The 68,026-nt window shown below is 62.6% G+C and overlaps 2 protein-coding genes across 3 annotated transcripts; one reads left to right on the top strand and one right to left on the bottom strand.

Annotated features, from left to right (window-relative positions):
• The first annotated feature begins 19,526 nt into the window (after positions 1-19,526).
• TMEM179 (transmembrane protein 179) lies at positions 19,527-27,591 on the top strand. The gene is made up of 4 exons (XM_032839552.1): positions 19,527-19,919; positions 25,311-25,448; positions 25,963-26,041; positions 27,386-27,591. The coding sequence occupies exons 1-4, from the start codon at positions 19,615-19,617 to the stop codon at positions 27,563-27,565; spliced, it is 702 nt and encodes a 233-aa protein (XP_032695443.1). The 5' UTR covers positions 19,527-19,614; the 3' UTR covers positions 27,566-27,591.
• A 3,675-nt stretch (positions 27,592-31,266) lies between these two features.
• On the bottom strand, positions 31,267-40,821 carry CUNH14orf180 (chromosome unknown C14orf180 homolog). Of its 2 annotated transcripts, none has more exons than XM_032839570.1 (5): positions 40,774-40,821; positions 35,086-35,212; positions 33,650-33,779; positions 31,958-32,002; positions 31,267-31,546 (listed from the first exon to the last, which is right to left on the bottom strand). In XM_032839570.1, exons 2-5 carry the CDS (start codon positions 35,194-35,196, stop codon positions 31,341-31,343), a joined length of 492 nt encoding a protein of 163 aa, XP_032695461.1. In that variant the 5' UTR covers positions 35,197-35,212; positions 40,774-40,821; the 3' UTR covers positions 31,267-31,340. The 2 variants fall into 2 exon arrangements, with proteins under 2 accessions (XP_032695461.1, XP_032695462.1); XM_032839571.1 differs by lacking the exon at positions 40,774-40,821 and adding an exon at positions 38,947-39,163.
• Positions 40,822-68,026: the final 27,205 nt, after the last annotated feature.

The raw sequence follows: 68,026 nt of genomic DNA on the forward strand, positions 1-68,026 counted from the left end.
ATAACTCATGAGCCCCGTGCACGGCCAAGCTCTTCCCCAGGCCCGTGCTTGCTCTCCTCCGTGCTTTCCACATTCAGAGGTTTTACTTTTAAGAGGGACAAACTTATCAACGTGCTCCTTTATTGTTTGTTATTTTGTGCGGTAAGAAATCTGTTGCTCCACCAGTGTTCTGAGCAGATCCTCTCTGTTTTCTCCTAAAAGTTCCGCAGCGTGGCCGGTCGCCTTCTGGTCCTCCGCGCACCTGGGAGTCGGCGCGCGCGGGTGTTAGGGAACCGAGTCCTTCCGGCCTCGCTTGTTAAACTGGCGTTTACCGCAGGTGGTACGGCACGTGGCTCCTGACCGTGTGCAGCTTTTTCAATTTAAACTAATTAACACGGAATGAAATGTAAAAGCAAAATGTAAGAAAAGCCCAGCTGGGCTGGTCCTATTTCAAAGGCTCAGCGGTCGCGTGTGAAAATGAGCCAGGGCGGGAGAGGAGGGAAGACGCAGGGAAGCGGTTCACTGGCCCGGGTGCCAAGGAGGGCGCTCAAGGAGGGGCCAGGCCTCCCCGAGGGCCCCCGACCACTGCAGAGACCCCACACCGTTCCGAGTGCCGAGCCCTGGTCCTGCGTGCTGCGTGCCCCAAACCAGCGGCAATCAGCGTGGCAATCAACAGAGTCACAAAACCCAGTTTCAACATGGAAAACCGCTTCTCAGGAGTTCATCCTCACGGGGGAAAGTGTGAGCAGCAGAGAAAACATTTCCACGTGCAGGGGAACGGCTGCCTTGGAGCTGCGGGAGACGCTGCGGGAGACGCTGCGGGAGGGAGTGTCACGCGGTGCGGCCGCTGGGCGGACCCGGCAGACATCGGGATTCCACGTGTGGCCTCTCCTGGAGCCTTTGCTGCCAAGACCTCGCGGGGGAAGGACTCTTGGAAGCCGGTGTCTGGTGTCCTCAGACCTGACCCCACGTCCCTTTGCGCTTGGCTGAGCACGTCCCACGTCCCCTCACTGAGGTCGATCACGGCCGTGAGCACCACCAGACCCCCAGCCCTGTGAGCCTCCCGGTGAGTCACGGACCCTGGGGGGTCCTGGGGGCTCCGATACAGTCTCTCCCTCCATTGGAGCCCCGGTCAGAGCACCACAGACCTGCCCTTCTCTCCTTCCTGACTCCTTGGGGTGCAAACACCCTCCCTCCCTCCCGGTTGTCTTCTGGGGGACTCGGTGGCTTTCTCGCCAGCTGTGTCCCAGCTTCTGGTGCATCTGTGCACTGATTTAAAAAATGTTAATTTTAATGGTTTTTGAAATAATATTTTAATAATTTATATGTGTATCCATCAAATTATTTGCATCAGTATTATAATTCGTATTTTGTAAATATCGCATATTTACATCAGAATAAAGTCCCGAGTTCTTATTTTATCCATTTTAGCTCGATCCTTTGCTATGGGGGTGGGGGGGGGCTCGCTGGGGTGTCTCTTGTTCTTTGGCCGCTTCTGGGTCTCAGGACAGACAGTCCTGTTCTTTCCCTCCCTGGCGGTTTCTCCAAGAAGCTCGGTTCCTTGTGTTGATTTTTAATTCACTCATTCGTGTTTGAGTATGTGAACCGTGGACGTCATTCTCAAAGTCAGATCCATGCCCAGGAAGGTTTGCCTGGAGGACTGTCTCCCCGCTCCTCCCACCCCGTTTTGCTCCCCGTTCCCTCGGCCTCTCTGACTTACTCTTCCTTGTCTGTTTGCACAAAGGAGCAGACCGCGGAGCTCCGTGGGGTCTCTCTCCCCCTCACACAGACGGTAGCGTGCCAGACGCTCTTCTGCTCTCTGCTTTATACCTGGAAGTCAGGCCACAGCCCGGGTTCATGGGGGTCTTTGCCCCTTCATGGGGGGCTGCCGAACCCCCATGGTGAGTCACACTTTATCCAGCGCTCTCCCGTGGCCAGCTGGGGTGGCCCGTGGTACCCAGCGGCCACCAACGCCACCGCAGCGAGTCGCCGTGTGTCTATGTGTTTGGGGCTGGAGCCCTGGGAGGGGTGGCTCGGTGCGGAGGCAAGTGCGTAGTTCAGTTCTGTGAGATGCTGCTGGGGTCCCCTCCAGGGGCCCGGCCTCGTGTCCCCCAGCCGCACGCGCAGCATGTGGTCAGGCCTTTCTGATTTCACCCCTGTGAAACGGTGTCTTGTGTTCTTGTTTTCACTGAGCTCAAATCCTCGTAACACAGACTTGACGATTTTAGCCGCTTCCAAGAGCCGAGCTCAGGGGCGTGAAGTGCATTCCCACCGTCCTGCAGCCGGCGCCACCGTCCGTCTCCAGAACCTTCTCCCCTTCCCCGAGCGGAAGCTCGGCCCCCTCCCCGGCGCTCCCGTCTACTTTCTGTGCCTGTGGATGCGACTCCCCCAGGCCCTCGTGTGAGTCTCACACAGACCTTGTCCCTTCGTGACAGGCTGAGGTCACGGAGCAGCGCGTCCTCCCGTGCCCCCACGTGGGATCCCGTGTCCGGAGGTCCTTCCTGTTTGAATCCGCGGACCTCGAGGCTGCTTTCGCCTGCACTCTCTGGTGAGGCGCGTCCCAGTTCTGGCATTTGAGTCCAATGTGGGGTTGCCTGTCGGGACCATCTTCGCTTCCTTTTTTGGGGGCTTGTCTGACTGCATCTTCTGTCCATTTCTCCAGCGGGTTCTCGTCCTCCCCCTCCAACGTTCAGGAACTGTTGGTAGGTTACAGTACTGACCTTGTCTGTGACACGACTTGCAAATGTGCAGGTGTTTTACCACTTTGTCAGTCATCTCTTGGCTTCGGGGTGGTTTCCCTGTAGAATTCATCCGTCGCTTACTGCATCTGGGTTTTGAATCCTGTGAGGAACACTTGCCCCGCACCAGCATTACGAGGATTCCCCGTCTGCTCTGGCTCCGGTCCGGGTTGCTCTCTGGGTCCCGGGGCCGTCGGGACCTGGGTCGTGTGTGTGGTGTGAGGTAGGGATCTCATCGTCTTTCCCACGTGGCTGCCCCGTTGCCTCATGGTCTTTCGGAACAGACTGCGGAGCTTCTGCAGCGGCCCCACTGCTCTCCATCCCCGCCAGACGCCCGTGGGAGGGTCGGGTTCTCCGTGGCCGCGGCTGTCGGCAGTTGTTCTCGGATTTTCATGTGGCCGTTTTGACGGGGGCGCCGTGGCCGCTCCTTGTGGTTTGGACTTGCATTTCCCGAGGCACAGGTTGTACCGAACGTCTTCTCATGATGGGTTACCGTCAGGCTCTCTTCCTCACTGAGGGTCTCTTGCGCGTTTTCTCGTGGACCATTTCTATTATCTTCGCGTAGTCCCGATCTCTCTTTCACAAATTCTAGACACCAGCCTTTAGTCAGACATGCGGTGGCCAGGATTTTCCTCCTCGGACTTGTCTTATCAGCCTCTTAACAAGGTCTTTTGCAGAGAAGAAGGCTTCCATTTTGATGAAGCCCCGTTTATCAGTTTTTTGGCTGTTTCTTTAAAAATGAAGAGTGCCCTTAGTCTGGCCCAACGATTGCACTCCTCGGCTTTTACGTTGGAAACCTGCCGGTGAGCGCTCACAGCCGTCCTGCTCGTAATATCCCCCAACCAGGAGCGACCCGATGTTCTTTGGTGGCTTAGCTGTCTAATGGCGTTGGCTAATCCGTCGGTTCTGAATCCGCCGAGATGCTGGACATGCCTCCCTTGTTCCTAATCTCGGAGGAAATTCCTCACTGTGTCCGCACTTGGTGGGATGCAGGCTTTAGGACAAGGTCTGAGTACAGGGCCTGTGCGTGGAGCCTTTGCTGCGTGTGTGCAGACATGCATACTGTGCCGTCCCTGTGTGTCAACACCGAACCAGCTTCGTGTTCCCGGGGCGAGCCCTCTCGGCCGTGGCGCCTTGTCTTCTTTGTGCGGTAGTGCGTGTCCTCCCACGATGCTTTCCGTCGTGCTTCTGCCTTAGTGTTTATAAGCGAGACTGCACTGTAGTTTCCGTGTTTTATCCCACACAAGATTGTGGTTCCAGTGTTACATTTGCAGGTTTTCCTTCTTTTTCGCGATCTCGATCCGTTTGTGAGATACTGGCCCTCTGATCTTTGAAAATTGGGTAGCACTTTCCTGTGAAATCACCTGGGCCCGGGGCCTTTTCTTCAGGCGCCATTCTCAATTTCTTCTTAGGAAATTATTCTGTTTATCGTTTTTATCTCTAGTCGGGTCAATTTTAGTAATAGGTATTTCTTTAGGAATTTATCCCTCTTATCACATGCACTGGCTTCCCGGGATTTTCATAACAAAGTGCTACAAACCAGAGGGACTTAAAACAATGGAAATTGTCTCCCATTCTGGAGGCGGGGAGTGGGAACAAGATGTCAGTGGGACCACAGTCCCTCTGAAACCCAAAACCCACAGGGAACCCTTCCCTGCCTCTTCCTAGCTGCCGGGGTTCTGGCCACGTTTGCTCCTTCTTGGCTTGCGCGGCGTCACTCCCATCTCCACAGCTCTTCCCCCGGCATCTTCCCTCTGTGCGTGGGCCTCAAATGCCCCTCTTCTTCCCCAAACACCAGGAACACCAGGGCTCACTCTTGCCAAGGAATTAAAGCGACGCGACGGGACCTCCGCGTGAGCACTTGCACTGACAGCCCCATCTCCAGAGAAGGTCACGTTTGAAGGCACTGGAGGTTAGGACCTCAACATATCTGTTTTTGGACAGGGGACAGACCATGTAACCCGTAACACCTGTGTTTTCAGATTTATTTGCTGAGATGTCTGCAAACTAACCCCACGACTTTAAGGTTTCCTCTTCTCCAATGGTTGTTTTCTCTTGTTACGTCTTATTTCATGCATCTGAGCTTTCTATGTTTCACGATTGGGCCACTTACCAGTCTGCCCATTTAGTTAATTTAAAAAAATTAGGCTTTTGATTTATTAATTAGGTCGAGTGTTTTTCTGTTCCTCTACCTCATTAATTTCTACTTTTATCTTTATTATTTCATTCCTTGAGCTTTCTTTCGGTTTATCCCACGGTTCGATTTCTAGCTGCATGAGCTGGGAATTTTATTGCTTCTCGCACTCTTTCATGTTAATTGATGGAAGCGTTCACGTTTTGAATTTTCCTTTGATCACTGCTGTAAGTGTATCCCATGGAGCCAATATTATGTATCTCCACCGTCACCATCCTTTAAAAAAGTAATTTCAGGGCTCATTTTCACCTTCACCCAAGAATTTTTTACAGATTAAAAATGTTTTCCAGAATTTTTCGTTTTGTCAGGAATGTCTCGTTTTACCGTACTCCGATCGAGACTGCCGGTTGTGGTGTTTCCACTTCCTGGGCTTACCGGTTTTTAGTGACGGCATACGGGATCTGTTTCTGGGAATGCCCGTGAGCGGCGCGTCTGGAGTCCTCCAGGCTTAGGCTGTGTGTGTGCAAACGTCAGCCGCCCCGCACCTCTGTGTGCGCAGCTTTTCTCTGCCCTCACGCGTCCCTGAGTCCCGAGTCTCCCCTCCAGGAAGAACCTGGAACCCAGCTGTGAGGACAGCAGGTGGCTGGTGTCCCCCGGCTCCAGCGCCCCCGGGGCCCGCTGCATGTTCGCACCAAGCGGCCTCGCTCCTGGGCCTCCCTGCCGTCGGCAGCGCCGGGGCTGGCAGGGTTGGGGGGAGGTGGCGGCACCTGGCCAGGTTTGCCCCACGTGGGACGCCTGCTGCGCAGGCTGCGAGCGTCCGCCAGGCCGAGACTGTGTCTGACGTGTGTCTCCCAGTCTGAGGCTCTTCCTGCCCGATCCCGTGTCCCCACCTTTATCCTGGAAAGGTGTCCCCCGATAAGCCTCCTGTGGTCCGACTCCATCCCCTGCTGCCTGGGGAGGGCCTGCGCCGACACCTTCCTCCCCACTCACCTGGTCTGTCCCACTCTGGGGTGCCGACCGGGAGCTCAGCTCCCATGGCCCCTTGCGAGTTCCGAGCTTTCGTCTCCCAAACGTGACTGCTGTGTTAGTCGTTGTGCAACGTTTTACTTTTGTTGGGAATTGTGTCTTCTGGTGTTAAAAGTCCTTCTTTGTCATATTTAGTGTTTTTTGTCTTCAATTCTACTCTGACTGCTTCTGGAGCCTTCTCTATGTCTAATGTGTCTTTAAGACAATCAGTGCCACTAGCGGTAGCTTTTTGACTCGCTTTATTTTGCGTGTCTCTCCTGCTCACAGCGTGTGGCTGGGTGCGCTTGTGAGCCAAGCGGAAATCTGTCCCTTTCACCGTGAGTCAAGCCCATGGTCACTTACTGACGTGATGTACGTGTTTGGTGCGATACTTTACAATTACATGCGCTGTGATACTTTCCTGGTTTGTTCTTTGCTCTTTTAGTTTTGCCGTTTTTCTTAAACGATTTGTATTTTTAGTCTTATGATTCCCTCTGTTCTTACACTTTTTAAATGCTCCTATTTCCGTTCCCCCCGTTTTCTTATTTAACATTTCAGCGTTGGTTTGCCGCTTTTCAGTGGAAACCAGCTCCTGCCAACTGCCTTTCCCTCTTCTCTGCTTCCGACGCGTCTCACCCGAATGTGAGTAGGTTAGTGTCCGTCCTCCTCCCCACATTCACTGTTTTGCTCAAGTCTTTCCCTCCCTGTCCCCTTTCCAGATGGATGAAGTTAGTCTTCTGGTACATTCCTCAGGAAGGGCTCACGGCGCGGAGTTTCCCGAGTTCCTGTATGTTTGGAGCTGTTGGCTGTGGCCCGGGCGCTTGGAGGACGCGGTGGTTGGACACCGGTGCTTTCCTGCCCCACTGAACTCCTTCATCCTGAAAACAAGCATGAGGTGTCCGGGTTAGAGGAGGCCCCGCCCGTGATTTCGTCACTGAAGGCCTCCGTGTCCGTCCTGTGTCGGTCCCTACGGCCCGTGTCCACGCGAGCAACGTGGTGCAAAATTCCTATGAAATGGGGGTTTTGTGTTGCTGGAGGGCCCTGGGCTCCTACAGGAGCTGCTGCCCCGCCCCCGCTCCACCCGGCCACGGTCTCTCTGGGAGGACAGAGGGCTCTGGCTTCCAGCCCTTCCGGATGTGAGGCAAGGGCTCTGGCATCTGAGTGTGGCGAAGGGAGACCTGGCTGGGGTCCCCGGTCCTGGGCGCTTCGCCGTCTTGGACTCCAAGGCTTGTCTGCTCTCAGGCGCCCTAACGCGGGCGGCAGGCACGGCTGCTCCGAAAGCCACGGGGCTGGAGACACGGACGTGTTCTCCGCAGATGCACACGCGCTCCGTGCGGACTCTGACCCGACACCTCGGGGTGGGGCCACACGGCCGCTTCACTCTGTGGTTATGTTCGAGAAGTCGCCAGCTCGTCCCTTTCCTCGTGGGACCTGTGTGTGGTTCATCTTGGAGACGCAGGAGAGTCCCTGTGGGGTGTCTCAGGCTGCATCATCTCAGGGCAACCGCCCCAGAGGTCCACGGGGATGGGCGTTCCAGGCGTGGGCTGGCGCCTCTCCTTTCTGGGTTACGTGTCGGCCGGCGTCCGGCTGTGCGTCTGCTCTCCTCGCCCGGGGCTGCCGCTGGGCGCCTTCCTCCTGGGCTCTCCACCTCTGTCTCTCTGGCTCTGTTCGCTTCCATCATTGTCTCATTTTCGCACTCGGGTGCTTTCCTACTTTGCGTTAAGGCCATTATTCAGTTGTTTTTATATATATAGAGAGAGAGTGCGGGAGAGTGGGAGGAGGGGCAGCGGAGAGAGGGGCTCTGGGACTGGCCGCTAAGCGCGGAGCTTGCCGCAGGGCTCGATCCCGTGACCCGGAGATCATGACCTGACGAGAGTCGCACGCTCAGTGATGGTCCCCCAGGCGCCCCTCCTTCAACCTTGATGTCTGCTCCTTCTTGGCCGCCTCAGGGAGCGCATGGAGCCCGGTTCGGGGCAGGACTCAAGGTCTTCGTGCCTCGTTGTTGCTGCCGCCGAGGAAGGGGCTTGTTGTCCCTGTGCTGGTTTTCACGGTCTGGGCTTTGTGCTGACTTAGAAGAGGCGTCATTTCCTCCTGTTCCTTCCGTGGCTCTGGGGGGCCTGGCGGGACCCGGGGTTCGGCGGCGCCTCTCCCATCGCTGTCACCCAGTCCGGTTTCTTCAGTGGATCTTTGCGCGGGCGGCGGGAGCAGGAGACGCTGCTCCTCCAAACCTGGGGTTCCTCGTGTTCTGACAGGACCCAAAGCTTCCCTCTCTGCCCCGTCCTGCCTCTGCTGCCCGGTCCCCAGAGGCACACCCGGTGTCCTTCCGGCTCCTCCCCGCTTCTCCGGAAGCGTCGCCTTTCCCAGACCCGGGAGCCCTCGCAGGAGCCTTGAAGCCCCGCGTGCTGGGTCCTGCTCCGAGGCCGGGTCGCTGCGGACGGGGGCACAGGGTGGGCCGCAGTCCTGTCCCCGCGCCCGTGCCTTCGTGATTCATGATTATCCCCGGGCTGCTCTTCCTCTCTGCAAAAGTGTGCAAAGCCCCTGCCGGGACCCCTTCTTTCTTTTCCCGCGTCACTCGTCTGCTGTTCTGCAGTTGGGCGTTTCTCGTGCTCCGATCAAGCCGCCCGGGGAGGGGCTGCCACACGGTTCTGCTTGTCCCCCCACGGATTCCGGTGGCCACACACCGTGACGCAGGCCCGGGCGGCTTCCGTTCTCTGGTGCCCAGACGTCCGTGGGACGGCGAGGGCCGGGCAGGTCTTTCTCACACGCTGGAGGACCAGTCGTTCCATTTTCTGTGATCGCTCGTCTTGCTTGTAAATTCTCCACCGTGGGCCCTTCCCTCACCGATCCCCAGGAAGTCTCTCCATGTCCGAAGAATTGGGACGCGCCGCCCTGTCCCCACGTTCGCAGGCCGTCTGCCGGGTGTGCTGATGGAGGACACGTCGCACGCTTTGAGTGCAGGGAGGGTGGTGAGGCCTTACTGTGCACTTGGGAACGGGGGAGTTTGAGAACGGGGCCTTCGGAGCGGAAGGCCGGACTCAGGGACACTGGGCTCTCTGCCCGGGGCGCGGGGCCTGTGGGGACACAGGGAGGCAGGAAGCCTGAGGGTGTGTGGTGGGGGCTCTTGGATAAAAGGAGGCTGATGACGAACGTAAATGTGAATGCATAATCTGCCGGTTTGCAGAATGCGGGGCCATTTGCATAAATATTGTTTGAGGAAAGCAATTAGTGGTTCATTTACATGCAGCCAAGTAGCAATTTGCACTTTTTTCCCCTGGAAGGAGTTCTTTGCCTGTGCACAGATTTGATGCCTTGCGACTGGCCTTCTAATAGTGGGGCGCGATCATGTTTTATTTTTGGTTCTTCTCTCGGTTTCCTGAAATAATACAACTTTTCATTTTCAAAAGGAAGTTGCTCCGTTAAAGGCCTGGCCTGCGAGCCTGCACCCCTGCCCCCCTCCCCACCCCGCCAGTTGGCCCCGTTGGAGAGGTTTCCACATTCCCATTCCAGTGGGGCAGAGACGGGAGTGAGCAGGGTCGTCTGGCCCCAGGGTCTGGGCGAGAGCGCTCCCTGGGGTGTGGGGCTCTTGGGACCCAGAGTCCCCACGGCGCAGGGCACGTGGGGCAGCCTCTGCACACCAGCCTGCCCCTGGCTCCTCCTGGCCCTGCTCATTTCCACACCTCCCCGGAGGCCTCCCCCACTCCTGGGCACACCGTGCTCTTGACTTCTCCAATCGGTGCGCGCAGCCCAGTGAGCTCTCGCCTGTGCAGCGGTGTGGACCCCCGTCTTGGGTCAGGCTGCGGGGCAGGACGGTCTGCCTGAACTGGCATCCCCAATGGTGGGGTCTTCGTTCAGAGAGACGGGGCATGTCCTGGCATCTGGAGGCTCCGGGGGCATGTGGAGTCCCCGTGCCCAGCCCGTAGCAGAGAACGCCAGCCAAGCCTGGCCTGCCCCCCTGGACCCGATGAAGATAAGTCTTAGCCAAAGCCTTAGCCTCCCCTTGTAAAAGAAGAAAACTTTGCCCTGGACTCTCTTAAAAACGGTGAGGAGGACTTTATCCAAGGCCATTGCAGTAGAGGGGAGGGGGGCTTGATTTGGCGTCGGACGGTGACCGATGCCCGCTTGTCGCCAGCGTGCCGGGGGAGCAGATGACAGGAGCGTCACCAGCAGGAGGAGACCCTGACTGTCCATGGAAGGTGAGGGACCTTGAGAAACGGACTTAGCCGGATTCTTTGCTCACACTGGACTCAGCTGGCCAAGGCTGAGGCTGACGGAGGTTTGGTCAAAGAGGGGTCCTTGTCGCCCCCAAGGGTCGTGGCAAACAGATACAGCACGTGCCCTCCCTGGGGAAGCGCCCCTGCAAGGCTGGGTCACAGCCAGGCATCCCCCGGTTTCCAGGGAGTCCCACCGTGAGCAACGTGAGGCTCCAAGCAGAGAAGGTCTATCGGAACCAAAGTTCCTGCGGGAAGGACCCGGTGGCGTGGCGCTGGCCCCCTGACTGGAGAGAGACGCCCGGCATCTCAGAGAAACAGGGAGACGTCTTCCTGGAAAGAAAACAAATGAACACGAAGAACAGATCCAATACGTCTTCCCAGACGGGCTTGTGGATGAGGGACGCGCCGTGGAGGAGGGCACAGTGGAGCTGTGAGGACAGACCCCCAGGCCCTGCACCCCTGTGCTGGGATGGCAGGGGGAGTCCCTGGGGGTAAGGCAGGGGGTGACGGGCCAGCAGGCTTTATGGGCCTTTCCAGGGCCGAACGCAGACGCAGCCCCCTCCAGGAGCCGATAGGATACACTTAAACAAGCAAACCCCGGCCTTGCCCCCTGACCCGCAGAGCACGCCGTGGGTCGTTCCCAGATACTGAGAAAACCCCGAGGGCTTCCGAGGTTGGGCGGGTGGCGAGGGGTCGCCCAGCCTATTGAAAAGGAACAGGGGCCAGATTGACTGAGGCCTGCCTTCTCTGCGTCGGGCGTGACCCATGAGGACCGCAGGGTCTTCTCAGTTCAGAGACGACCTCCGCGGACGACCGTGACGAGTGTGTGAGCGGGAAATGAAGACATTCAGCTACCGCAGTCCCCGGCGGGCAGCAGGGGCCCGGGGGTTGTTCTAGGGTTGGAAGAAAGTGACTTACGGGATGTCGTGTTGAAAGGACACTGGGACCCTGCCTAATGCTCGACGCTCTCGGCAAAACTCGAGCTTCAGTCCGTGTTTGGTGGGTCGGTAGGAAGCCAAGAGCCGACTGGAGACGGGCTGTGAGTGTTTCAGAGCTGGGTAAGCCGGGGATGGAACAAGATAAACCTTTTCCCTAAAATAAAGAGGAAAAGGGGAAAGGGAAACAGGTAGAAAATGAAGAGTAAGGTGTCATTTTACCAGGAATAGTAGTGTGTGCCGGGGGTAGACTTCCAGACTGAACAGAAATAACAAGTTCTAACTAAAATGTTGCTTATGAAACATATGCTTAATGTACGCTAGGACAGTAAAGCAGAGAACACTGAAGAAAATCTGTTAAAAATGCCAACACAGGGGCGCCGGGGTGGCTCAGGCGTTAAGTCTCTGCCTTCAGCTCAGGTCATGATCCCGGGGTCCTGGGATCGAGCCCTGCATCAGGCTCCCTGCTTGGCGGGAAGCCTGCTTCTCCCTCTCCCACTGCCCCTGCTTGTGCTCTCTTGCTGTCTCTGTCAAATAAACAAATAAAAATCTTAAAAAAAAATGCGAAAACAAAGTCAGCAGTCCTTGTAAAAATACTTACATCATACAGAATCAAGTTCAAGGCAAAGTATTTAAAAGGGACACAAAGGGGGGCATTTCCACGTGGCAAAGGAGCAGCTCCTGGAGAATCCTGGAGGGTCGTCTGTCTGCTGACGTCGAGTGTGAAGCACGGGAGCGCGGGCGTCTGTCGTCCTGGCAGGACGCAGCCCCCACAGTGGAAGAGAACGGACCACGGGAGTGATCCCGGCAGGCGAACGGACAGGCGTGAGTCTCTTGTTGACATTGGAAGTGGACAGATGAAGACTTTCAGCTCAAGGAGCAAGAACAGGAACAGGCTCGGAGAAGTGAAGTGTCGTCCTCACGGCCGCCGTGGAGCCACAGGGATGGACCCAGAGGTCTGCGTCGGCGGTGCCCTTCCCGGCACGGTCGAGGGGGAGGGAGGCCCCCACGCTCCCAGGTGGGGCTCACATGCTTCCTGTCAGTCGTCTGGGCAGGGGGTGCTCCGGGGAGGTGCAGGCATCAGCTCCCTTAGCCGGAGCCCGTTATCACGCCAGTGACCTCCCGCGTCCTGCACGACGCCGTGCGAGGACGCCTTCCCTCTGGGATTGCTGACGGAGCCGCCGCACTGTGCGGGCGGACGCTGCTCTTCTCATCCTGCCACCGGCCGCCGGTCCGGGTCTGTCTGCGCCCTGGCGCTACAGCGTGCTTACGGGGTCCATCCATGGTGGGCCCAGAAGTAATGTGTTTCTGAGCCGGCAGCACTCAAGTCCCAAAACAGCTCAAACGGCGTCCTTATCGTCCTGTGAGCACCCACCAGCACCAACGTGTGCCTACAACAAGCTTTTACTCATTCTTCATCTCCAGTCTCTTCGCTAGCCGTCCGTCCACGTGCTTCCGCACACGTCCATCCCCCGTCCGCTGCTACTGCCCCTTCATGACGCTTGTTCGTCCTTCGTCCTTCCTGCCATCCACCCACCCATTATCCATCATCGATTGATCGATTGATCCATCTGTCCACCGTCCATCTGTCCACCGTCCATCTGTCCACCGTCCATCTGTCCACCGTCCATCTGTCCACCGTCCATCTGTCCACCCGTCATCCATCTGTCCACCGTCCATCTGTCCACCGTCCATCCGTCATCCACTGACCAACTCACTCACCCTCTGGTCCATTTGTCAAATCCCCCGACGGATGCACCTGTCCATTTCCTCATCCATGTGTCTCCCCGTCCCCCAGCCTCTTCCCCCAGCCATGTCTCCACGGCTCCCCGTCCCCCAGCCGTCCTCCATCCATCCATCCACGCTCTCAGCAGCCCACCCTTTCTTTGGCAGGTGTTGGTTACTTTGTCCCTGGGCCCAGTCCTGCTGCTGCTCTTGGTCACTTCATGGGTATCGTTCCTAAGAGGACCCTCCCCGCCGCCTTCCAAATCCTCCTGCCCACAGAGCTCAAAGCCCAGTGTCTGTTTCCCAGGAACCTGACCTGGGGGCGGTCTCAGAAGCAGACGCTAACACAGGATTCTGGAGGGACCACCAGGGTGCTGGTTGGCCGTGTCCTCCACCTTGGTGGCTGGTGGAGAGGTGACAGCCCTGGCCACATCAGGGACACCTCGCCTGGGGTGGGACACCAGGGGAAGGAAACACACTGGTTGGTGGCCCATCTTGAGATCTTGACAGGTGGAGGGAAGGTGTGGAAGTGTGGGATCAGATGCCGGCATGGGGGCGGGCGCTACCAGAGAGTGCATGACTCACCTCCAGTTGAGGGCCAGGTGTGACAGGCAGAGGGCCGCCTTCGCAGCCTATGAGCGGGGGCGGAAACAGCAGGATGCAGACCCAGGCCTTGGTTTTGAGGGCAGCCGAGCTCTGGAGGAGACGGTGCTCTCGACCTTAGCAAGTTTACCCTCCAGCATTTCGTTCCATGGCAGCTCTGCCTCAGAGGGGGAGTACCTGCTCCCCCAGCAGCCACGGAGTGCTGTCCTCTTCCCAGGCTCCTTGCTGAGCTCAAGTCCCTGTCCCAAGGCAGCTGCTTCTGTGACTGGTCAGCCTGTGGCTGTGAAGGCCCGAGGCCCACAGGACCAGTGGAGGCCATCCCTGGGACTGCACGTTGACCCTCTACCCCATCTGGCTTTCCTATTTTCCTTTCCCAACTGTGGTTGCAATGCCCCTCCCAGGAGCCCTCCCCGTGGGGGCTGGGCTCAGACTGCTTTCCAGGGAGCCAGACCTAGGGGCAGCTCAGAAATCACGGCCCCCAGGTCTTCGTGATCCCCGGGCCCACGGAAGTGGCCCACTCTCTCCCACCCCACACTGCGGGCTAAGGCAGGTGCTCCCTTGGGGACCAGTGTCCTGGGGCTGCCCAAACAAACCCCCCGCACTGGGGAGGGGTCAAATGACAGACGCTCACTCACCCCCTCTTCCAGAGGCTGGATGCCAGGGTGTGGGCAGCGCTGGCTCCTTCTGAGTTTGCAAGGGAGATTCGCAGACTCTCATAGGTCCTGGGGTTCTGGTGGGCCTCAGTGACCCCCACCTGTCTTCCCAGGACGTGCTCTGGGCATGCAGTCTGCCTGCCATCCCTCCCTTGGATGAGGACGCCTGTGTGTTTGGTTAGGGCCCGCCCTCAGGTCCTCTGCGAAGACCATCCCTGTCTCCACATGAGGCCACAGCCAGAGGTGCCAGGGGCTAGGACCACAACATACATATATATATATATTTGTTGTTGTTGTTGTTGTTGTTGTTGTTCAATCCTTAACATCTTGCTTGAAGGTGATGCAGGGGTCCCTGCCTTGCAAGACAACACATCCTCTGGGAAGGGTCCCCTGCTGGCAGTGGGACCAACGACAGGTTACGTCACAGTCGGGCTACTGCTGACAGGGGAGTGAGCGTGCCCTGGGGGCCTGCAGGGCCTGCAGGACACACCCCCGCATGACACAGGTGATGGGCTTGTGTTCCCAGGGGACAGACAGCTGCATTATCCACTCCACACCCCATAGCACCAAAGGAAGCGAGCAGTGGATGAGCCCGAGGTCACGTGATGTCACGATCCCTTGCTGGAAAGGTCCCTTTTCCAGACCCGAGCCAGGTTAGAGACTCAGAACCCACTGGCCAAAGGGCAGGCCCAGCAGAAGGAGGAAAGCTGGCCACACGGAGGTGCGTGTTGGGCTCTGACCCCTGCCCTTCCCTGACAGGATCTCTGTCCTTTGTCCAGGCACCTTCATGGGGAAGGGAGATACCCACACATGCTGAGTTCGAGGATGGTTTGGCACAGGGTTTGAGTCGAAAGGAATACCCCGGGGGCACGGGGTCATCTTGGCCTCCTCGCTCAGGTAATAAACAGAGTTCCGGGCTCACCGTGGTCACCTGTTGTCATTTACTGCGTTCTTGAGTGTATAAATAGTTGGAAACATATACACGCGGCTGGAAGAATCTGTACCTTGTTTCCGTGGAGGGAACAGCCAGTCAAAGCCTCTGGAAGGGACCTCCGCATCCGCCGAGAGAGTAAACCAAAGCCAATCTCCCGTCCTGGAGGAGGTGGCAGGGACGAGAGCCACTTTGAAGACTTAGAGGGTGTAGAGGGTGGTCCCCACCGTCGCCACCTGAGTCACCAGCCTGGTGCCTTTGTGACCTGGACGTGTCCTACGGGGTGACCGGGAGTGTCCACAAACACAACCAAGTAGAAGTCCGAACCGCAGCGTCCTTCCTAGATCCGCTGTCTTTGCCGAGCAGAGTAATGTGTCCCTCCAGCACGCGACACGCAGCTGTCGGTCTGGCAAATGCCCTTTCCACCCCCCCGAAACGGTCTGCATTCCTGCGGGAGGAACAGCCGTGTTAACTCTCTTGTCCTCTGTCGTAATGCCGCTCAGAGGACTGAGCCATCTGGACACACTTCGTGCTGTCACACGGGCCCACTGTATCAGTGACATCATGCTAATCTGATTCAAAGGAACAAGAAGTGGCAGGTATGTGGGGGCCTCGTTAAGGTGCATGAGCTCTGCAGGGCTCAGGAGCCCCCACACTGGCATCTGTTCAGGGGCTCCGTGGTCTGGAGCGAGCTGGGGCATCCTTTGTGAAGGAAAGAACAGATTGCTGCATTCTGCACCTGCCGTCACCACGAAGGAAGTCCGGCCCTGGAGGCCTCTTGGGTTCTAAAGCTCACGTAGCCCACACGGAGCCTCCGTGTGACACACATGCTGAGTTTTGGAAGGCTGCCGTCTTTCATTGGGTCCCAGAGCCGGAGAAGACCTGGAAAAGGCCTTAGTATTAGAGACGCTAAGAGCGGTACAAACAGCCCTTGGGACACACACATGGGCGGATCTTATGCTGGTGGTATTGGAGGCGTTTACGGGGGGCGGGGGAGAAGCCATGTGGAGTTTATGATAAAGGCCGATAGGCTCATGCAATGTCCGCACTGAGGTTCCGGAGCAAGGTCCTGCCATCTGCAGAGGAGAAGTGAAGCCAAGTACGCGACAGCTCCTGCGGGCATGAGTTGACACCGCGGGCAGAATTGACCCACAGGAGCTGGATTCTATCTGACCCCTGACATCAGAAGGTCCTGCCCACGTAGCAGCCGTCCACCAGAGCAGGGGAGTGGTCTGTCTAGACCAGGACCAGTCACAGCCTAGTCACAGGTAAGCGGCAGGAGCGGGATTCTGCGGGACTTAGGCTGAGAACACCCACAAAGGCAAGGTCTGTGGGACAGAGTAGAGCCCCACGGTGGATTCTGGCCCTGGGGGGAGCGGTGAGAGGAAATCTTCCCAACGAGTAGAGCTTTAGAGAAGCTGTCCCCCAGCTGGGGGACTTTCTGTCTGCTGCAGTAGGTCTGGGCCGCTCCCGGGGCCGCAGTGGATGCTCTGGTGTGTTGCTCCTGTCCCCTCCAGGACAGAAGTGCGTCCTCCTCCTGCTCCTGAAAGTGTTGCCCGCTGTCTGCCCATAGCCACGTCTCTCTCTAGAAACTGCCTCTGCCCAAGGTCTTTCATCCCCCCAGGGCCACATCCCTTGACTGGAGAATGTGGGACAATAGGTGTGGCTTCCATGTCTTAACTTGGGACGTCTCCAAGTGACTCTCAGACATTCCCGTGCTGGTAGCTGGGGCCTCTGTTGAGCTGCTCCCGGCACCGGGTTCTGTGTCCGGCTTCACCACGTGTGTTGTTGGATGTAAATTTCAGAGTCTCAGAGTCTGTTTCCCGGAGAACCTGACCTGAGATACCGGAGAAAGGGCATTGAGTTTTTTATGTTTATCCTGTATCTAGTCTTTGTACAAAATTGCAAATTCTACTGTATATTTCAATTTCTTGACTTGGTTCATCGGTTGGAATTGTCAAACTAACCGTCAGTAATAGCTGTAATGCTGAGAATTTTCATCTCTTTACCTGATTTGAATACGTGCAGATTTTTGAGGTGTTTTTTTTTTAATCATATCTACATAAATTTCTTCTGGTCTTACACATTTTTTTTTTTAAATGCATGGCCATTCAGTTGTATGAAATGCCTTTTGGGTATCTCTTGACAAAAACACTGGGTTTTTCTTCTTTATCTGCTGGTGTAATAAATTGTTGACCAGTTTCATAAAGCTTAGCTGTTCTTGGTTTTGTAACAAATGCTATCAGTTCATGTTTTTTTTTTTTTTTAATTTGATAGACAGAGATCACAAGTAGGCAGAGAGGCAGAGAGAGAGAGAGAGAGAGAGAGAGAGGAGGAAGCCGGCTCTCCGAGGAGCAGAGAGCCCAATGCGGGACTCGATCCCAGGACCCTGAGACCATGACCTGAGCCGAAGGCAGAGGCTTTAATCCCCTGAGCCACCCAGGTGCCCCCAGTTCATGTTTTTGATTATCCTTTACATGGAGTTGTATTCCACATGTCAGTATTTAAAAATTCCTTCCTACTTTCTTTGCCTCATTCTTCTAATGAGGTATTAGCATTAATGTGATGCTGACTTTTAAAAAATGAATTTTAGAGTTTTAGTATTTTTTTAATAGATCAGAGTTATTTCAGTAACAAAGGAATTCTCTGACTTATGAAGGTTAAATAGAACTCATCTTTAAAAATGCCAGGGTCTTGTGCCTTTTAAGATGGGAGAAATTTAATAATCTTTCCGGCTTATCCTGTAGTTTTCCTGTTGGTCACTTCCTTCTTCACTGACATGGTGTCTGTAGTTTTGACCAAACCCTGAAGTTAACACCTCCAGACGTGTTCTAACTTGTCAGTCCCCTGGATCACGGATGGATGGGATGCCCACTCTTGCCCAAGATGTGTGGAGGGGTGTGGATGCTGAAGCCTACGTGGGCTTCCTTTGGTTGGATTGGGGTCCTCAGTAGTAGCAGAAACTCCAAGTGAACTATCTGAGAAAAGGGCTGCTGTCCCAGACCTGTGGGTGGTCTTCAGCGTATGCTTTGAAGTGATGACAAGCTGTGATGCAAGTCACAGAGACTCGGCACGTGTTGTCAAGCACAGGAAAGGACGTTCGAACTCGGGGTGGTAAGGAGAATCCAAGCTTACGATCAATGAGATATTGTTTTCCATGCAGGACTGACAGAACTGTAAAACGGACCTGTCTCAGTTTAGGAGACGGTGTCTGTGACACGGATATGGGAGTGAGTTTGTGCAACACAGTTAGACACCAGTTTGGCGACTTCTGTCAACGCTTCACGTGTGTATAAACCTGGGATGTAGAAATTCCTCTTCTAAGAATTTCCTTCCTAAGAAGCACCGCGCAAGTGGGCAAGCAGACAGACATAAGGATGTTCACGCCACGGTATCTGAAATCGCGAATATTGAAGAATTAACCAAAGAGGAGGAGTTAAGCGAACGCGGCCCCGTGGTTATTATGAAGCTTATGCAGTTATTAAGAAGAATAAAATAGATCTGAGTGTGCAGGCAGGGAGTGACCCCATTATGTGCTGTTGATACGAGGATCAGCCTGCGGAGCGAGCCTTTGTGTCCGTTGTGTGAGTGTGTTGAGGCGCTTAGCACGAGGTCTAGAAACGTGGTTACCCCTGGTAGGGTGGCAGGGTAGTGTGGGGAATGCGGAGGACACGTTATCTGTTCACTTAATTTGTATCTGTACTGCTTGACTTAAGAAAAAGCATATATTACTTTGGCAATAAAACAAAAAGGTCTTTCAGTGCTTGCAACAGAAATGCTGATGTACTTTGAAACCAGGGGGCAATTTCTTCTAGAAGGAGCGGTGCTAGAGCCTCCTCGCTGGGAATTGGACTAAACGTGACTTAGTCTTTAAGGGAACCAGGCAAGGCATTAATTCTATTAATTAATGCATCGGCAGATTCCGTCTCAGCGAAGGCTGTCTTAATGAGGTGCTCGGGGCATCCATTATTTATCTTACAAATACCAACTCAGGGCCCTACTCGCGTCAGGCCGGTAACGGATGTGCCCTCTGAGCCAGCGGCGCTGGAGAGAAGCGCACGGAGCTCGCAGACCGCTGCCTCCTCCCTGCGCGCACCCCTTCCCTCCGCCGCGACCCCGCGGGTTCCCACGCACCCAGACGCCCCCACTCTCCGTCCTTTCTCCCCTACGCCGCGCACCCCAGAGCCCCGCGGAAGAGTCCCTGCGGCCCGGCCTGCAACCTCACTCCCGCCCAGCACTCTGGGCCTCCCGCACACGTCGCCCCGGGACCTCTCAGTCTCCTTTCCTTCCGGGGCATGGGGGGCTGGGACCGAGACCGCCCCGTAAAGCCGCGCGGGTCGCCCCCGGTGCCGCGAACGGCAGAGTCGCTCTCACGCGCCCACCTCGCCACACCGCCCTGCCCGGGGGCCTTCCCATTCCGCGTCCCCCGGGGCGCGTCCCTGCCCCCCGCGCACACGCCGCGCGGCCCCCCGCGGCCCGGCCCGGCACCCGGGAGCTGTCCGCGGTGCTGACCGCAGGCGCCGCCCGCGCTCGGCCGCTGCGCACGCGTCCCGGGCGGGGCGCGCAGGACCCGCCGGCGCCGCCACTGCGCAGCCTCCCGCGCGGCCCCGGCCCGGCCCGCGCCCGCACCCCGCGCCCCGCGCCTCCTCCGCGGCCCCGCGGCCTCCGCCGGCCGCTTCCCCGGCGCGCCCCGGCCGGCCATGGCGCTCAACCACTTCCTCTTCGCGCAGTGCGCCTGCTACTTCCTGGCCTTCCTCTTCAGCTTCGTGGTGGTGGTGCCGCTGTCCGAGAACGGCCACGACTTCCGCGGCCGCTGCCTGCTCTTCGCCGAGGGCATGTGGCTGAGCGCCAACCTGACGGTGCAGGAGCGCGAGCGCTTCACGGTGCAGGAGTGGGGCCCGCCGGCCGCCTGCCGCTTCAGCCTGCTCGCCGGCCTCCTCTCGCTGCTGCTCGCCGCCGCGCACGCCTGGCGCACGCTCTTCTTCCTCTGCAAGGGACACGAGGGGTAAGTGGGGGCCCGGCGGCCGCCCTGCCCCGTAGACGCAGCCCGCGGGCCGGGCGCCGCGCCCCTTCCGAGCGCAGAGCGGCGGGCGCGCTCGGACGCCCCCGAAAATCAACCCTGGGCGCTCACGGCCTCCGTGCCAACTGCCTTTGTCTGCGCGGAACCCGGGGACCATGAGGGGCCCCCGCGCTGCGTACAAGGCCAGTACCTTCCCCATTAAACGTGCCCCCCCCCCCCCCCCCCCGCTTTGGGCATTAACCAGTCCGGCCCTGGGAGGCAAATGTTGCATTGTCATCTCTGAGGGGCCCTGGGCCCTCCCTGGCTTGCGGGCTCAGCCCAGGCCTCCGGGCTGTGGACAGCTCCACGCGCGGCCCTGCGGCTCCTCCAGGTGCAGGCGAGGGATCAGGCCAGGCGGCCGGCTGACGAAGCAAACTGGGGAGTCCTCTCCTCATCCCCACACCCTTCCTCTGGGTAAGAAGGATGACGGTGAGATGAAGGCCAGAGGGCACATCTCTAGGCCCATAGGCTTGCCTGGGGACTCAACAGGGAGCAGCGTGACCACGAGGCCTTCCCGCCTCCTGGTCTCCATGTCCTTCTTCACCTTTCCCCACCCTGGCACCATGTTGTGAGGGAGGGATGTGGGCCCCTCAGCCCATAGCCTCCCTTGTGCCTCCACCGCTGGGACCCCCTGGGGACCCAGCCACACCCAGCCTTGCCCCTCATGGACCTCACATCTGCAGAGGAAACCCGGACTCCCAAACCCCGCCCCACCCTGGCCACATCCAGCCCTCCTTGGCAGTTCTTGGGGACACGAGAGACAAGCTACGGCTCTGAGGGTCTCAGTGGGACAGACGGTCAGGTGGGCACTGTTGAGGGCTCTCCGCTTGGCTTGGGCACGGACAGAGGGGCTGGAGAGGATTCTCAAGAGTGGTGGGTGAAGAGGCCTGGAACAGCCCAGCGTGGGGGCCAAGACACCCAGAGGGGCAAAGTCCAGCAACCCACATGTGTGAGTTTCGGGGCAGCCCTCACAACGCACCACCAACAATTTATTCTGCTGCAGCCCTGGAGGCCAGAGGCCGGGGGTCAAGGTGCTGGCAGGGTGGGTTCCCTCAGGAGGGAGAATCCTTTCTAAGCTCGCTTCTGGTGGCTGCCTGCAACCCTGAACATTCCCTGGCTTGGGCTTTGTGTGTCCAATCACAGTCTCTGTCTTCACAGGGCCTCTCCTCTCTCCGTTTCTTCCCGTCTTCTTATAAAGACACCCACCGTTGGACTTAAGGCCCAGCCTAAATCCAGGACGACCTCATCCCGAGATCGTTAGCTGAATGGCACCTGCAAAGACCCCACCCCCAGTTAAAGTCACACACACTGGTACTGGAGTACTGGACACACGTTGTTAGGGTCACAGTTCAGCACACTACACGAAGGTTCTGGATTGAGGGTCTGCAGGAAGCCACTTGTCAGCCTGGGGGGCCTCCAGGTGCTGTGGGGCTGGGGCTTAGCCTAGGGTGAGCCTGGGCCGGTCAGGGGGCCACCCTGCCCTGCCACAGGCCTCCTTCTTCCACAACGGTGGCTGGTGTCCCCAGGAGGCATTTGAGATGCCATCTGCCTGCACGTTGTCACGCCTGGGTGTTACCCTAGTCAGTGTCTCTGTGCAGATCGGGGCGGGGAAGCAACTTTGATATGAGACAGGGTCTGAGGAAGAGGACAGACAGCAGTAGGAGAGAGTAGCTGGGGTCCCTTCCATCTGGGAAGCTGAGAGCAGTGGGCACAGCCCGTGCAGGGGCTGTGCTTGGGCCATCAGCTGATGCCCACCAGCCCCCCTTGTCCCTGTAAGACCAGTGGCCTCAAGAGACCCCATTTTACAACTGTGAGATGAGAGGAGAGAGACCACCGTTACTTTGCTCTCCAGCTTTGAGGCCCGATTTGTGGGAAATGACCAGGACTCCCTTTCTTGAAGGCTCTGGGCCCTTAGCTCTCCCCGCCCTGCTCACAGTCTCTGGGGGTCCCTTTGGGCTCCAGAATCTTGCACCACTGAGCCACAGAGGCCGGGCCCTACCTTCCAGGTCCCCACCAGCTAGACCCCGAGCTCCTGGAGGCCAGCTGTCTTACAGGGACAAGGGGCATGTGGCAGCCAGCCAACCATGCTCTCTGTCGAGGTGCCGATCCTTCATCCCGGTTTTCTGGCAAGACTGAGCCAGAGCTCCCCTGGACATCCAGGGCTGGCCCTCCATCTGGGGGGGCCCTGGGCTGGATGAGCCCAAGGCAGGCGTGCACCTCATTTCTCTCTGCTTAGGGCTGAGCTTGCGAGTCACAAATTAGTGTTTGTTGAATGAAGACAGAAACATGCCTGCGTGTGAGGTCGGCTGCCCCACAGCTACCCTCCCCGGGCCCCCCACCCCTCCCCAGCATGGAGGTCTGCAGGTCCACAGTCTGGCCGAGGGGTCAACTCTGCAGGCTGCCTGTGTCGGCAAGTCCTGGGCCCCCAGAAAGGTTGGGCCTGCCTCCTGTAGCCACAGGCAAGATGGGAACCCAGAGAAGCCAATCCCAGCTCAGCTGCTGGGCAGGCCTCCTAAAGCAGGCAGACAAGTGTTGGGTCAGTGGGGACTTGGGACGGACAGGAGGCTCAGAAGGGCCATTAGAGCGAGCTCATGGGATGGCAAGGGCCCTCAGGTATCTAGCCCATCAGGGACCTCAGTGCCGCTGTCCAGCTCGTAGTCCTAGAGGGCCCTACCCGCTAATTCTCCTGAGTCCGGCTGCAGAGACCAGCCAGGAGCCCCACCGAGAGCGAGGGTAGAACCCTACACATTGGTCTGTGGGGCGGGCTCACAGCTGGGACCCCAGAGCCTGGGTCAGACCTTGTCCCTGGCGCCAGCTCCCTCCTCATGTAGGGTGTGTCCCTGGGCATATGGGGACCCAGACAGTTTGTGTCCAGGAGCGGACAGGGTGAGAGGAACGGGTGCATGACTCAGTGGCACCCGTGGCTTCCCGGGGTGCTTCCGGCTGGGGGCGCATGGGTGACCTGAGGGTGGGTCGCAGGCCTGGTGGTCTGGGGCAGCTTTGTCTGAGTGTGCTGAGCCCTCGAGGTGTGCAGGCGGCAGCAGTCTGTGGTTGACGGCTGGGAGCACACCGGGTCAAAACCAGCCATCTGCTGGCCCACACATGTCCCCCAGCCCACAAACGCTCCAGGGCTTCCCGGGATCCAGTCACCATGGAGACAGCACATGCAGGCCGGCACCCTGAGAGGCAGTGAGAAAGATGAAGTTAACCCAGGACGTGCCGGCCCTCCTGGTGGTTTGGCTGCTCCCCTGTGGGTTCTTGGGGAGCGGGGAGCTGGGTCACATTGTGAAATCTGTGGGGCCGGGCCCAGGTAGGCTCTGGACACACCCAGTTCTTCAAAGCTCTGGGAAGCCCAGGCAGGCTCCATAGAAACAGACCAGAAATGGACATGGCAGGAGGCTCTTGGGGGGATGACTGCAGCACCCCCTTCCCTGTCTCATGGGATGGGGATGCCATGTTCCTGTCATCGGAGAACCCCAAGTCTTACCTGTATAATAGGGATGTGGCTGAAATCTGCAGACAGTCTGGGTTTCTGGCTCTGGGAGGCTGTGTTGGAACCCCGCTGAAGGGGGTGGTGGGCAGGTCTCCGATGGGAGTGGGGGTGTGTGTCTCAGGCTGTGCTGGGGGCTCCCGGAGGGGTGTCTGGCCACACAGGGAACAGCGAGCTGCTGGTGTGCATCTCTAGAATTTGGCACAGACCGTGGGGCCTACTTCCCCCTCCCATGACAGGGAGCAGGATTTGAGGTCAGGTGGTGGCCTGGCCAGCATGTTCTCTGCACCCTGGCCATTCTTCCTCTGGCTAGGAGGGCCTCCTGGGGGCAGCGGCCTCTCATCCAGGATGCTGGGCACCTGCTGGGCAGGGCACCTGGTGGGATGGCAGAAGGCTGTTGGCAGGTGGAGGGCACCTAGGAAACTGACATCTGGGGGTTTGGCCTTCTGTACTGAGGACAGGCAGCTTCTTTGCTCCCCCTGGGACCACCGTGTTCTCCTCGGCTGGAGTGGCAGGCCATCCAAAGTCAGGGTGTAGGTTCTGAGGAACCTCTGCTTTCCTTAGAGCATTAGCTCTGGGAGTGGATTCCCTGAGCCCTGCCGGGGCCCACACTGACCACAGGGGGCATGGCTGGCCCCCAGCCACCATCTCCAGGGATCTGGCTGCTGACCATGCCCCCACGCTTCCATCCCCTGTGGCTACGGCCCAGCCCCACGCACGCAGCTCCGGGCAGCAGGTCAGAGGTCTGGGGAGGGAGCACGTGCTTTGGAGCAACACCCTGCGGTTGTCACTCTCTATCCCTTGCCCACAGAAGCTCCCTCAGTTTCCACAGTGACCAGGTGGGGGCTCTGGCTACCCGATTTACAGAGGTAGAAATTGAGGCCCGGAGAGTAACTTGCTGAAGGTCATGCAATTGGCCCGAGGTGGGCCAGATTTGACACTCTGCTCTGCCTGGTGACAAGCCGGGACTTGGGGTGGGCCATCATGTACCCCTCTTTATGACCATAGGCCCTGACACCGTATTCAGAGCACCCAGGACCCACCAGATTGCGTTGTTCAGAGTTGGCCGTCGGGGTCCCCACCAGAAATGGGTGGTTCACCCAAGCGTGGCTAGCCTGAGGGGGGCGGTTGGCAGAGACGAGAATGTGGGCCAGGCGTAGGCGCCGCAGTGGCCCAGTCACCCCCTCTGGCCATGGGGACCATGGAGGGGAGGGTTGGTGGCCGCCTGGAGGGGGCACTGACCTTTGGTAGAGGGACAGCCCACCGGGGACGTCCCCTAGCAGCCCCCTGGAGATGAGCTCCCACCACCCCCGGTCCCCTGCCAGGTCCGCACTGGCTGAGCTTGGCCAGGAGCCCGGGAGAGGGGTCACTGCTGTGGTCCCCTTGGGACAGTACCTCAGGCAGAGGATGGAAGAGCCCCTAGGGGGGCCATGTCGGTGTGGCCCTGCCTCCTATGCTCCCCACCCCCTCCCCGGTCACAGCTGGGCCTTTCAGGCTTCCGTCACACCTCAGGTCCAGGCCGCCAGTGTGGATGACCATGTGGGCACAGGGCCTCGGGGCCGCTGAGCAGGGGAGTGGCTTGGAGAGGGTGCTGGTCCTAATGGGCTGCGAGCGAGCACTCCTGGGTTTGGATCTTGGCTCTGCCTCTTCTGGAAGGCTGTACTGGCAAGCGCTTCCACTCCAGGCTGTTGGGAGGCTGGGATGGGACTTTGTGGTGGGGGACAGTGAGGGAGAGGCAAGTGTCCCCTGGTGGCCCTGCATGGCCCCCTCGCCCCAGCTGGGCCCAGCCCCCAGCTGTCTCCTGGCACTGGCGCACGGTGACCTTCCTCTCCTGTCCTTTGCTGAAGCTCCTTCCTCTACGCCTTCCTGAACCTCCTGGTCAGCGCGTCTGTGGTCTTCCTCGTCTTCATCGCCAGCACCATCGTGAGTGTGGGCTTCAGCATGTGGTGTGACGCCATCACGGAGAAGGGCACTGTGCCCCACAGGTGGGCCTGAGCCCTGCCCCTCCCTGCTGCCCCCAGTGACGTCCTGGGGCATGAATCCTATTCTGAGCACGAGGTTTTGCTCAACCTGCCCGGGGCTCCCACCTGTGCACACCTGGCCAGCACCTTCCCTGGACCTGTCCCCTTGATGTGGGTGCCCTCTTCACATGAGAGTAAGGCCCCTGCACCCCCGGGGGTAGGTCCAAGCTGGGGCACAGAGGCCCAGTGTGCTCAGGGTCCTGGAGACCAGATAGGACCACACAGCCAGGCCCCGCAGATCCCACCCTGTGCCGCCTTCGGAGGTGGGCTGCGGAGAACCGAGCTGGCTTTCTCCTGGGGGTTTGGAAGAGACAGCCTTAAGGATGGGGAGGAGCGAGAGCAGAAGCTTTTGGTTGGAAGGGGTCAGGGATGAGGTCTTTGGGGTCAGGATAGCTGCCTCACCGTTTAGGGGTGCTGCGTGCCGCTCCCTGTGCCCGATGTCCAGCGTCACCTGCCACCCCATGTCTTGCTGTTTCAGCTGTGAGGAGCTCCAGGAAATCAATCTGGAGCTGAGCGCGGACAACTCTGCCTTCTACGACCAGTTTGCCATCGCCCAGGTAGGCGGGGCTGGCCTGGTGGGAGGGGCTGCCAGGCAGGCCGGGAGGCATGCATTGTTGGGGAGGCGTCCGTTCACTGTTGAGCCTCACTGCGTGCACTGCCTGACTCCCAATGCCCTCCTCCAGGGGAGGCTGAGGATGGCGCCAGGCCGAGGAGACATAGCCGAGGGAGCGGTATTCCTGGATTTCCGGGGCTGAGGGGGGCTCTTGCAGCTGGAGGTGGAGAGGGGTGAGGCATGGGGGATCCTGGGAGGAGGGGACAGGTGAGCTAAGTGCAGACGTGAGGTCCAGGGGCTGAGAGAGTGGGAAGGAAACTAGGCGTCCCATCCTGGGTCTGCAGTGCCAGGGCCGGGACCTTGGGTTCTGGTCCTGGCGCCAAGTGGGCACGCTCGGACAAATGCTGGGGCCTCATGGCTATTCCCTGGCCAGGGGAAGCCGATGTGGTGTCCGAGGAAGGGTGTGGGGGGATCTAGCCTGTGAATTTGGAGGAGCCCACCCCTGATTGCTGTGGGGGGACAGCCCTCTCCCAGCCCTGCCCTTGTGTGAGCTTTGTTCCCTGCCCTGCAGGTGCGTTTCAAGGGAGTCCTTTAGCGAGGATGCTGGCGTGTCAGGATTTGCTAGTGGTCAGTAGGGGCTTTTTCTCAAAACTTGCATCTGTGTTCAGGCAGATGCTATTGGCGAGGGGTGCCCAGGGGTGCCCGGTGGGGCTGGTTCTTTCCAGCTCTGAGCAGCGCTTGCTGGCACCCAGGTCCACTTCTGGACCCCAGGTCTGCGTCTCAGGGCTCACGCTGGCCAGGGGCTGCTCTGAGGACCCTTCCCAAGGAGAGGCGCCCTCCAGGGGCTGGGCGTCCAGTGCGTCTGGAGGGTCTCTGCTGACGTGCGCAGAGACCGCCAGAGACACCCACACTACAGCTCAGCGGCAAATGCTTTAGCCCTAATTTGCGCCAATTAGATTAGAAAGGCGAGAGCCGGGTCTGGTGACAGGTAACCCCCAGTGAGAGTCTGGGTGCTGCGGCTCGGGCCTGGTTCTGATGAGATGGTTTCTCCTTCTGCTGTTTGGGAACCACAGCTAAAGGTCGATTTGTTCCAGCAGCTGGAGAAGGAGGCGTTACGGAGGGGCTCTCCGCGGAGCGGGGCCGGCCTGGCTGCCTGGGGGCCTGGGTGGCCAGAGTCCCCGGATCCGTTGTACCACCTGGGGTTCAGAGGGTGGGGGTGGGTGGGTGAGCCAGGAGGTGCCGCAACCCCTTGGGTCCCACCTTGCTCTGGGGCAGGTGGGGGGGCACCGGCCGTGGAGGGTGGGTCTGGCTGGCCTCCTGACCCTGCCCCTGCCCTCCCTCTCTGTAGTTCGGCCTCTGGGCCTCGTGGCTGGCCTGGCTGGCCGTCACCATCCTGGCGTTCCTGAAAGTCTACCACAACTACCGCCAGGAGGACCTGCTGGACAGCCTGGTGCATGAGAAGGAGCTGCTCCTGGCCAGGCCGACCCCCCGCGCCTCCTTTCAGGAGGAGAAGAGTGCCGTCATCTAGGGGTGGGCAGGGGAGCCAGCCCCCCGACGCCCTCCACCCCTGCCCGGGCTCACGGCCCGACCCAGGGCAGCGGCTGGGGACTCGGCCCAGCCCCACCTATCCCTCGCCTTGCATGTCTTCCCCCGGCACTGTGCACCGTGAGTGACTGCGCTCGCCCAAGCACCCCATTCCCAGCGCGAGTGTGCTTGTGGATGGGGGCGGGCGCCAGCCCTCAGACAGGGACACGCAGAGGCCCTGGGGTGTCGTCTGGGCCCCACGCACGTGCAGCACGCCTGTCTCGGGGGCACTGGCCTGGCGAGCCTGGGCGGGGCGTGTCCACCCTCTCGGGCGCCTCTGGCCCTCTTGCGGGTCGCGCCTCAGCCGCATGGCATCTCCACCTGCTTGCCCAGGTGTCATTTTGTGCCAACCCTGTGGCAGCAGCCAGTGTCCCCAGAGTGACCCCGACCCATGCTGACCACCCATCACTCTTTCTTGCTCCTGAGCCGTGTGTGGGACCTGGGAGCGGGGGGGCCAACGGCAGGAAGGAGCTCCCCGGCCGTGTGTTCCTGCTTCCAGCCCTGCGCTTTGCCCACCCCGCTGCAGGGCTGAGTTCCCTGTGCTCCTGCTCCGCGGCCCCCGGTAGCCAGTCCGGTCTCAGGAACAAAAGCACAGGTGCAGTGGTGTTGCCCGCCATCCGGTGGTGGCTCTGTGGACGTCCTGGCAAGCAGCCATGGTGTCAGAGTGGGGAGCCTGCGCCTGGTGCCCGAGGACTGGCTGGGGGAGCCCTGTGTGGCCCTGCCTGGAGAGGCCCTGGACCCCCATGTTTGTCACACAGTGTGGGGAGGTGGGGACATGGGCTGGGGGGCGCCCCACCTCCTGGGGACGGGGGGATGGAGCAGGTGCCACTGTGGGTGTCTGAAGGTGCATGTGAGTGCTGGTATGTTCACATGCATGTAAGTCTGCGTGGGGAAGGTGTGTGAGCTGGGGCATGTGTTGGCCGCACACCTGAGTGTGTTGTGTGTGAGCACAGATGCACCAGTCTGTGGGTGTGATTGTGCGTGGGAATACGAGGGTGTGAGTGTGTGAACGTGAGCGGGAATGTGTGCCTGCACAAGTGTGAGTATGAGCGTGTGCATCTGTGTGCACCAGAAGGCGTGTGCAGAGATCAGGGCGGGAGAGGACCAGCAGCTCCTCAGTACCTTCCCCCACCGGGACCACCCCCCCACCGTGCCCTGGGCGCCCAGTGGACAGTCTCCCTTCCCATCCGATGGCGTCCAAAGCACCGAGGCCCCTAGAGGACACGACTCCGTCCACACAGAGACAGGAAGAGGAATTGGGGGGACCTGGAACCCCAGAGCTCAGTGACCTCACTAATTGGGGGGTTGCTTGGCTATGGATCCCCTCCTCCCAGGGCTCCCCGGCTTCTGCACCTGCACGCAGCCCTCTGAGTCCTGTCCAGGACTGGGGCAACCCTTCCCCCGGGCTGACCCTCCTGCTGCTCCCCACACTCCCCGCGTCCGTGCCTTGTGCTGCTGGAGGTTTGGTCTCCCAAATGGGGGGCTCAGGGTCTCCAGAGGCCATGGGTCTGGGTCTGGGTGGAGGTGACTAGTGGGTCGGGCAGCCAGGCTCTGGGAAGGAGGGGCAGCGCCAGGCTGTGGGCTCCTGGAACCTGAGGGTCCACTGCAGGTTTGGGTCTCAGGCTGGCAGGGACGTGCGCCCACACTCACCTATAAGTGTCACCTGCACAGCTGGATGGCCGTTGTCACAGACCTGTCTCAGGCCGGCGGAACCTGGCACCTCTAGGTGTCCGTGTCTGGGGTCTTAGGGACAGCTGGGCCCTGGGAGCGGGTGGTGGGACCACGCTGTGTGCCCTGCAGGAGGCAGGGGTTGGGGGCCCTGGGGCAGGACAGGACGGGCAGGCCCCAGGCTTCCTGAGATGGGACCCCAGGATCGTGTCTGCGGTGGTGCCTTGCTTCTCCCAGCTGCTGTCGACGACTCGTCTTTGTTTTAATTCTACTTCTGACGAAATTGAAAGTCATGGTTCTTCCAGTTCAGTGTATCTATTTCTCAAAGTCAGAATAAACACAAGAGTTCCTGAGCCTCGCCTGTCCCCGCCCTGCCCCCTCCGCTGTCGCCTCCTGGCTTCGGGACTCGCCCACCGCTCACACATAGAAACCTGCCGGCGCGCATCCCTGTAGCTTCAGGAACTGACGGGGTCAGGGCCGGGCCTGCCTGTGGCTGGACACTCATGCGTGCGCACATTCCGGGGGCTCTTCTCGCCGCGGCGCCCCAGGTGCAAGGGCGGCTGTCTCAGGGTCGTCTCCCCGGAGCCCCGGCTCACGCTGTGCGGACCCTCCGGAGACCCTTGGCTGAGAGCTCCGGCGGTAGGGCTTCCCCAAGATGCATCCCAGACTAGACCGGGCTGAGCCTGAGGCCTGTGCCTGCCCCATGGGTTCGGGCACGTGACCCAACCTCTCCGAGCCTCAGTTTCCCTGCCTGGAATATGGGGCAATAACGTGCCTGTCCTCTTCAGGGGGTGGAGGTGAGAGGAAGTGGGGGGCCGGGGGGAGGGCTGGGCAGTTCCGGAGTTGGCGGCAATCACCCTGGTTACCCTAGAACCAGCTGGAGGGTCTGCGAGGGCTGGGGCTCGGGCCCCCCACTGCGGCCCTCTAGAGGCTACATCTCCTGGAGACAGGCCCACTGGGCTCCCTGCTCTGGGCTCCCCAAACCCCGACCCTGGAAAACACCACCCCTGCCCTTGAGGCCCAGAAGGGAAGGCTCCCCGGTGCTCCCACCTCTGCTTTAGCTGAGGAAATCCGTCCCCATGTCCCTCCTTTGGGTAAAGACCCCCAGACTGATAAAAGGGGTGGCAGTGTGTTTTAATAGAAATCCGTGTGTCCCTGCTTAGCCCGTGGGGCTGGACGCTCAGAGCCTAACCCCAGGAAGGGGCAGCACCGCACTGGCTGTCCTGTGGACCCCTGTCTGAAGGTGGCTGGGGGAGACGGCGTCTTCCTGGTAGTCCCTCCGGGTGTCTGGCCACGGACCTCCCTGCTGTGTTCAGGCGTCCCCCTCCCTGCAGAGTCTGGAGGGGCCCCTGGAGCCTGTCGCGCCGTCTCCCCACGGCCTCGCAACGCCGCAATGGCGCGCTGTATGCACAGTCACGGGACACCGAGCCCCTGCGGCGGACAGGAGGCGCAGCCTGGGGGCCCCGCACAGGGGGTTGTGCTCTGACGGTGGCGGGTCTGGGCGGAGCGAGCTCCCTCTCAGCCACCACCAGGCTGACAGCTGAGGAGAGGGGCAGCCTGTATGTCTCCCCGGAACACGAGGGGTTCCTGAGGCCTCGGGGCCCCCGGGGAGCGGTCAGACTGGCTGAGAGGTTGGCGCCCCAACGGCACCAACAAGGGGAGACCCCAGGCCCCTGCCCTGTGTGTAGCGTCAGGAGGGAGGACACACCCAGCTGCCAGACCCACCTGTCTCCACGGGGTTTTGAGGTCCAGGCCCCGCAAGCCCCAAGCAGCAAAGGCCAGTGTCCCCTCTGAGGGACCCCATGGGTACAGGGCCGGCGTCCCTATCGAGGGGTTCTGCGTGGCCACATCCGGGCCTGGCCCAAGGGTGCGGAGAGCTCCCACCGGGGTGAGGGAGGGCCTGGGGCTCTTGGGGGCCAAAGCATGTGTGGATTCTCTTTATAATAAAACTGCATAGTGGAGCCCAACGTGGGCATCAAGAGGGACCGCTTGTCGGGGCTCCTGCCCCCCCCACTCGGCCAGTCGCAGGCCTGGAGGGGAGCCCACCCCCGTCAGAGCTGCAGCAGGCCGCGCCAGCAGGAGAGGGCCGTGTGCCTCAGGTAGAGGCTGAGCCCCAGGACCCGGGCCCGCAGGTCGTCAAGGACCAGCGCCACGGGCTTGGCTCGGCCACAGCACAGACCCAGCACCAGCATCAGCAGGACGCACATGGACAGCCGAAGGAGCAGGGAGCCGCCTCGGGGCCGCAGCCGGCTGGGCGCTGGGGTGGGGGGCGGAGGGGGACCCGATGAGCCCCTGCCCGCAGGCCTGGCCCCACAGTGAGGACCCTGCGGGGCTCCCTCCTCCCTGCAGGACTGGTGGGGAGGCTGCAGACAGAGCAAGTTTCACCCCAAGTGTGGGCTCCCTTGGCGTGGGTCCCTGGGGTACCTCGCATGGTTCCCATGGGAAGTGGGACACCCCTATCCTTGCCTGGGGCCTCTGCCAGTGTTGGGTGGGTTCCGAAGAGCCTCCCGTCAGCTGTGCCCCGGCACCCACCCTGGGGGAAAGGGTATGGGGGAGTGACCACAGAGGGGCACAGTGTGTCAGGGTCCTGGCTAAGAGAGTGACCTTGCCAGGGTGGGGCGGGGGGCCCTGCTGGAGGCCCCGGGGGTGTGCGAGGGTTCAGACTCACCCCTGGTGGTGGTGGTGGCCGTGGCGGTCTCCCTGCTGGCGATGTCTGGGAAGGAGAACTGAGGGTGGGCTCGGGCAGGGAGGGCCCCCGCCTTGGGGTGCACGCTGCCTCCGCCTGTCCAGTGTCCTCAGGATCCCGCATCTCACGGCCACCCCGCAAAGCTCCCGGAGATGGGCCGAATCAGGTACAGCCACCCCGTTTCACAGGCGGAAGGTCCACACAGCCCTGTCCGGCTCCCCCACACATCACCCAGGGGTGCCCCAGCCTCCCGGCTTTAGGCTCAGGCTGCCAGAACTCGGGGAGCCCGAGAGGCTAGGTGCTGCTCTCAGAGCCTGTGGGAGTGTGGAGTGCGGTGACCCCGTGGTGGCTCGGGGGGACCTGCAGGGGTCCTGGGGCAGGACCATAGGGGCTGGCACCGGGAGAGGGCTGGGCAGGACCCTCGTTCCTGTCCATCCCCCACAGTGCACTGGGGAGGCCCAGGCCAACCCCTGGACCACCTGGGCCCTGATTCCCCGCCCGCTGAGTCTCTGTCTGCAGGGCTGCTGGGAAGCTCCTGGGGGAGTGCAGAGCTGAGCTTGTGGGGGCGAGTGCTGGACCCGGGAGGGATGGGCGCAGAGAGCAGGTGTGAGGAGTCCCATGAATGGCACAGGGCCCTTGGGAGAAAAGCTGAGACCTGGATGGGATGTTTAAGGTGGGCCGTCTGGGGAGACACCAGCATGTGCCGTCTGTGAGTTTTATCCACCACTCGGCAGGTCTCAAGAAGCACCTTGCTTGGGGGCAGTGTCAGGTGGGATCTAGGATGCCCCCGTGATTCCGGGCCCTCTAGTGTCATCCTGCCCTTGCTTCTGCTCAGCAGAATAAGGCAAAGTGGAAGGGATTCTGCAGCTGAGGGGCAAACCCCAATCAGCTGACTTTGAGTCCATCTACAGGGAGAGTATCTTGGGTGGGCCTGGCCTCATCAGGGAAGCTGTGTAAATAAGAGGGAGTGTCCATCCGCTCCTGGTCTCAGAGGCGCAGCGCTGTGGGTTCTGTAGCTGCAAGGAAGCCAAGTCCGCAAACAGCTCTGTGAGCTTGGACCAGGGCCCTGGGCCTCCGCTGGGAGGCGGTCCTGGCCCACACCTGGATGGCCACCTTGGGAGACCTGAGCAGAGGACCAGCGACACCAAGCCTAGACCCCTGACCCACAGGGTCACTGTGATAATAAACGTGGGCCACTCAAAGCTTCTGAGTCTGCGGTAACTTGTTCTGTGGTGGAGCCAGCTGATACAGGGGCCGGTCCCACCGGCAGGCCTGCGGCAGTGCCAAAGGGGCCAGGGGAGGAGAGGGCCGGTGGCGGGGAGGGGATCTGGGGCTGGGGGAATCCGGGAGGTGGGCAGTGAAGGATGCAGGCATGGAAGGAGCTGCGGGGCAACGGGAGGCGTCCCGGGCTGGCGGGAAGAGTGGGCGGGGCACTGCCCACTGCCCTCCCTGTACTGGCCCTCCACTGCTCCTCAGATTTGTTTTTTCCTGCTGGTTCCTGTTTTCCCGACCGTTACTCTGTGTCTAGCCTGAGCTGTGGGCCTGGGTTTTACTGGGGTTCTGTCTGTGGAGACAGGACAGGGGGCAGTGGTCCCTCCCGATGGCCCCCCGTGAGGTCCTGGGCCGTGTGGCTCCCTGCCCCCTGCCCCATGCCTGCTCGCCTGCTGTTCTTACAGTGGATGGCCGCCTCCGGGGGCTCCCGGAACCGCACCCGCCTCGAGGTCTTCTGTGGCTCGGCCCCGTGGCCACGGCGCTGTGGCCGGCTCCGCCTCAGGATGGAGGGGGGCCACTGCCTGTCGTCCTCCTGGGACAGGGGTGGGAGGCAGAGGGAAGCAGACAGAAGTGAGCCCCTGGGGCTGGAGACAAGGTGCCCTGGCCAGGATCCCTCCTGCCGCCACCAGGTTTGTGCAGAGGGACGCCCCGGGGCGGGGGGGACTCGCTGGGGGGGGTGCGTGGAGACCCCATGGACGGGTCCACCTGCTGCCCCTGCCTGGTGGCCTGACCCAGGGGCTGGTACCAACCCCGACAGGGCCTTAGTGATGCCAGTGACGATGTCGGTAACTGAATGTGCACCAAGGGCCGTCTTCCTGCCCGAGCTGCTACACGAAACCTCACTGAGTCCTGAAACGCTGGGCCCCAGGTCTCCTCTGTGCCTGGGCACCACAGGGGAGGCTGGGCCCTGAGCCAGGTCTGTCTGAGCTCAGTGCCCGGCTTGTGTCACACAGCGGGCCTCACTCACCCGTGGCCACCGGGAGGGATCTGGGCGTGAGACCCAGGCCGGAGAGGGATAGAGCCTGGACACAGGTGCCTGTGCAGGGGCTGCCCTCCCACCCACGCTGAGTTTGGAATGAGCCTCAGTGTTCCCACCTATAAAATGGGGACAACAGACTGTTCTGAGCTGGGTACACCCATTTTGAATGGCTCCTGGCTGGGAGGTCCCAGCCACACAGAGCTTGCTGCTGGCCTTCTGAGGGACATGGGACCCACCTAATCCTGGGGTTGGGCCCAGCTCATGGCTGTCCCCTACCCTCGGCTGGGACTCCTGTGCCCGTGGCCTGCCGCCAGCCTGGCCATGAGCAGAGAGGCTAGGTGGGGACTCAGGTCTGAAGTTGGTCCCCATTTTGCCCTGGCATGGGCCTGTCCCAGCTGCACCCTCACAGGCCGTCCTGGTCCTCCTCTCTCCACCCTCCCCCACTGGCAGGCCCTCCTCCCTGAGCTGCAAGGTGACCTCGCTGGGGAAGCCTCTGAACTTGTTGCTGCCTTTCTCCAGAGCCTGCCATGGCTCCCACTTCCTCTGCCTCGCGGGCACTCTCTCCTGGCCCATCCTGCCTGCCCGGGCCGTGGCCTTGCTCCTCTGGGTATGACAAGTGTCCCCCACTAGGGACCTCTAACCTCCTCTGTCAGATGGAATCTTTAAAGAGCCACCAGCCCCAGCCAAGTGATTTCCTCTCCTAGGAGTCCTGGGGCCAGGACAGCTCAGGCAAGGACAGGGACCGTGCCTCCTGCCTCTGCTCCCCCTTCCCCAGCCCCAGCGGGAGCCCTGAGGGCTGACCCTGGTGCACTTGGCCTTGGGGTCCCGGGATCAGGGCTTGTCCAGGACCCAGCCTTACCCTCCCTGCCCTGGGCATTGGCCAGCCTGGAGCAGCCTCGTCATTCTTCCTGGTGTGATGTCGTGTCTCTGGCCGGGAGCTGGGGCTCAAGGCTTGCCCTGCGGGCTTCATTTACTGGAACATGGCCCTGAGAGAAGCAGAGACACTATTACTGTCCGAGCGGCACTGGTCGGAGTAGACGGAGGGCCCAGCAGCAGGTGCGGCTCTCCTGCTGGTGCTCCCAGCACCCTCGCAGGCAGCGGGCGCCCCCCACCCCCATCAGCTCTGGTGGCCACGCTGGGCTTCACGCGGCTGCCATCCGTGACTTACAACCAGCCGCTGGCCCGGGGCGCTCCGAACGTGTGCGTTGACCCCGTCACGTGCAGTGTTTGGAGGTGTGTCGGGGACTCTGGGGTGGGAGGGAAGGGGTCCAGGGCCAGGCGTTGTTGGGGCTGCGTGGGGCTGGGAAGTCTGCCCCAGAGGGTCTCCTGCTCCGTGAGGGGCTGGAGCTGGTGGGGCCCCCGCAGACTCTCGTCTCTGTCTCTCCGTCCGTCCGTCCCTCCGTCCCTCCCCGGCCCAGGTCTAACTTCCTTACTAGCTGTAAGGAGGTGCCTCCCCAAGTCCACCGTGAGCCCGTGACGGCCTAGCATCGTCCTTCCCAGCTATGGCCCCTCTCGGGGAGATTCTCTTTCCCCTGGAAGGTTCCTGACTTCTGAGACCTGCCCCGCCCCTGCTGTGGGCACAGACCACGCCCGGAGCCCGTGCAGGTGAGGCCGGGCCCTGAGCACGAGTCCTTCGAGTCTCTCGAGGGCCCCGAGGTTTGGCCCCACTTTCAGTGTACATGTGGGGAATTGAGGCCATGTGGACACCAGGGGAGTCTCTGCCTCCCCCGGAGAAGGAGAGGAGTTGGGGCTGGCACAGGGCCCTGCTCCCCTTCATCCCCGGCCCAGGCTCCTCCCTGGCTCCCCGGTCTGGGTCCTCGGACGGCAGCCCTGCCCCCTCTGCACACGGCGAACGGCGGGGTTTTGTGCGGCGTGTCCCTGTCTTCTGCCGTCCAAGGACCCCACCCCGTGTCCAGGGCTGAGAGCCGGGCTGAAGCGGAGGGTCCCACACGGTCTCCGCACAGGCCGTCAGGGTCCCCCAAGGGGCGGGCAGCCTCAAGGGGTGCGGGCCCCGTGCAGCCTTCCCTGGGGAGACGGCGGGGTACTGCGTGCCTCGCCTGGCAGCATTGGCGCCGCAGCCGTGCAGAGCCTGGTGACAGTGATGGTGACAGTGACGGTGACGGTGGCCCGCACCGGGCAGCTTCGGTTACTCTAAAGCGAGTGGTTTTCTCCTCCTCAGCGTCAGGTTTTTATTGCAAATGGAGTCAGGAAAGGAGCCCAGAGCCCAGGGAGGGGGACACGGCCGGGAGGGCGGCCTCCCAAGAACATGTGCCGGTCCCTCAGGTGAGGACACAGGCCTGGAGAGGCCTGCGGAGAGCCCCCGCTCGGAGCCCTGCAGCGCCCGGCCCCTGCCTGGGACCGGGGACGGCGTCGCGCATGCACGTGTGTGCGAGCGTGCGCGTGTGTGCGCGTGTGCATGTGAGCGCGAGGGCGTGAGCACAGCCGTGTGGGTGCATGTGAGCGTGAATGTGCATGTGTGTGCGGGCGTGTGGCTGTGAGCATGGCGCCATGGCACGTGTGAGCATGTCCGTGTGTGCTTGTGTGACTGGGTGAGTGTGCGTCTGTCATGTGCATGCGCGCACACACACGGTGCCATCTGTACATGTGAGCATGCGCGTGCTCGTGCACGTGGAGCGCCTCTGCGTGTGTACGGCGAGGGCGTGTGATCACACGAGCATGTGGGTGCGTGCGTGCGTGTGCATGAGTGTGTCTGAGTGTGAACAGGCCCGTGCGCACGCGTGTGTGTGGTGTGTGCAGTGTGTCCGTGGGTGTCTCTGTGGCTCCGGTGCAGGCAGTCGGGTGGGTCCCACCCGCTTCATCACAGGCCTTGTGTGACCTGCGTGACCTTGGAAGGCCCCCTAACTCTCTGCCTCAGTCTACTCAGCCGAAAATAGGGATCACAAGCACGACTTCGTCCGCGGGCTTGGGGAGGGCAGGCACTGCTGTGTGTCAGGGGCTCGGGGTGAGCCTGGGACAGTCACTCGGGGAGAGTGGCTTTGCTCAGGCACAGAGCCTGGGGTCCCTCTGCCTGTGTGAGGACGGGAGCCCCGGGCCTTCTCCAGCCCAGTGCCTTTGCCTGGGTCGTCGTCCGCTGTCAGCTGGTCTCCCCCCGCCTCCCGCTGCCCACCGTCCATGCCCCCCCTGCCTAGCCCTGTCTCTGCCGTCAGTCTGGCTCGGGCTCCGGCTTCCCCTTGAATGTCATTTCCTCCGAGATAGGTGAAAGCCTTTGCCGACCCCCAGGACTGGCTTGAGTCCTGGGCTCTGTGTTCCTGTGGCTCAGTGACCTTTCTCAGCAGCATGACTGGCCGGGGCCGCCGGTTCCCCACGCACTAAACAGGAGGAGAGGAGGAATACTCTTGGCTCCGCCTCCCGGCTCCCCCACTGCCCCCCTCCAGCCGCTGGCAGGGCCCCCTCCCCAGGCTGGACTGCGGAGGGCAGGGCCCTGCGTGGGAGCGGGGAGGCCTCAGAGCCTGTGGCAGCGGACAGTGCCTAACAGGAGTGCCCTCCACGCTCAGGCCGCTCGTGACTGATGGGTGATAAAGGGCGGAAAATAGCTCAGGCCTGGGGCCCGCGGAGTGTCACCACGGCCCTCCTACTACAGAGGACACACCCCGAGGGCGAAGCTTCTCGGTCAACAGCCTCTCACCTCTGCTGAGGGCACATTCTCGCTCCCTGGGGGTAGGGACCTCGGTTGCTGTCTGCCCCCCATTGTCTCTAGGTGGGGGCCTGCCTGGCTGGGCCTGCCGGTCAGAGAGGGCCAAGGGTGCCTGAGGCGCAGGGCCTGCCCCAGGCCGGGGCCAGGGGAGCCGTGGGGGGAGCCTTAGGCTCTCCTGGAGCCTAAGGTCTGGCCAAGACCATGTGTCCACAAGAGCCCTGACCGTCTACAGGGTTTGGCCCACCAAGGCTTATCCTCTGTAGCCCAGCACGGCAGCCGAGGCCCACTGCTCCCGGAGCCCCAGCTCTGCACACAGCTCCCACCAGCTCCTGCCCGGCTCACCGCCTCCAGCTGCACCGAGCCCCAGGGCTGGGCCACCTGTCTTGCCATCGCTCTGTGATGCTGCCTGGAAGGCTTTTCACCGGCTCCCGGGCCACGTCCCTGTGCCCTGCTCACCCCATGCCACCGGCCACCCATTGCCTGCTGGTACGTCTCTATGCTCGCCAGGGTCCCTCGGACACCCCACATAGTGCAGGCCTGCGCGGGGAGGGGGCCTTCCCCTGCTGTGACCATGGGGCGGGCAGCCAGTTCGGAGCCCACACCGGCTCCTGTTGCCCCTTCACGGTGCCTGTTTGCCCGCAGGAGCCCGGCTCAGGGGCTGGAAGAGCTTCCCGGAGGTCCCGGAGTCCTGGGGAGACCGAGGGTCTCCTCCTGAGCCAGCAGGTCTGGAGCTGGAACGAGGGGAGCCACAGCCTGCGCCTATCCGGCACACCCGTCCAGGTGACTCCTCCCCCAGGGGCCGCGGGGCCGGTGCAGGTAGGAGAACCACGTCGGGACCTCATCTTGCAGAGGCTGGAGCTGTGAGCCCCACGGCTCACAGACCACATAAGTGTGCAGCCTCCCCCCAAGCCCCGTGCGCACACACACTCACATTGCTGCCCCCCCGTGCGCACACACACTCACATTGCTGCCCCCCATTCGCACACACACACGCACACACGCACGGGCCCTGGCCCGGCCCACCTGGGCTCCTGCAGGGGCTGCCCCTGGGGTGATCTCACCCACCTGCCTGGCCCCCAGTCCGCTGGCGATCGCATCCTTGAGCAGAGTGGGAACCGGAGCTGTTGTGGCTCCCGGGCCAGCTGAGAAGTTTCCATTACAGCCGTGGGGCAGTGGCCTCTGGACAGTCTGGCCCTGGAGGAAGCCGTCCCCACGGGGCCTGGTGGCCTTGCATGGTGTTTGCCCTCCCTCCCCCTCACCTGAGCAGCTTGTCTGAATGAAAGCTGGGGGGCTGCTGAGGCCCCAGGACGCACACTTCACCTTTTTCCAGCTGGGGAAGGGGACAGGAGGCCGTGGGCAGTCCCTCGCTGGCCTCCTCTCAGGAGAATGGGGGGCAGAGTGAGGGCCAGTGGGCAGGGGTCCCCAGGAAGGGCCGGCCGCCCCCAGCCCACTCATAGCCCAGGACAGGCTGGCTGCTCCCCAGATAACACACATTTCTGACCTCAGCAAGAGGAGAACCCCGGGGCGCACTCCTGGCTGACAGCTTGCTCCCTGGGCTTGCCCTGACGCGCCTGCCTGGGCCGGGGTGTGGGGACCAGGCGCTGTCCTGGCAGGCTCCACAGATGCTCCCCCACGTCTCTGGACATGGGGCAACAGCGGGTCAGGGGCGCGGCTGTCTGCTGTGTGCGGGGGTGCCCTGGAGTGGGAGATCCTGACCTTGAGAGCCCCAGGCAGAAGGGGGCAGGTAGACTCCGGCCACAGGGAGACCTGGGGGGTCACTCACCCCGAGTTCTGGGCCCCCGTGTAGACTGGAGGTCTACGCCACCATCCAGCACACCATGGAGATGGAGGAGATGTGCCGACCTTCCCGGAGGGGACTGCACACAGTAGGCGCCCAGCGAATGGTGTGTTCTGAGTTGGGGGGTGACCCACGTGCACGGGGGGCCAGAACGGAGATTCCTGCCAGTCGGGTCGGCTCACAAAAGGGCCAGTTCCCTGGGATAACTGAGTGCTGTGGTCTGGGCTAAGTGCCCGGAGTGACTCCATTCCCTGCACGACCGGGCTGTGGCCGCATAGACCTGCCCTCAGCAGGACCCCAGGGCCTCTGAGGAGGGCTCGCCGGTGTCCGTGCCCAGCCCTGCTGTCCCGACGAGAATCCTGGCTTCTGGCCACTTCCGAAGGGACCGCTCTCGGCTCATGGCCGGGGAGAGCCATAGAGACGGGTGCCCCGGCTTTGTGGTGGGAACCGCCCAAGCCACCCCCCGCAGCGGCCGGGCCTCGGGCAGGAGCACGGATAAGGGGCTGGCAGGGCCCTCCCTTGGGTCTGGCTGGGCCGCTGGGGAAGGGCTCCGAGTGCTGGGAACAAGGGTGTCTCTGCGAGCACCCACCACTCCCACTTTTCAGACAAGACATGAGGTTCAGAGGGGCCTGGGTCTTCTGGGGTCACTGACCACCCTGGTTTGCTTGGGAATGTGCTCGTTTTAGCACTGAAAGCCCAAGTCCCGGGTGAACGGGATGGACGGCCCCCCTCAGTCTTTGTCCTAGGGCCACGCAGAGTTCTCTGCCCAGATGTGGTCCACCTGTCTGCCTGTCTGCCTGTCCTCCTGTCCATCTGCCTGCCTATCTGCCGGCCCGCCCATCCTCCTGTCCTCTTGCCCACTTACCCACCTGCTTGCCTGTCCGTCTGCCCGTCTGTCCACCTGCCTGTCTGCCTGTCTCCCTGTTCCACCTGTCCGCCTGTCCCCCTGTCTGCCTGTCTCCTGTCTCCTGCCTCCTGTCTTCCGCCTGGGCCAGGTTCTCTGCCGGCGTCTCTGGCTGCAAGTCTCCACTCCGGCAGCTTCATTCCCAAATGGGAAGTGAGCTTCCCCCTATCGCCCTGAGCTGGGCCCTCACCTGGCTCCCTCCGTGGTCCCAGAAGCCAGGCTCTGTGGCGTCCTCCAGCGAGAGTGGTTCAGGGTGCTGCTGGCCCGCTCTCAGGCCCCCCGGAGAGGCAGCCCCGGGCCCGTGCAGCCTCCTGCTGCTCGGGTCTGGAGCTGCCGCTGGCCGGCCTGTGGGGCAAGTCTGCGGCCGGCCGGCGTCCCCGCCCCAGGCCCCTCGGCAGGGCGGCAGAACTTGGCCAACTGGCAAACGTTGAGCTATAATTACCTCTCCCCTTTGGCAGAAATAGCAGTGACCCTGCAGATCGGCCACTGGCCTGGTGTGGGAGGGGAGCTGCCAGTTTCCCAGGCCCCGAACACAGACAAGATAAGGGGTCAGTGCCCCGTCCCTGCCCTCCCGGCTTCCGGTTCCAGAGCTTTGCAGCCTTTGGAAAGCTCATGGATCAGAATCAGAGGCAGAGCTGGGGTGGGGAAGGCCGGGAGGTGAGGGGGGGCTGTCGGAGGGGAGGGGAGCACAGAGTCCGGGCCCTGCTTGACCCCGCCCCCTAGAGGACCCCACCTGCTTCCCACCCTTGCACCCTCCCCGTCCTGCTCTGGACACGAGGTCACGAGGTGCCATGTGGGGGTGCGCCCTGTGTGTCTCCGTGCTGGGGCCGTGGATGGTCGGTGTCGGGGTCAGATGGCAGACATGAGGCTCCCTGCGCTTGGCTCTGCCTCCCAGGGCGGAAGCCGCGGAGGACCGGGTGGAGGGTGGTCAGCACCGCGTGTTCCCAAAAAGCCCTTCTCATCTTCATGTGTAAGGGGACATGGTGTGGTGTCCCTGTTCTAGGGACACCGCCAAGGAGGGCTGGGGACAGTTTGCCTTCCTGAGGTCCTGGGACCAGACGATCCCCCCCCGCACCCCAACGCTGCCATGCCTGGCTGGGTGACGGCCTGCTGCCCCCAGGGCCCACGGAGACTGACGTCGTTGCCGCTCGCCCTGTGGGGTTTATCGGCACACCGCAAGGCCCGGCCACGCAAGACCGGCCCCCAGCTCTGCTCCCAGCCTGCTAATACTTCCCAGCCTCGACTGATCAGACGCGCACGCGCCTCCATCGATTGGGTTTCATACCCGCTGGTGTCTGAAGGGCGAGATAAGGCTGGCCCCGGGAGGCCTCAGAGAGTCTTTGGTCCCTGTGTCCCCGGGGAGGTGCTGTGGAGGGCCAGGGGCGCGGGTGTGCTCCCAGCTCCGTTGCTGTCCGGCGAGGGGACCCCAGGCAGCACGCCTTGACTGTCCCGTCAGCCGGAAGTGACCCCTGGCACCCCAACAGTCCTCTGTCTGCGGGTCTCCACTGGACCCTTGCCCTGTGCCAGGCCCTGGGCACATAGCTGTGCCCTCGCTTGGCTTTGGGTTCTTGGAAGGCAGGAGACATCCCAGTCCTTACGTTGTCCCAAGAGCTGTGAAGCCCAGAAGGGAAAAGTGTTCTCCAGAGAAGGAGACAGACACACACATGCGGGGATGGGAGTCGCTCTAAGGGACCGGTCACCCAGTGCAGGCTGAGAGGCCACGACCGGCGGGCGGCAGACCCAGCAGAGCCCGCTGTGGGCCTCACTCGGAGCCCCCAGGCCGAGCAGTGCCGCGTCCCAGCGGGATGGCACGGGGAGCGGATTCTCTCTCTGCCCGAGGCCCTGTGTGCCCCCCAACTGATCGGGCGAGGCCCACCCACGCTGGGCCGGCATCTGCTCCGCTCGGTTCACAGACTCCAGCACCCGTCTCATCTGGAAACACTGGAGTCACGTTCCACCGAACCCCTGGGCGCCTGCGGCCCAGCCACGTGGACGGGGAAAGCGAGCTGCTGCAGGGCTGATTGCCAACGTGAGGTTGGGGAGGGCCCGGGGGCTCTGTAATGGGGCCGCCCCAGCGAGTCAGCCTGGCCTGGGAGCATCACGGTGACCTCCAGGTTGTCAAGTGCATGGCCACGGTTCCTTTGTACCTGTGGCCCAGCACTGGGCCTGACCACCCAGCCACCCCGGGACAGGAGTCCTGCTGGAGGAAGGAAACCTGTGGTGTGTCGGGGAGGGCGGGCAAGGGCCCGATGTGGCCTCTCCCTCACCATGGCCTGGCTCCAGGGCCGGGTCCCCCGTGGGCAGGCCGCTCCACCAGGCTTGAGGGGAGACTGGCCGGAAGGGACTTCCCCACTCCCCCCATGCGGTCCCATGTGTCCTTGGTCACAGGGCTGTGTCCCCCGTGGAGCGTAAATAAGTTTCTGTTGTTTCTTAATGCTCGAATTACCCCGTCTGTGGTACGTTAATTGTGGCAGCGGTAACAAACGACCCTGCTGCCTCAGTGGTGACACCAAGACCGTGGGGCTGGAGGAGCGACACTGGGGGCCAAGGACAGGGGCCCCCAACCCTCCAGTGTGAGCATGGGTCCTGGGGCCCCGGCGGAGTGTGGGGAGAAGCAAGAGGGCTCTCACCACCACTGAGGGCCAGAGGGATGAGGAGAGGCAAGTCCCTCCCGGACTCGACCAGAGCCCTTTGGTGGACTGGAGAGTGAAGCCTGTGGGTGTGGGGGTTTGGGAGGGAAGAAAGGAGGGTAAGGGGGGAGGGAGAGAAGGGGCTTTACATTGGAGGGGCTGATGCAATGCTCTGGGTGAGACCCCATGTGGGAGCTCAGGCTGGCGTCCACAGGCCACCCCTCACTGGAGCTGGTGGGGTGGGGACGGTGGGATTTTCTACCGGGTAGAGCTGTCCAGGAGGAACAGCTGGTTGGGAGGTGGTGAGTCTGCCACGACTGGAGGCAAGCAAAGGAGGAGTCCTGCCTTTGGGGTCTTGCCGAGGCTCTGTGTGGCTCCAGGATAATACTGGCGGGGGGGATGCAGGGGGAGAGGGGAGCCGGCAATGTGGAGCCTGTCCTGTCCGGCCTGTGTGTCCACCAGGGTGGTCTTGGCCCGCCGCTGCTGGGATGGATGCTTCTCTGCAGATTCAGGCGCAGGGACCTGCCCGAGGTCATAGGCCAGCTGGGCCCGGTCAGTGCCCGTCACTCTGGAGCCCACAACGTGTCATTCTCGGACAGAAGCACGCGCCATCAGGCCGCTCGCTCGCCCGGCCCCCCGCCACCCCGCCAGAGCCCTCGTTCAGAAGCGGGGCTGCCTGGGTGGCGTCCCCCACCCTGAGCCTGGCGGGGCCCTGGGTCACCGCGTTCCGTTTGCCCACGCCAGTCAGAACCGCAGGACGCGGGGCCCTGTCATCTGTCTCCGACAGCTGCGGTAATGGGAACCACTGGGCCCCATTGTGTGCTAACAAAAGCAGCCCCTTTTCCCATCTCCTAAATTATTCATGACCTCCAAGAGGCTGTAAACGTCCTCAGCTCTCTACAGAAGCCGTAATTACAATGATAAATTTTATTTATAAAGCCGGTCCCTCCCGCGAGCCAGCTGCCTGGGGGACCGTACATAAGCCATAACCAAGCCAGGGGCCACGGAACGCTGCCCGCCACAGCTGGCTTTCCGGCAGGTCTCAGGGCTGGCTGCCGGGGGGTGGGGCGGAGAGCGGAGGGGGCAGCTCCACGGCTCGCCCAACCTGCCCAGGACGTCTGTCTGAGCTTGGACGGGGTGAGCACGTGCACGGCCGCTGGTCCGGGCTCTGGGGGCAGAGCCATCCGACGGGGCTCTGGCTCCCGCTGGGGGGCTGCCCCTGGTCTCTCGTCCTGGACCTCAGGGCCCCGAGGACCCACGACGGGGACGTGGCTCTGGCTGGCCTCAGGGCTGAGTACTCGTACGCATGACATCAGCCCCCATGTTGTCACTGGTGACTGCACATCCCCGTCACTCACGAGGTCCGCAGACGTGATGTGTGTCCGCTGAGTGTTCTCGCCGACCCCTTGCATCACTGAGCCCTGCGGGCAGGCGCCGGTGTTGGCCCCATGCGCTGACCGGTTCTAGGGCTTTGTGGGGGTGGGGGAGCCCCGCACAGGGCTCTGCGGTGGCGGCACAAGAAGTGAGGGTCGTGCTGGGCCGTGGGCAGCCTCGCTCGCACCCTGCACCGCGCGGCTGCTGGGACACGGGGCACGGGACATTAGAAAGAGCTGGCACTGGAGCCAGAGGGCCAGGGTGCCCCCGCTACCCTGTTCCTGACCCATGACCTGGAGCCGGCCACTGTCCGTTCCAGAGCGGCTGACCCCTTCGGGGGGGTGCTGCAGTAGCACGTGGGGCTGGCGGGCGGGTGAGTGGTGCCGTCCACTTCGGTGCTGGCCCAGCAGCAGCTGAGCAGCCTGGGACCTGGTGCCCACCGCCCGCATGTGTGCGTGTATCCCTGAATGTCCTGGGGGTCTGGAGTCCTCCTGACCCACCTGCCACATGCAGGCAGGAGGCCCCCAAGCTGGCTGGTTTGAAAAATCTGTCTGTTGGATAGGATAAAGAGCCTGGGCTGGCCCTGGTATCGGGGAACCCAGCCATGGCCATGGTCAGAGTGAGGGCTGATGGGGGCCGGGACACGTGCCTCTGGGCTCCAGCCCTTGTTCCGGATGGCTTCCCAGTATGGAAGACCCGGCACGTGGGTCCCCTCCTGCTGCCAGAGCCCCAGCCCCCGGCGCACACACACCAGCGTGGGCAGAGCCCCTCACTGCTTCCCTGGCTCGGGCAGTCGAAGAAACTTTGAAACCACCCGTCTGGCCAGGAGAGTCATTCCACACCCCGTGTGGTTACGGAAATCCCAGTGGTCCCCGAAGACCTAAAAGATACAGGGTTGGTGGCCTCCACCCTGTCCCCATTCAACTCACTGTGTGGCCCATTCAAAACCCAGACAGACCTAGAGACCTCCCGTGAGGTCACCCGCCGCGAGGGCTCCGCTGCGCTGCCAGCACCGGCACCGTGTGGCTGAGCCAGTGGTGCCAGGGGACCCATGGCAGAATCTGACGGGAGTGGGGTCCCCGGCAGGCTCCACACACCTGCCGGGCAGGGGAGCGCCACTGTTGGCCAAGCCGCTGTGGTGGCCGTGGTCCCCAGGAGCCCCCACCCTGGGGGTCCCAGGCCCACCATGGAGGGCTGGGAATGGTCACCTGGCGGCCCGTGTAAGCCGGACAGCATCTGTAGGTCGCGCAGACCCCTTCGCCTCTTACCCCAACACCACTCCCTCTCTCAACTCATTCTCAGGGCCTCAGGATGGGTAAGTCCTGCCTGGTCCCCAGGAGCTGCCCACGGTGTCTGCGCAGCAGGAAAACTAACAGCGGACGGGCTGTCGTCCCCTGACAGACATGCAGAACGTTCCGGGCAGAGCTGTAAGCACGGCCCTGTGTCCGCTGTGCACGGGGAGAGGCGGCCAGAGCCTCCTGGACATGGAAATGGCCGTGACAGGTGGTCAGGGGCCTGGGAGGGGCCTGGGAGGCGCAGGCGGGAGCCCGAGGGCAAGGGGGACAGATCCACAGGGCAGGCAACTGGCGTGGGGATTCGGAGAGACTCACGCAGACGGGCTGGGTGGGGAGTGGATGCGGGTCACAGGAGACAAGGACAGGGCTCCCCTTGGGGGCGGTGCCTGCCTCTCTGCCTCACCCCACCCGTGCTCCCCGCCAGAGTCTGCGGGGGGCCAGTGGGGGCAGAGGCACAGGCTGAGCCCTCGAGGAGGGTTCCCCGTCCCCGGCAGCCAGACAGGAACCTGGTGGTGCCTGGTGGTGGGGAGCCTGATGCTGGTGTCCTGCTTGTCCTTGGGGCTCCTCTCTCCATTTCTTATTAGTAACCAAATTGACTGGATGCGCCCGGGCCCTGCCGTTTGCATTTCAATGACGACGTCCCTGTGCTTCTGGGTTTTTCTGCATAGACGTGATGAAACCAGCCACAAAGTTTCAGTGAAAAAGTAATTTAACAAGTAGCCTTTCAAAAATCACCATCCGGATCCAGGCCCTGGTGGGCCCCCAGGGGATGACAGCGCCGGGCTCATGGTGCGGGGTGTGGCATGGGCACGGGGCACAGTGTGTGGGGGGCGTACACGGCAGGCCCTGGGACGGATGGCCAGGCCTCTCTGCTGCTGGCTGCGGGGGCCACTCTGCTCCCCCAGGGGCTCCAAGAGAGTATTGTGGGGACACAGGGGATGTGAGGGGGCAGCCAGGAGGAGGGACCGCCTCAGGGTTGGACCAAAGGGCAGAGGGCACAGTTAACGCTGGGAGAAAGGCCCCGACTTGCATCCAGGTGTTTACAGTGTGGATGGAGGAGTGAGGTCTTTGTGGGACCAGCGTTGCTGGTGGGTTATAATCGTGTGGTCTCAGTGAGAAGGGGGTGAACGTGTGCCTGCGTGGGTGAGTCTCCCCGTCACTCCGGCGGCACCGTCGGGAAGCCCTGAGTCAGGAAACCCTGGCAGGAAGCCCGTGCACTGCGTGGTCGCTGGTGGCGTGGCTGCTGGTGGCATAGCCAGCGGGCACCCCCAGCTCCTCCCGGCCGCTCGCGGGGTTTCCTAGGAGCCGAGCCCCCACGACCACGTGTTCTGTCGCTCCGAAGCGAGGACTGCCTCGTCCCCACCTCTGCAGGCAGCCAAAGCTGGGCATCTTGGTGACCACGGCCCATGTGGGCTTCACCTCAGGGAGACCCAAGACACACAAACTGAGCTGGGCCGGGGCGGCGGAGTCACGCTGTGGAACGGCCGTGCGGCCCTCCGGGTCTACGGGGACAACCACGGGGGGCCGAAAACGGTCGTTGAGGCTGAAGTACCCAAGGCCGCCTCTGGGGTACTGCCGGCCACGGTGTTGGCCGGCTCTGCGGGGCACCGGGGACTTTCCAGACTGGGGGGTCCTGCAAGTGGCCCCACAGCCACGCTCACAGGTGACCCCGAGGTTACGTCCCCCACTCCCGCTTTCCTGTCCCTGTCGCTCTGTTGCTCCTTCCACCTGGCTCCTGCCTGCACCACCCCGCCCTCCCACGTTAAGGTCACCTTAGCAGGTCTGGAGACATGTGCATGGTGCCTGCGGGAGTGTGAGTGGGTGTGAGGTGGGTGTGTGTGCACAGCCGGTGGAGCAGAAGGGCCGTGCTAGAGCCCAGTCAGGGTACACGGCTCTGCTGCTCACTTTACAAGGGACCCCTGGGCGGTGGCCATGTGCTGTTGTTCAGGTTGTGAAGTGAGACACCAACTTAGGTTTACTGGAGGAGGGCAGAGGCACCTCAGGGGTGCGTGACAGTCCTGCCCGTCCCCAGGGTACACGGGACATAAGAGAGACGAAGGAAGTGGAAGGGTACTTGAGGGGGTTGTGCTCAGCTGGGCTCACACGGTCCTTCCACACACCCTGCCCTTGCCCTGGCTTTCCTCCAAACACACAGGTCTGAGGGGACCCAGCATAAGCTCTGGGACGAGGCAGGCCTGCGTTTCTGGGGACAGATGATCAAGGGGGTCTCCAGGCCTCTTCCTTGAAGACTCGACTTGGGCTCCATGGCCCCCAGATGCCCCCCACCCCCGCTCTTTGCTGAGTCCCGCCCCACAACAGAGCCCTGGTTACCTCTGTGTTCCTGTACCCTGCCTGACCGCTCACGTGGGCCCTCCCGCCCCCACCCCCAACCCCGTGGGTCTGGAAAAGGGTGACCAGAAGCCCCTGGGTCAGCCGGGCTGTGCCCCGTCCCTCGGCACCCACCCGGCGGTCATTCCCGCGATTGCCAGCTCACACACGCATGGACACACGTATGCACACACGCACATGCACGTGGCCAGAACAAAGGCCTCTGGGAGGGAGGTGCCCTCGCCGCCCTGGCGGGAAGGGTGTCAGGAGCTGCTCAGGCTGGAGGCAGGGAGCCCGCCTGTGTCCCGAGCTCGGCTTCCGGGCCCCGCAGCCCTCCTTCTCCGTGTCGGGGGGACGGAGGCCGCTCGCCGCGTGTACCGCCTGCAGACGCACACACGCGCCCGCGCCGAGCCGGCCCAGGCGCAGATGGAGGTGGACAAAGGGCTAAACTTCTGCTACCTGGGCCGGTGGGATCTCCTGCGAGAGCAGCCCCTGTGAGAGCCCCGCCCTCGGGCAGGGGCCAGGCCGCCGGCCAAGAAGGGGGCGTTGACTGCTCACGGCAAGGCAAGCAACGCTGAGATAGAATGGCTTTCAGAGCACTGGCGTCAGGCGGACCGAGTCAGCGGCAACAGTCGGGTCCTCCTCTCTCGGGCTTCCTTACAGCATCCACGTGGCCTTCTCCCAGGGACACTGCTACGGGCCGCACCGTGCCCGGTGCGGTGGGGGCCCGTGAGGCCGGTGTGGGGGGAGGGGCCCAGCACCCACAGGCACCTTCCTGCAGGAGGTGCTGGGGGGGTCACGCGACCTGCCCCTCGCACCGGCCTTTCCGCTGTCCACGCTCTACTGTGGAGTCCAGGCAGGGCCCCGTAGCCCGGTGGGGGCTGGAGACACCAGTCAGGGGACCCTTTCCCCCGAAGCGGGCCCCGGGGAGGCGGGGGCTGTGGCTTGATCTGGGGTCCCAGGGCCGTGTCTCCGAAGTTGGGCAGAGGCCCAGGTGGGGGGGTGGCGGCGAGGGGCGGCAGGTTGGGCAAGCTTTCCGCAGAGGCCTGCGGGGCCCTGTGTGGGGAGAGGCTGGAGCCAAGACGTGGAGGGTGGGGCTGGCAGAGGCTCCCACTGCAGGGAGCTCCGGGGATAAGGGGCCACCTCATAGCCTCCAGGACCCAGTGCGCCCGCCCCCACCCTCAGGGGACCCCAGACTGAAGACACGGAGGTGCTCTGTGGCCGTGGGTGCCTGGGAGAATTGCCTGGGATTCGTGTGGAAATGGGGCTCTGATTCCCGAGGTCTGGGCGGCCGATCCTGTGTGTCTGGAGTGTCTGGGGGACACTCTAGACCGGGTGCTGGGGTGTCAGGGCGCCCCGGATCCCGTCCACAGCCAGGGGTGGTGAAGCTCGTCGGGCCCTGACCCTGTCTGACCCTTCCTCCTGTAGACAGTTTGATAAAGGCCCCGCGGTCACGCTGAGGCAGGGATCCCTCCGTGCACGTTAGGGGTGGGGGTCTGCGTGAGGGGCTGTGGGCTGCTGCAGGGCTGGGACGGGGGACCCCGCAGCCCTCCGCGCAGTTATCTGGGGGCGTGCTGGCTGGGCTATGGTTGGCTTCCTGCCGCCGCGGGAGAGCTCGCTCGCTCGAAGCCCCAGCCCCGGTCAACGGACGGAGACTTCTGATCTCGACAGAGGCCGGCGGAGGCGGGGGTCCGGGAGCCTGAGGGACGGAGTTCTCGGTGAGGTCTCTGCATGCTTCGCCCCACAGTCTGCCTCCCGAGGGGTTTTCTGGGGGCCTGTGTTCGGATCCGGACAATGTGGCGAGCGTGGCAGAGCGGGGACCCCGGAGGTAGCGCCGGCACGGGGCTGCTCCTCCCTGGGCTCCTCCCGGCTGCTCTCCACCAGCTTCCCCTCCAGGCCTTTCCCTCAGTGCCCCTGGGCTCAGTCCCCAGGCTGAGCCCCGGGCCCCAGCGCCTGCCCACAGGTGCCTCCGTGGGAGTCCTCCAGCCTGGGGTGGGGCCGCGGCCCCATCGAGTACCAGCCACCAGCCCTGCTCCCGGGCGGGTCTGGGGCTTGGGGGCCGCGAAGGGGTCTTAGAAGCAAATGCTCCTGTGTGGGAGCCCATCTGCCCGCAGCTGGGGAGGCAGAGCAGGCAACCTGGAGGCCCTGGGACACAATGAATGGCCCCGCGCCTCCCTGGGGAGAGTCACTGGCCTCAAGCCCGGAGCCCCATGTTCTGAGGGACCACCCCCCCCCGACTGCAGACACAGACTTTCCAGTGGGTGCAGGAGAAGCAGAGACAGCTCCCCTCCCCCAGTATAAGGGGCACTTGGGATCATCCCTGGTTGGCCTCTGGCCCTCTCTGACTTGGGAAGCAGCCCGAGCCTCGGGACGCCAGGCTGTACCTGGGAAACCAGCCTCCAGCTTGTCCCTGAAGAGCGCGTGGCCTCTCGGGCAAGGTCCCAGAGCCAGCCCCGAGGAGAGATTTCCTTTCTGCCCCGGTCTGGGGGCCCATGCTGCGTTCATGCACGGGTGATCAGAGGGATAGAATGCGGGATTATCTCCTGGGGCTCCGGGGGCAGTGCCCACCCATGGGCCAGTCCTGTACTATGCAGCCTCGTGCAGACTCCCACTTGGACGGTGATGGCCCGAGCCCTCCTCGGGGGGCGTTCATGGCTTGAGAGGCAAGAAGGCTGTATGGGAGGCTCCCCTGGGGGACCCGCAGAGGCCCCTGCATGGCTGTCTTGCCAGCACTCGGGGGCATGCCTGGAAGTAGCTTCCCTCTGGTGTCTCTTGCTCTCGGGGTACCTCGCACCTGCCTCTGCTGCCCCCAGGCCCTCTTCCCCACTTGGGTTCGGGACGGGAATGTCCCATGGCCCCATCCCACCTGGGTCGGTGGAACTGTAGGCCTGCATGGGCCAAGGTGGACCCACACCCGGGGGGCGGAAGTGCTTGGAGTGGAGGGCTGCGGAGGGCGGAAGCCGCAAGGGTGTGGGACGCTGGTCCCTTGGTCCTCAACCTGTCCCTTTAGGCTGTGCACAGCTACCACGGGGGTGGACCACTGCCAGCTGCGTGCCCCAGAAAGGGGCCTTCCGTCACGGCCGGGCCCCAGCACCTGGCGAGACAGGGGTCTGTGGGCAGAGGAGTGAGAGAGCAGAGGGCGGGAGCCTGGGCCCAGCCCCACCATCACAGCCACGTGCATCCCTGGGCAGTGGACGACCCCAGGCCTGGGTCCAGGCAGGGAGGGCTGGAGCTCTGTGCTGTGAGTCAGCACAGATGGGGAAACCAAGGCTCCAGGCGGGGTGAGTGGACGGGACCCCACAGGGTGCTGGGTCCAGCTGGGGGCTCTCAGCTGGCCCTGGCCTTGGAGGTCACGGCCGTGGCCTGGGTCTATGATGGCCACGTGGGCTCTTGGGGCGGGGGCTGCTGGGGGGTGGGGACCTGCCACCCCGTCTTGCCAATGGGTGTGCCCGCCTTGGCCGCTGCGCTGGGCAGGTTGGTGCCGACGCATTGTCGCATGAGCCTGGGGACGGCCCTGCCGGTGGAGACAGCTCCCCTGCCTGTCAGGGAGGCCTGCCCCGCTGCCTGAGAGGCTTGTGTGGAAAATACCGCGTTAATAAATAACTTTTGAGTCACAAAACACCCTCTTTATCACTTTGATGGGCGGTGGAAGCACTGGGGCTGAGGGGACAGCCTGGGGCGGGAAACACTCGTAAACGCCCGTCCCCACGCTCCGTGCTGGGCGCGGGCACTGCGCTTTAAGACCCGTGTTGATTAGAATTTTTTATAAGTTTTTTTATCCGAGGCATAACAGCTCTTTCGAGACAATAACAAGGCGCAGGAAGGATTTTAAAGACCTTCAGGAATGGGAGTTTGATTAGCAATCAGGATGGGCCCTCTCTGCCTGGGCCAGCTCTGATTTCTTCCATTTATGAGCTTTTCATTGCCTCTGCCCTCAGGGGACGGGGCTCCTGACAGCACGACTCCTATCCCGGGCCAAGGGTGCTGCTGTTCCAGCAAACTGCGCAGACGGGCGCCTCCCCAGCCGGGACCAGGGCCAGGAGACCTCGGGGACACTGGCCTGTGTTCAGCGAGTCCGGCCCGGTAAGGCCCAGGCTGTCCGTCCAGTGCGGCCCAGACGCAGCCGAGGCCAGAGGCCCAGGCCGGTGGTGGCCGCGGGTGACTGCAGACGGGCCGCCAGGTGGCGCCGGAGGACCGGCCAGGAGGCACGGGGCGTCTGGGGAAGGAGGCGGCGGGGAGGGAGGCGGGGTGGGGGGTGGCGGACGGGGCTCCTGGCTAGCGGGCCTTGCCCATGGTAGCCTGGTAGCCGCGGGGAGCCTAGGAGGGCAGCGCAGGACCCCCCAGAGTGCCGTTGCGGGAGGGCGGGAGAGGACAACCTGCGCTCACAGGCTCCGGCGGCGGGCTGGGGTCTCGGGAGGCCTTGCGGAATCAAAGCCTCATTGAGGCAGTGTGCCCTCCCCAGGAGCACCCCTGCTCTCTGGCTGGCCCCCCCGTTCAGGCTCCACCTGGCCGGGCCTGGAGGGAATCAGGTGTAGGCAGGGGCCCCCCCAGGAGACCCGTGGGCAAGGGGAGTGCGTCCCAGGCTGTAGGGTCCCGGCCATCGGTCCTGGTGCCCAGAGAGGGCTGCACACTGTGTTTCCCATGACGACTGGCCTCAGGGCCACACCTCCCCCATCTTCCTTTGCTGGGCCAGGAGCCAGATGCATTCTGGGAAAAGGCCTGGCCCCATCCTAGAGGTCACCCTGGGGGTCAGGGTGGGTGCTGCGTCAGGGGTCAAAGGCCACCCTCCTGAGCATGTCTGGCAGCAGACAGGAAGCATGGGGTGCTGATGACCGTGTGCTCCTGCTGGTTTGGGGGTCCCCTGCTGGGAGTCTTACCAAGGAGCAGGAAGGGGGATGGAGATCTGTTGCGGCTGATCTGGGAATACGCTCTGGGCTGGGGGGGTCAGGAGGACCCCTGACATCTTCCCCACTCTGGCAGCCTGGACCTGGCAGGGGGCCTTCTCTCTCTGGGCGGTGGGGAGGCGTCCTCCTTGGAGGAGTGAGCGGGGCCCACAGACTCAGTGTCCACCAGAATCCTCCTATGTGGTCGGTGGCTGTCTTGTCATTGGCCAAGGTCCAGGGAGCTCAGAAGGACCCACAGTCCAGACACGGGCTCTAGGGCAGTGGGTGGTTTTTGCCTTACCTCGTGGTCTGCAAACCCTTAGGGCTGAAAAGGGGATGGGATACCTGGGGTCCCATGACAGGCAGCTGGGCCAGGTTCCACCGCCTGCAGGTAGGGGAAGAGCAGCACAGGCGGGTTCCTCAGCATTTCTGTCACAGCTGTGACCATGAGCATGTCAGACCATGTCTCTGAGCCTGTGCCACAGATTTTCGACTCTGCCCCACACTGAGCCCCAATCCCGGCCCACACTGAACCCACATCCCAGCCCACTCTGAGCCCTGGTCCTTGACCACACTGAGCCCTGGTCCCACACACACTGATCCCTGATCCCAGCATACACTGAGCCCACATCCCCGACCACACTGAACCGTGGTCACAGACCACACCGAGTCCATGTCCCAGCCCACATTGAGCCCTGGTCCCAGCACACAATGAGCTCACATTCCAGCACATACTGAGCCCTGGTGTCAGCCCACAGTGACTCTTGTCCCAGTCCACACTGAGCCTTAATCCCAGCCCACACTGAGCCCTGTTCCCACTACACACTGAGGCCCTAATCTGACCCCAGCGTACATGGAGCCCTGACCTCAGACCACAGAGTGTAGACTCAGACCTCAGGCAGGACTCTGAGCGTCTGCTGAATGAATGAGTGAGCATCAGAGCGGGAGGGCAGACGTGGAGGGCCACACTCCTGCTTTGGGGTGGGGCGTGGTCTTGGAAAATATCCCTAGGAGGCGTGGGATTCTCTTCCTTCCCCTCCTAGCTATGCTTGTGGGGCCAGTGCCCTGTGACTTGTGTGGGCGGAAGAGATGTCCTTGGGGAGCCCTAGACACAGCCCTTTGTGGCCTGCTGCTCTGCTCAGTGCCTGATCCCCCATCAGTCCGGCCTCCTAAAGCAGAGGCTTCCTGCAGTCGGCCAGGGAAGCCCGAGGGAGGGAAGCTCCAGCCAGTGCAGCAGAGCTGGGCGCGGAGCTCTGAGGGAGGGCCGTAAGCCAGCTGCGTCTCCGATGCGGGGTGGGGCCTCGCCAAGGGACGGCCCGGGGACCCTCCCCGTGCCCTCGCGGCCCCAGCGCTGTCCACGCACGGCGCCCCACCTTCCTCCGAGAACTCCTGGGGGGCCGGGCTGCTGCTCTGTGCTCAGCCCTGTCTTAATTCGCTTTCTGTCCACTCCGCGAGCGTGGGGGAGCTCTGAAAAATTACCTGCCACCAGCGCTTATTTAAATCTCGGCGTGATTCATGAGTGTGGACAGTTTTAAGGCCACTGCCGAGCAGGTAGTTAGCAGACTGCTGAACTGACAGTTTCCAAAGTGAGCGCAAAGGCACGCGCCCGGCCTGGGGGAGCCTGCGGCCAGCTCTCCGGCAACCCCACGTGGGGCCCAGGGCCTCCCTCTGGAGGGAGTGACTATGTCTTTTCCTTGCAGAGAAAGTCAAGTGTGTCCTAGCCAACCACGGGCAGCTCTGGGCTCCCAGAGGCGTCCTGGGAAGGGGTGACAGGCGGGGGGAGGGGCCTCGGTGGGCTTGCAGGTGCCATAGAATTGGGGGGGGGGCGGAGCACAGGTGCAGAGGCTGCGGCCCGGCTGGGGGCCAGAAGCAGGATCCGGGCTGTCACCTTCCCCTTGGGGTAAACCGAGAGAGCACACAGGTGGCCCGGGGAAGCTGGGAGGTAAATTTTCTTGATCTGCATCTGGGTGCTGTGCAGGACGTGGGTGGGACCAGACGGCCGGGACAGGGGTGGAGGGCCGGCGGCCCAGTCTCAAGCCCACCCCCAGAGCTGTGCACCATTGTGTGCCCCAATCCTGAGGATCAGGGCATGCCCAGTCGGAGGAGAGCAGCACCCCACTCCCCCACAGTCCCAGGCGGGGACGTGAGGGGCCTGCCGCCCAACATTCCTGCTTCCTGGTGGGGCTGGACATTGGGACAGGAATAAGGAGTCTCCTGAGTCTTCACACACGGCTTCTGGTGAGGACACGGCTGACTCCACGAGCCGGCCGTACAACCACCAGAGAAGCGTGGGGGCTGGGCTGCCGACCAGGAAGGCAGAGGGGCATGGACCCGACCACAGTGAGGACGGGCCGTGGTGCTGTGGGGCCCCCAGGGCGCGGGCATGACGCTGGTGAGACCCTCGCAGCCCTGAGCTCCTGCACCTGCCTTGCTTGCTTGGCCCGGCCCCGAGGGCAGTTCTGGTCCAGGCTGGCTGCTTGTTCGCTGGGAGACCCTGAACAGGGCCCCGTCCCTCTCTGGGCCTCTGGGCCTCTGCACAGAGAAGGACATGAGCCAATGAGCCCCACGGGTCAGTGGCTTCCCGTCTGGGCCCCGTGGAGGTTTCCGGCATTTCCGTGTGGCCATATTTAGGAGCGGGCGTGGACACATGTGTGTGTGCCTGTGTACCTGGGTGTGTGTCCATGGTCGCGTGTGTACACTCAAGCACACATCTGTGTTCGTGCACACGTGTGTGGGCAGGTCCACAGAAGCCCCTTCCGTGGGCATGGGGCCCAGCAGTGCATCTCCCCAAGTTGAGTGGGGACGTGTGGGAGCCTGTGGACCTGTCCGTTCTGTCTGGTTAGTGTGGACTTAATTGGGCCGAACACCTGTGAAGGACCTCTGAGGGCTGAACTCTCTTTCAGAGTCATGGGGGCCCAGCGGGGCAGGGGTGGGGCACAGGGGCAGGTGGAGCAGGTGCCTGAGGGCCCAGGACTGGGATGTCCCGTCCTCAGATGGGTGGCCCTGGTGCCCCACGGGGAAAGTGGCTTCCCAGAACCCAGGTGTCTGCTGTCCCATACATCAATGGCAGGCTGGTTTGGTGGCAGCTGAGGGTCTGAGGCTCTGGGAGTTTAAGCTCCTCACGTGGGGGCTTGGGCCTGGGGACGCCACCCAGCAGAGGGCGGGGCTTCCTCCAAGAGCTGATGGGCTGCCCCAGCTCTGGCCTGGTTACGCCGTCCCTTCGTATAACCCACCTTGCAGCCAGCGACCCACACCAGCCCGGAGCCCACTGGACCCTGAGTGTCCCCTGCTGAGGACAATGCCCCAGATCAGGGGCTTGGAGATTTAAGACCCCTGCGTGAGGCCCGGAGAGGCTGGTGCCCAGTGAGTACGAGGGAAGGAAGGAGTTTGGGAACGCTGGGTGGCCACGAGGGAGAGGTGGCAGCCTGGGGGAATGGATGGGCTCTGGGGACCGTGGGTGCTTGTCGCTGGCGATGCTGAGTCCCTCAGGCTGCTGAGCTTGGGAGATGAGGAAGGCGGTGATCCCCTGGAGTCCTCCCTTAGTCTGTCCAGGGACGCCTGTCTCCCTGTGCGAGGGCTGTGGTGCCCAGTGTAAGCTGGGGGACTGGCCAACACACCGGGACCAGGGGCTCCGGCTGCCATGGAGTCAGGGCTGCAGCCCTCGCTAGCGAAGCCCTCACTTGCTGGCTGGGCCCTTCTTCCGCTCTATCCCCTGAACACTCAGGAGGAGGAACACACCCCTGGAGGTGGGCAGCCTTGTCTCCTTTTTGGGGGACGCAGACACCGGTTATGGGGGAGGCGTGGAGGGGCTGGCTGGGATGGGGACCTGGAGTTGGGGCCAAGGCATTGGGTGTGGTGGCTCATGGGCCTTGGGCTGTTGCACGGCTGGGCCCGACGGGAGGACTATGGGGCGGGTGTGCTTGGGTGGGCTCAGCTGGGGGGGCGCAGGGCAGACCTCTGGCCGCCGGGGTGGAGGCGACGGGGCACGGTCTGGTGTGGGGGGGCATCTGTGGGTCCTGAGGTCCCAAGCCTGGCGGTCCCCTGGTGCAGCTGCGGGCGCACAGACATGAGGCCGCGGGGGGCTGTGGGAGCGCAAACCCAGCTAGTGAGTGTTTCAGGAGGCCTCCCAGGAGCACATGCATAATTCACCGGGCCAGCAGGAAGGAGCGGCATAATCTGTCTCCTTAAAGGGGGTTTGGTAATCTGTTAAGCTGTCTTGAAATCTGCAGTCTAGCTGCGCGAGCTCCTCCGATTTCTAAATTAATTTGTGTGATTTAGAAAGTGGGTGCTCCATGCCCGCCTCCCTGTGCTGGGGGCCCCAGCGCCGGGGCCTTCTGCGGGCACTGCCTCCGACGTGTGTTGTGTGTCCGTGGACTGATGCCTGGATGGCTCGTCCGTGCCTGGGGCCCGCCGAAGCCCTCCACCCGTGCGCCCCGGGGGGTTCCGTGGGCGGGTCTCAACCCCCCCCCGTACCCCTCCCCCTGCCCCGCGCCCAAGGCGAGTTAGTTGACATGGTCAGAGCACGCAGGCTCCGTTTCATCCTTGTCGTCGGAGGCTGGTCCTCTGACGGGCTCAGCTTGCTCTGGCCAGCGGCGGGAGGCCACCTGGCAGGTCCTCGCCTGGCTCTGAGGCTGGCGGCCACCTGGCTTCAGGACCAGACAGCGAGGGCCCTCGGGGTGAGGCGGGATAACTATGGGAGGGGCCCTGCTCCTTCCCAGCCCTGAATCCGCAGACCACAGAGAACCCCGGCCAAGCCCATCTTCAGAGGCCATCCCGCGTCCTACCAGGCTTCGGGGGCGTAGGGACCAGGACTTGGCCCGTGCGTCCTGTGAGCCCCGCCCGTCGCTCACCTTGTGGGCCGGAAGGGAGGCTTTTGGTGGGTCACAGTGTCCTGCGGGAGGCCAGGTGATGGGAAGATGTGGCTCTCCGGGCAACCTTGTGGCCGGGGAGGGCCAGTCCATAGCCAGACGGCCTCTTTCTGGAAGGGCTCCTTCCCTGGGGCTGCAGGCTGGACCAGGCGGGATGGTACCCTGAGTGCCCTTGCCACCCCTACCCGTTCCCACCCCAGGTCTCTGAAGTTCCATCCTCCCATGGCCCCGCACCAGGCCGGCTCCCACCTTCGGAGGCCGCGGCTCCCGGCTGCTGCGGCTCCCGCTGGGCCCCTTCCAACCCACCGCGCCTCTCCCAAGTTCTGAGCTTCGAAGCCTCCAGGTGGTTCCCGGAGAGAAGTGGCTTCTGCTCGGGAGCTCGGGGAAAGCTGTCCCCGGGCCTGAGCTGGGGCAGGAGCCCCCGGCTGCCGCAGGCCCAGGGGCGTGGCCCGCCGAGTTGGGTTCAACAGAAGGCCCAGCCGAGCTTTCAGGGAGGACAGTGGCTGCCCAGTGTCCACTGCCCCGGCGAAGAGCAGAGGTGACTGGGGTCCCAGCTTCGGTGACACCTCCGACGGGCTCCGAGGGCCATCAGTCCTCCCTGAGCAGATGGGGACCGGAGGCTCACAGAGACTCAGCCATGCCTGCAAGGCTCCATCCCTGGTCCCCGAGCTTGGGCTGAGGAGTCCCACCTGGTGCCTCCCTCTCGAGCTCAGCAAACCCATGGCACTGTCCCCAGGCCCAGGGGTCTCTCTGGGGAGGCTGCCACGCCTCCAGCCTCCTCTTTGTTCCAGCCGGTGAGGGCCGTCAGCAGCTCTCTCTCCACGGCTGGGTGAGTCCTGAAATTCTCTTTCCATTAAAAATAAATGCCCCATTTTATCTGCCTGAAATGGCTCTGCTCTCTGATTGTCTTTTCCAGGCCGCTGTATATGGAGAACTATAAAATCCTAATACAACTATTAATCCCCTGTATCTGCTTGTACCTAATTTTTATTAAAAATATCCTGTGCTCCAGCTGCCTTGTAAATTACGATGAGGTGGGAAGTCCCCGGCTGCATTAGCGGGAGGAGAGCATATTGGAGCTGGGATAGGTCGGCTCCTTCATGCTGGGCCGGGGGGCGGGCGGGGGACCTGCGCAATCTGCTGAGGCCAGGAGGGGACAGGAATCTGGTTCCGCGGCACAGCCGTCCGTGCCGAAATGAGGTCCCCGGCCCAGCACGGAGCCAGGCGGGCCCGGCACAGGGGGCTCAGTGTCCTCGGGAGTCCCGGCCCTCTGCTTGCTGGCCCACGGCTGCTTCCCTATCCCAGCCATCTCTGCAGACCTCTCCCCTTTGAGGAGAGAGCTGGGCAGTAGGAAGCCCGTGCATGCGGGCTGGCGGGTCAAGGCCAGGCAGGAAGCACGGAAACCCCGATGTGGACTGCCCAGCGGGTGGAGGGCAAACCCTGTGAGGAGGGCAAACCCTGTGATAAGGGCAGGTGGGAGGGGGCTCCTAAGGTGCGTGGGCCGGACACTCAGTGCTGTGTGGACCTGAAGGGCATCCGTGCCCCCATGGGCGGGTTTCTCGGCTGGAGAGGTGGGCCAGTGTCTCAGAGTCGCTCCCCATGCTGGAGTGGGACGTGGCCCTCCACGCTCACAGTTCTGGCCGAGGAGTCCCTGGGCTCTTCTTCCTGGGGAAAGTCCTGTTGGGCCTGTTGGGCAGGAACAGGACGCCCCACCCTGGCCACGGCAGGGCAGGAATGAAGTCCCGGGGCTGAGGGGCCTCTGCCGGTCCTGGCCTGGAGTCCAGGGCTTGGCCTGTAGGGGTGGAGTGCTGGGGGTGCAGTGTGGCCACTGGGACTGGGCTGGGAGGTCGGCCTGAATGTCCAGCTCAATGTCCTGGCCTTGGGTCAAGGCTGCCAGCTCTCCCCACAGAGGGCCCTTTAGGAGGGAGGAAGGCAGGGGCTGCTGGACGGCCGGAGTCCCAGCCGGGACCTTGGGGAGAATCAGCAGGAAGGATGCAGGGAAGCAGGACAGACGTGGCCCCCTCTTCCGGGCTCTCCCCTCACCAAGAAGGGGATGGCAGTGTGGAGGACGGGGGGCTTTGGGCCCACCCACCTCCAAACTCCTGAACCCCGCCCAGTGAGCTCTGGCTCCCACCAAGCCCCCACCCCCGCCCTTCTGTCCCACTAGAGTCCGTGGGCTGGCGCGCTGGCTTCTCGCAGCCTGGTAGTGGGCCAGCTCCTCTGCGGCCAGGCCTTCTGCCCCACGGCATGTCCTGGCTGCAGGGCTCATGGGGAGGTGGGAGAGGCTGTGTGAGTGAGGGAGGGAGGGAGGCAGGGGCGTTTTTGGCCACCACACAGGACAGGCCCGACCTGCGCCCCAGGTGTGAGCTCTTGGAATCCAGGCACCCCCGAGGCCTCACAGAGGACCCTCCACGCTCAACCCTCCCTGCAGCCCTGTCCCCGCACCGGGTGATTTGGGGCCAAGCCCCAGTACAGCTCCCCGGTGCGTCTGTCCGTGTCTCTAAATGACACAGACACTCGCGAGAACAACAAAGTCCAGTGGTCCCTGCTGCCCTTGGGCCACAAGGGTGTCTCCTTTGCTGCTGTTGGGTCCCCGTCACCCCGCGCCATGCGTCTGGGAACTGCTCCTGTCTCACCGCGTCCACACTCAGGCCCCAGGGGGTGGCCATGTGCCCCCGGCCCAGGGCCTCTCGGGTTGCAGCCAGGTGCCCCCGGGGCAGCGGCAACTGAGGGCTCGGCAGGGCGCCCGCTTCCAGGCCCCCTCACCGGCTTTCTGGTGGTCCCAGGTCCCCCTGGCTGCTGGCCGGAGACCTCGGTTCCTGTCACATGGGCCTCCCCACAGGGCGGCCTTGTGCCGTGACAGCTGGTCCCCCGGGGCTGGGGAGGGGGCAAGAGATACAGATACAGAGAGACAGAGAAAGCCACATAGAGAGACAGAAAGAGAGAGACAGAGAGAGGGACACACGCAGAGACACAGCTGGGTGAGTCTGTCTTGCCCGTGCAGGGGCTCACACACCGGGCAGCCTACGTGCCCGTCCTGAGTAGGGCTTGACTCTGTGGATCTCGATGGGTCTCAGCAGGTGAACAGAAAGTGTCCAGTGAGATGCTGTGGGACTTCCCGGCCCTGGAGGGGAGGCCCTCTGCGGCAGCCCCCTGGAGCCTGGCTCCCAAGCCTTAGGAAGCCCAGGCCACGCAGAGGCCTCCCGGTGTCCTGGCCATGTGGCTTAGGAAGCCTTGTGACGTCTCCAGCTTTGGGCACCATCAAGGCAGCCACAGGAGTGACCCCTTACCCGAAGCCCGGCTTCTGCCCATACCTGCTGCCATCAGACCCCTCCGTGTCCAGATGCAGCGAGCGATTAGCCTCTGGGCCCAGGTGTTGGCTGCAGACCCGGCCGGTCCAGCTGCATGGCCACCTGCCAGCTCTGGCTCAGCCTCGGCCCCTGTGGCCAGTATCCATCTCACTGCCCGACTCTGCAGTAAGCGGCTCAGGCACAGCCCGCGCTGAGTGAGGAGGGTCTGGGGGCTGCGAGGGGAGCGAGGGGCTTCGATCCTGCTTCCGTCCTGGGTGAACCAGGAGACGGCTGCCCCTCAGCCCCGCGGGAGTCCCTTGCCTGCCCCCAGCTGTTCTCGGGGTCCCGTGGTACTGGTGCCCACGCTGGGGCCAAGGGCAGGGGAGCAGATGCATATGGTTTCCCTTTAAATGGAGCTTCACAGAGACTCCCACCGGCACGGCCCCTGTGAAGCCCTGGGCCCTGTGCCCCATGCTGGGCCCAGCAGGGCTGGGGAAGGGAGGCGCCTGCTTCTCCAAGATACACAGGGACGGAAAGCCTGCTTCCTCGTGGAAATAGCTCTGAGCGGCCTTTCACATTTATAGACAGTTTAATCACCAAGCGGATTCCTCCCTCCAGTTCTGCCCTCCGACCCCTCGGAGGCTCTATCCGGTGGTCCGCATGGCCCCGCTGCCTGTGTGGGGCCCGCTGACTGGGACGGTGGGGGCAGTGGGGACATCTGTGATGGGCCTGGGGCTTCCGGCAGCTAGCGCTCCCCACTGCACTGTCTTGCATCTGCAGGCTGCCTGACGGGGCCTGGCCCGGTGACCCTTGCCAGGACAGGTCAAAGGTATATCGGGGTGGCCTCCCCTGGGCTGGACCTGTAGGACCTCAGAGGCCCCGCTGGCCCCGGCCTCCTAGACTGTTGTTTGGGCTCACTCCAAAGGAAGCTTCCGCTTGCGGCTTCAAGGACCCAGTCTGGGGTAGACTCCTGGATGTGGGCAGGAAAGATGGGGGCCCATTGGGCACACTGCGCTGGAGGGAAGCAAGGGCACTGTCCACCTGCCCCTCCCAGCTCTGAAAGACGTGTCTGCAGACTTGTCTGGAAGGTTCTGCTCGATGCTGGGAGAAGCGTCCCCCCGGCTGTTCAGCTCCCACTGTCCCAAGACCCTGCAGCACATGAGGGACCCCTGACTGCACAGGGGGCAGGAATATGATGATTTCTCCTGGGGAGGGTGGTGCATCTCACTATCATCCTAAGCGGGAAACCAGAAGCCCGGACCCTCCCCACCGCCACCCTCCATACCCCACGTGGCCTCAGGACCCAGCCTCACCAGGCAGCTGGTGACAGGCTGAGAACCCCAGGGCCTCCACAGCTGCCAGAGGACAGGTGACAGGGCCCGGTGCTGTGTCCCAGTGAACGGGAGGGGAGGGGCCTGGGAGAGAGGTCTTGAAGGGTGGAAGTGGGAGGGGAGGGGGAAGTTGGGGCCCCGGGATTCCCGGGGAAGGACAGGTTCCAGGCCGCGGCACACAGGCCTGGTCCTGCAAAGTTGGGGCTGTGGGGAGGCGGCTGGCCCGTCCTGCTCCCCCACACTTCCTGGCCAGTCTCCCAACAAGGGCCGGTCTGGGGATCCCATTAACGTTTGGTGCGACCCCGGCCACAGGGACGTGCCGAACTTCCTGGAGCTGATGATACAGTAAGCAGGGACCGCCCAGACGCCCGGAGGAGCCCTGAACACCAGCTGTGTGGAACCCAAGGTGGTGCCCAAGGGCGGCACGAGGGAAGCCGCTTTCGGGGGTGGGGGTGTTTGGGGGACAGGCCTGTGGTGTGGGCCCGTGGGCCACAGGGCGTGCCACCAAATGACCCTATTTGGAAAATGAATAGAAATTGGTGCATTCTTCCTTCATTCTGGAAATCAGAGTGGATTTGCAATTAAAGCCTAAATCTCTGTTCAGTGCAATAGAAAAAATTTTTTTTTCCCCTGGCTTCACTTTTCTCCCCTATTTTCTCTGACACATGGGCCTCTGCTTGTACTGGTCGGGAGAGGCTGACAAGCCGTCCCCAAGCCCTGGTGACTTCCCCAGCTGACCCCCTGCAGAGGGTCCCGGGCAGCCGCCCTCCTAGCAGGGTATGGGTGGCATCCACATGCCACGTGTTCTCACATTTGTCAAAACAGGGACAGGGACTGACACCCGAACGAAGTCTGGAAGGAAGGGACATAGCCCTCCTGGATGGGCTCACAGGCGGGCGATGTCAGAGGGCCCCACCTGAGGTCCTGGGGGTGGGCGGTTTCATCTTGTGCGTCCAGGAGACGCGGGATCCAGATATTGGGGAGCCCACAGTTACAAAAGAGGCCACTTAGAATTTCTCTCATGACCTTATTTGGTTTTTAAATTAGTCACGCTTATTCTTGGATGCACTGCTTAGGGATTAAATAAAACCCATTCACAACAGTTTCTTGACTGAATAGGCTTCACGTTCCTTGTGTGACAAGCGCCGTGGACCAGAGCAGGCAGCCTCCAAACTCTGCTCATGGGGCCCCGGCGCTTCCTGTCTTTCTGGCCAGCCAGCGTTAGTGAAGATTTTGTCCTTCTGCTCGTAGCCTCATGGTCACAAGATGACTGCTACACCTCCAGCATCACATCTGTCTCCAGGCAGGAGGAGAACACAGGACAGAGGTCACAGCGGGTGAAAGAGGGAGGGACACCTGGGCCTGACACCTGGGTCTTCCCCATCCCCGCACTTTCTGAGAAGCCCAGCCCAGCCCGGCTCCTTCCCTGGCGGTGGCCTGGAGGTGCTGTGGGGCTCTCCCTCTCTCCCCTCCCAGGGGAACCTCAGAGGAGGCTGGTGGCTGCCCTGACTGGGGGAGGCCCATGGAGGTAGTGGTGTCCGTCCCGTGCGCCGGAAGGATGTCCTGCATGATCACCGTTATTTTTAAGGCGACCACATTTTCCTCTTTCTTTTCACTCCTTTTACCCTAGAAGACCCCCCACCCCGGGATGACAGTCGACGCGCTGCTCCCCGCCCGCCGCCCGCTCTGTAATTAACACGGAGCCGGGGATGCTGGGGAGGCTGATTAGTTTTTTTTATTAAAATAATGGCGCCTTCCAGGCAATCAGGGAGAATTGCGTGAAACTCAGCCGTTTTGCTGCTTATTTATGGCAATACCGAGCCGTGGACAGTCTCATTACCGTCTGTAAATACTCAGGGTCGTGTCCTTGATGGTGAAATGTTGCCTTCCTGGCCGGGGGGGCGTGGCTCGCGGCTCTCCAGGACTATAAACCCCTGGAAGTAATTACCATGTGCTTTAAATGGGCTTTCGACAATCTGACAGTCTCGTGTGGGGCTGCTTGGGCCTCTTGGGGGCCCACGGGCCGGAGCGATGCGCAGGCGTGGCCGGGGTGGTGGGGCGCTGGGTCCGCACTGGTAACAAGCGGCAGGTGTCGCCGTCCGTGCACTGGGCCCTGCCGGGAGGACCGTCCCCCTGCCCCCCCGCGGCCCCCTGCGGCAGACCCCGGACGGCGGTGTGCCTGCTTGGTGATGGAGCAGTGTGGGCACAGACCCCCACCGTGGGCAGCTCGGGCCACCCGGGCATTCGGTGTCCAGGGACCACAGCCCCTTCGGCCCGAGCCAGACGCTGTTCCCCCCGGGGAGGGTGGTCCCTGCGGCACAGGGTCCTCCGCCGGGGCTCCAGGTGGCAGCCTCCACAGAACTCCTGTCTGCCCCCCTGCAGCCGTCCCCGCTCCTCAGAGACCATCCACGGGGTCTGCTTTGGCTCCGTCCCACGTGCAGCTGGGGGCACTGCACGGTGAGCTCTTTCCTCTGTGCTCCCAGAGTTCCTGCTCCTGCCGCTTCTTCCTTAGCAGCTGGGGGAGGAGGAGGGCGTGCCGGCATGTTCCAGGCCACCAGACCGTCAGACACACAGCTCCACTGGGAGGTCACACCTCCTCGTGGGCTTGCCTCCCACCCTCGGGCAGGCCAGGGCCCATGTCCTGCGGCGTGAGGAACCCACGTGGCCTGGTGTCCGTGGAACCACCCAGAGTTCTGTGGGCCACACTGGGGTACGTGCCTGAGGCGAGAGTGGGAGAAGCTTCTGCCCAAACCTGCCTGCACCCAGGCCACAGGTGCGCGGTCGCCTCCCGCACGCGGCCGGTCCAGCCCAGGGTGACGCTGCTGCCCACACCCGCCTCCAACATGCCGCAGCCGCGCTCGGGCAGGGCGGGCGTTCCCAGCTCTCAGGGGACGGCGACCCTCCGTCTGAATTCCTCCAGGAACGTGGAGAAACTTGGGAGTTTGGCAGCAGGCCGAGCGCTGGGTCCCCACGGAGCTCCTCCTCAGTCCAGGGTCAGGAGCCAACTGTTCCACTCGGTGCCCTCAGGACGCGGAGAGAGCCACGGGCGGGCTGGGGGGCACCCTTGATGTGCCCGAGTGGGGACAGGTCAGACCTCCTTTTATCCCCAGGTCCCCTGAGCTCCCTCTCTGATGGGGGACCGCAGGGGCATTCAAAGTACCTTCCAAATCCTTGGGACCCATCGTTTGTGGGTGGCTGCCCCGGCTCACCTCGGGGTCCATGCGTCCCAAAGTGGACCCTGGAACTGGCAGGAGTCACCTTCAAAGGGGCAGTGGCCCCCGTCCCTGTGTCTGCTGGAGCTAAGGCAGTCCCAGCGAGGACCTGGGGCTCAGTCTCTACACTAGGAACTGGGGTGGGAGCATGTTTCTCTCTTGGAAGCCCTGGTTCTGACAGTAGCCGCCCAGCAACCGGAGTCGCAGTGTCTTGGACGGCCCCGCCAGGGTCTGCTTGGCGCCCCCCACCCGGGTGGTCCGTGCCAGCTTCTCGCGGCCATCCCAGGTGGTGGCTCAGTCACTTGAATGCCACATGGGCCAGACAGGGTCATTCCTCCGCGAGCACCCGTGAGGTGTGCGTGGCTGGTCCCCACCTTCCGCGGCGACTTGTAACCTCACCCACTCCTGGAACCCGTGTCTCAGTTACTCAGTTTCTTGGTTGCAGAAATCAGACTCCCCTCACCCGTCCTGCAAGCATAGCCCCAAGCAAATGCCAGTCTCGAATCTGCCTCCCTACAGTCTCCCCGGGGCCCAGGTCCTGCCCTGTGGGCCTGTTAGAGAAGACCCCCGAGGGGCTGACCAGAACCCTACTCTTGGGGTTCTACTGGACCAGTCAGGCCCTAGCTCAGCAATCATGGACCCCGGGAATGGCCCCAGGTCCTGCTTTTCACCCCACACCCTGCCTTGACCTTGCCGCGTGGCTCCTGGAGGCACGGGGCCCTTTCTCCAGAACCTGGGCATCCAGACGGCTCGATTTCACTGTCTCTATGGCCTTTTGGTGAAGGCGGCCCATTGTCCCGCACCGGAGCCCCACGGAGCAGGTGTTCGGGTAATACAGGGATAGCAGGGATTCCTCCCAAACAGGAATGCGGGGGCCATGGTCGGGACGTGCCACCCCCCTGCAAGGAGGGAGGATCCCTGTGGCAGACACACCCTGCCGACGGAGTCAGCGTAGAACCTTCCATGGCTCCCGGGCCCCACGAGTCCCACCCAGAGCGCAGCCTAGCAGTGCCAAGCCCCAGCGCTTCTGAAACCGTCTCGCACAGTGTCCTGCTGGGTCGCCCACTCCGGCCAGGCTGGCCTCCCCCGGCCGTCCCTGCTCCCCGCTTCACACAGGCTTCTCCCCACACTAGTGCTTCTCCTGGTCGGCTCTGCAGTCCGGAGAGGGCGTCGCAGTCCCTACGACGTACCGTGCACCCAGGACACGTGGGAGTGACACGTGCTTCAGACAACTACGTAAGGGCCCCAGACGCACGGAGGACGGCGCTGGGCAGGCTGGGATGGAGGGGCGCTCTCCCTTCACCCACCACGGGGCAGGTGGCATTGGCTTCCTGCCTGTTTTCTGGAAGGAGGACACTGTTCTTGCTGGGTGCCGGGGACAGGGAGGGAACAGATGGCCGTCACAGTGTCCCCTGCTTCTCCATCAGTCTCCCCCTCCTGCAGCTGAGGGCGCCCACTCTCATGGCCTGGCGGGGGTGGGGAGCTGAGCAACCCCGAGGGAGAGGTGGTGGTACCAGACCCATGTCCCTATCCGACATGCTCGTTTCCAGCAGCAAGTGCGGGGGTGGGGCTGGGTCTCAAGGGTCATCCCGGCATCCAGGACAGCAGCGGCTCTGACGTCTCCCTGCCAGCGTTCCCGCCCCCGACCCCCAGGCATCCCGGTCCCTGGGTCCCTCTGCACGTGGCCATCTGCCTCTGCCGCGTCCCCAGGCGTGGGGGAGCCTCAGCACCTGCTTCACGCTGACATTCCCAGATCCTGACGCCCAGCGCCCGGGGCTGCCCAGCACATGGGGCCCCAGCCCCTGGCTCAGACTCCCTCCTCCTCAGCAGAAACAGGCCCTCCGGTTGCCAGGGAGCCGTGGACAGTGTGGATGGGGCTCTGGGGATTCCAGAACCCTGATCACCGTGTCCTGGCTACTTGGTCACTGACTCCCAGGGGGCAGGAAACTCATCTCTGCAGAGCACTGGGGGCTGAGCAGCAGGGAGCCCCAAGGTCCAGGAGGGCAGCCAGCCGCCCTGGGCAGGAGGGTGGCCTGGGGAGGCCCGGGGAGGCAGCCAGCTGGGGGGGGGTTTGCCAGGGAACCCAAGCCCCAGTGGTCATCGCGGCCATTTTGTCCAGGTTTGCCCAGGGCGGTGGGCCAGGGCACTGCTGCTGAAGGAGGCCCGCCTCCCTGCCCCCCTCACAGGCTGGATCTCCCAGAGCCTCCTCTGGGGGCGAGCCCAGCAGCACCC

The sequence above is a fragment of the Lontra canadensis genome, unplaced genomic scaffold (assembly GCF_010015895.1).
Source record: "Lontra canadensis isolate GAN:19392208 unplaced genomic scaffold, GSC_riverotter_1.0 scaffold108, whole genome shotgun sequence".
NCBI lineage: Eukaryota > Metazoa > Chordata > Mammalia > Carnivora > Mustelidae > Lontra > Lontra canadensis.

Coding starts and splice junctions, on each gene's coding strand:
- CUNH14orf180 (XM_032839570.1), bottom strand. CDS start 35,196: ATGAAGCCCGCAGGGCAAGCCTTGAGCCCCAGCTCCCGGCCAGAGACA. Junction 33,780..35,085: donor CAATGCCCAGGGCAGGGAGG/GTAAGGCTGGGT, acceptor CCCCTGTCCCAG/GAGGACGACAGGCAGTGGCC. Junction 32,003..33,649: donor CCCGGAGGCGGCCATCCACT/GTAAGAACAGCA, acceptor TCTCCTTCCCAG/ACATCGCCAGCAGGGAGACC.
- TMEM179 (XM_032839552.1), top strand. CDS start 19,615: ATGGCGCTCAACCACTTCCTCTTCGCGCAGTGCGCCTGCTACTTCCTG. Junction 25,449..25,962: donor AAGGGCACTGTGCCCCACAG/GTGGGCCTGAGC, acceptor TTGCTGTTTCAG/CTGTGAGGAGCTCCAGGAAA. Junction 26,042..27,385: donor ACCAGTTTGCCATCGCCCAG/GTAGGCGGGGCT, acceptor CCCTCTCTGTAG/TTCGGCCTCTGGGCCTCGTG.